Raw genomic sequence first — 68,353 nt, 5'->3', positions numbered from 1 at the left:
GTGGACTCTGCCTTCTTCCACCAGGTCAGGGGCTGTGTGCATGCAGGCAGGGGGCGGAGGGGGGGGGACGACGACGACAAACCAGGCACCTGCTCTGCTCCGACGCCTGCTTGGGTGAAATATAGTGCACCTGGTCAAATCCTGCTTGGCCTCTTGGGCTGCCCCCTCCCTTCCTCTTTGCCCACACAACTTGGCCTCTTGGCTCCCCAGGTGGGCCTGTGCCCCCCATGTCACCTGGAGGCTCCCCCTTGACACGGCCTGCCTCTTTCTCCCAGGAGAACATCCGGGCTCTGACCAGAGGCAGCCAGTGCCTGATGGGCAACCGAGCGGGAGGCCCCTCTTCCGCGACCGGCGCCGAGGACGCCCGAGGCAAACCCTGGAAGAAGCACGGCAACAGGAACAAGAAGGAGAAGATCCGCCGCATCACAAAACACCTGGAGGCTTGACTCTGTGCGCCTCTGCCCCTCTCTGGGCAGGATCTCACCTTCACCAGAGAAGAGAGGCAAGAAGAGGCTGAGCCCACGGGCTGGACTCCCCCCTCCCCATGCAGGGGACTGTCCCTTGGCGGGCCTGACCAAGGAGAGGCGCTCCGGCCCTGTGAGGCTCTCTGGTCAAAGCGCCTGGAAGAGGAGGAGGAGGAGGAGCTTGGCACCCACTTCACCTCGTGGCCCAAGCCTGGAGCAGGAGGCCGTTCTCCACTTGCTGGCAATAAATTTTTCTTACCTTTGCCATCATTGTCTTTCTGCAAGTGTGGCAGGTAGATCAAGATGCAACCCTGTCCTGTCCTGACCATTCAGGTGCACTTTCTGACACCCCCCCCCATGGCACCAGACCCCCTCGCAGCCACTGTTTCCGGAACCCTTGAGAAACAGCCGTTCCAAGGCTTCTCAGAGGGAAGCTCTGATTCTGCTTTGCCAGCCTGAAAGGGCTCCTTTCTGGGCACTGCCCATTCCCTCCTGGCTTCCGGGCAGGACTTCAAGTTCTTTCTTTTTGGCCTGTGAAAGGGGCTCCCTCTGCCACCCAGCCTTTCCCCCCAGGCTGTTTTGCAACCTGCCAGGGGTCCTGGGCCCTCCAGCTGGGAGAGGGGCACCTCCAGAGCCAGATGCTTTTCTCCCAACGGATTCCATTGGCAAAAAAGGAAATTCCCACTAAACACCCAGAATAAATTTCTGGCGGTGCGAACTGCTAAACAGGAGAACCGTCTCTCTCAGGAGGGGTGGGCTCTCCTTCCTCGGAGGTTTTAAAGCAGCAGTGGGATGGCCATCTGTCAGGGATTCTTTAGCTGGGATTCCTACAATGCAGGGGGCTGGACTAGATGGCCGTTGGGGGTCCCACTCTGCAATTCTGGGATGAAGGGTGCTTTGGGCAGCAGCAAAGGAAGAGGAGCGATGCATCTCTCTACGGCTGGAGGAGACTCAGCCCTTCTCCGGCAGGAGAGGGTGCTGAAGGTCGAGGCTTGTGCAGGGGGGGGGGGCTTTGGGTGCGCAAACAATCCTTGCAGCCCTGCTTGAATTTGTGGGCAGCAGGGCCCCACCATTGATGCCCAGGGGCCAGGAGGGCAGGAGCAGAGACCTGGCCCTCCTTTGCTTCCTCTCCTCCTTGCCAGTCCGGTCGTGACTTGCAAACCTTCCTTGGAAGCCCCCTTCCTTCCTTCCTTGCTGTGGGGGGAAATGCCTTCTGCAAGTTCTCTCCTTGGCTGCCTGGCATGGGATATGGAGGGGCACCAGGGCTTGTGGCAGATGCTGCTGCTGGCAGTTCCTTTCCCTTTTCAGCCTAGTGGGAATTTGTGGGGTGGTTGCAGTGATGACATGTTACTGAGGTCCATCAGAGGGGGAAGAGCGTTTTGTTTTTCAAATGAGCAGGGGTTGTTTTTCTTTTTGGAGCTGCTCCCCGTTGCCTTTGCAGGCCAGACTGGCAGGGGGCTTGTCCTGGGAAGCCGGAGGTTCAGTCTGGGTGGGAGCGGAGGAGGGAGCTGGTTCTGGGTTCCCCTCGCCAGGGGGTTACATATGCCAGGCTATTTGGGGGGCAGTTTTAAGAAGCACTTTTCTGCAAGCGAGGGAGTGGCAGTGCAGAGGGTGGGGGCCGCAAGGAGATGGGGGACTGGGCAGCATTGCCCCCTTTTTCAACATGTGCCGGGGGGGGGGGCGCATTCTGGGGGGAAACTGATGCTTCCATTTTTAAAAACAACAATCTAACAGCAACCTTGGGAATCTCTTCCCATTTCTCACTTGTGGGCAATTCTTTGCCTAAATCACATTCCTGCTGCAAAAACTGTGGCTGCCTATTTTAGCCACTAGGAAGCATCTGTGGTGGTTCCTTTTTCACCACACGGGGGCACCTTTATTTAGGTATTAATCAGGAGAGAACGACAAAGATCTGCAGTGCTAGGGTAATGCTTTGCGAATGAGCCTCAAAGCTAACTTCGGTTAATCAATCTGGAGTAAAAAGATGGGTTGTTGTTGTTTTTTGTTAGCTTCCAGACCCACCCCCACTTTGACTGTTAAAAGACACCCAGAGCAGGAGGAGTTGGAGGGGGTCCCAGGGCTCATCTAGTCCAACCCCCTGCAGTGCAAGAATCTCAGCTACCAGGATGACTCTGCTCCTTCCACGATGTGCCAATGGGGACCGGCTTCTGGGAGTCGCCATCACAGCCTGTTGTGCTCCAGTTCTGGGCTTTCCCCCTTTGGAGCGTCTGCCTGGACACTGTAACCGGAGGCTGGACTGGATGAGGTCCTGCTTGGCCCCATCCTGCTGCTGCTGCTGCAGGGCTCTTTTGGGAGGTCCGCTCCCTTCCTCCTCCTCCTCTGCACCCACAGCAGCTGGGCGGGCGAGAAGCCCATCGATCCCTGCCAGATGCCCTCCTGGGAGGCCGGGCTGATAAGAGGCCCCTCCAGTCCGAGCGGCAGAGATGGATGTCCCGGCCAGCGCCTCCCGGCAGCAGCAGCAGCAGCAGCAGCGAGGGCCAGTGGACAATGGAGCAGCCGGGAGCCTCTCTGGAGAGAGGAAGTTCTCCTCCTGAATTGGCTTTTCCTATTGCGATAAGGGAGCGCACAGTCCAGCCAGCGTCTCCAGGCAAGGCAGCCTCCGTGGCGGAGCTGTGGGGGGCTCTCTGGAAGGGGCGCAGGTTGCGGGGCGAGGGGGGGGAGGCCTTTGCTTGCGGCTCAGCAGGATCTTCATGTTGCGCTTTGCCTGGGGACTGTGAAACAGACAGAGCAGCTTGGTGGGTGGCATCCATTTTGCTAGTCATACAATCATGGAGTTGGAAGGGACCCCCGGAGTCATCTAGTCCAGCCCCCTGCAGTGCAGGAATCTCAGCTCAAGCGTCCAGGACAGAGGGCCACCCAAGCTCAGCTGAAGCACCTCCAAGGAAGGAGAGTCCACCACCTGCAGAGGGAGACTGTTTCACAGGTGGAGGAAGAGCTCTTGCTGTCAGAAAGTTGAAAGAAAGAAAAAAGTTTTCCAGTAGCACCTTAGAGACCAACTAAGTTTCTTCTGGGTATAAGCTTTCGTGTGCATGCACACTTCTTCAGATACGAAAGCTTATACCTAGAACAAACTAATTTGGTCTCTAAGGTGCTTCTGGACAATTTTTTTATTTATTTCGATTGCATCAGACCAACACGGCTTCCTACCTGTCAGAAAGTTCTTCCTGATGTTTAGTTGAGATCTTCTTTCTTGTAACTTGAAGCCATGGATTCGAGTCCTACCCTCTGGAGCGGGAGAAAACAAGCTTGCTCCCTCTTCCATGTGACAGCTCTTGAGAGATTTGAAGATGCCTCTCAGTTTCTACACCACCTTGGTTGCCCTCCTCTGCACACCTTCCAGCTTGTCAGCCTCCATCTTAAATTGTGGTGCCTAGACCTGGACACAATATTCCAGGTGTGGCCTCACCCCGCACAATGGGGGTGACTGTTAGTTTCCTTGATCTAACCTCCTGAAAAACAGGCCTCTGTGCCTTCCTTGCTGACCTGGACTTCCCACTGGAGATGGGAAGACGTTTCTGAAGCCCCCTCCTGCAGATCCAGGGGATCCACAATGAAGGCCTGCCCCTCTCACTCCCCTCTTCCAGACAGGGCTCCCCAGGCAGCCTCTGCCCCTGAAAGGGGGGTGTGCAAATGCAGAAACTGGTCTGTTCCAGGGGAGCCTGGCTGGGGCAGAGCTCCACACCTGTGCAATGGCAAAACGGAGCTTTGCTGGGGGGGGGGGGCAGAGCTGGACCAGGGTGTGCTGGTGCATGCGATGTGCAATTGGGGAGGTGGACAAGTCACCCAGCCGCTCTTGCAGGGGAGGCCAGAAGGGCCCCTTTTGATGCTGGATGGCTGGAAGGACTAAGAACTCTAGCTGGCCCAGCTGCATCTGGACAGGGGTCTTATCAGCTCTGCACGCCTGGTGATAACTCACCGCCCCCCAAGCCTGTGGCCTCAGGCCATTGTGTCTGTCCACTGGACAATGGGGCCGAGGGAGCCAAGGGAGGGGTCCCTGGTTTGCCCTCTCTGAGAGTCCACACGGCTCCTGCCCAGGGGAGGGGATGCACATGGCCCAGGACAATGAGCAGTTCTTGGGGGGGGGGGCAGCTGCTGAGAAGTCACATGCTGTTCTGCAGTCCGTTTTGTCTCCCCTTTGTGGGGTGGGTGGTTTCCCTCCTGATAAGATACAGGCCTTGGAGCCAGATATTGTTTTCCATGAGACAATGCTCACTCCCCTCTTGTCTTTGCCCTTTGCAGAGTCCAGTGGGGACTTGAGGCTGTTGGGATCCCGAGGCAGTGATCCTGGGCTGGGGGGGTCCCGGTGAGATCCCAGAAAAAAGAAACAGGCAAGGAAGCAGCCGGGTGTTCCCCAATGCCCTGAGCAAGAGGAGAGGAGGAATAGATGAGTCCCTGGAGTCCAGTGGGGTGAAAACAAATTGGGAGCAGGGGACAATCTAAGGAAAATACTTGATCAAATTCTCCTAACCCAAAGTTACCGGCAGAGTGTTGAATTTGGAGAAAGAGCTACACCTCTGTCTGTCTGTCAGCAGCCGGTTCCCCCATCACCTACTCTGCTATGGGGCAAGAGCCCCCCCCCCCAGCTCTGATATTTGCTCCACTGCAAGAGAAGCCGGCTCTGCATCAGGGCAAGGCAGGCAAAGGGGAGGGATCCACCAGATCCTGGCAGATCCCTTGCGGCACTTGCTAAATGCAGAAACCGGCACTGTCATGCTCTGAAGGATACATGGACCTGTGTGTTATCAATGAGTGAAGCATGAATGGCTACAGATTATTTTTAAAAAGGGGATTAAAAATACACTTCACATCCCCCACCCCCAGTTGAGAATGAGACCTGCCTTGGATACAAGAGCCTCACGGCCTTTGTCGGCTGGGGCCCTGGAGGCTGTGGCAAGAGGGAGCCACCTTGGAAGCCCAGGGCTTGAGGGCATTTGGCTTCTTCGCTTTGCCATGGCTTCCTCTTCTGCCTCCCCCTCCCTCCAGCTGCTTCTTCTTTGGGCAGGGGTCTGCTGAGACACAGCAGGCAGTTCCTCAACCAAGCCCGGATCCTGATCTGAGAGCTGCTTAGGAGGAGCAATGGCAGAGCGTGTGTCTCTTGCCTGCTCCTGGATCAGGCTGTTGGCAGGTGGCGCAGGAGGCCAGAAATGACAGTGGGCAAGGTGGTGGGAGAGCTCAGAGGTGCCATGGCCTGACTCTCACCTCTGAGAGGAGGGCGTCCTACCCCTGGCTGGCCCTGAACACCCACAGCAGCAACACTATCATCATCATTTTCAATTTATACCCCGCCCATCTGGCTGGGTTTCCCCAGCCACTCTCGGCAGCTTCCAACCAAATATTAAAAACAATACAGCGTCAGACATTAAAAACCTCCCTAAACAGGGCCGCCTTCAGTTGTCTTTTAAAAGTAAAATAGTTGTTTATTTCCTTGACATCTGATGGGAGGGCGTTCCACAGGGCGGGCGCCACCACCAAGGAGGCCCTCTGCCTGGTTCCCTGTAACTTCACTTCTCACAGGGAGGGAACCGCCAGAAGGCCCTTGGAGCTGGACCTCAGTGTCTGGGCAGAACGATGGGGGTGGAGACGCTCCTTCAGGTCTACTGGGCCTTTGGGGCCATTTAGAGCTTTCAAGGTCAGCACCAACACTTTGAATTGTGCTCGGAAATGTACTGGGAGCCATTGTAGGTCTTTCAGGACCGGTGTTATGTGGTCTTGGCAGCTGCTCCCAGCCCCCAGTCTAGCTGTCGCATTCTGGATTAATTGCAGTTAATTGCAGGGGGCCCAGAGGCAGCCAGTGGGCCTGATCCAGCTGCTGCTGCTGTAGGGCTCTCCTTGTCCTCCTCGAGCAGGCAGCACCCACGTTGCTGCTGGTGCCCCCACAGCTTCCATTCCTGTGCCATGGGGCAAGGGGGCAGTAGCTGTCCATCAGCACTGACAGAAAGCTGACCCACTGCTTGCTGTGGCTCCTTCTCCCTTTCCCTCTTGGGGCCAAACTGTGCAGGGAGCAGCCCAGTTGGTGGCTGGGCACAACGGGGGGGGGGGGGGGGGAGCCCGCAGGGGGCAGTTTGGAGGCCACAGCGCAAGGGAACGTGCGTGAGATGCGTCCCTGCTTGGAGTCGCCTTCATTGCAAAGACATTTTGATGGAGACTTGGCGTAGAATAAGAAAGCCGCTGTTTGTTATTGGAAGTGCATTCTCGGCTAGGCAAGAGGACCAGGCTGGCTAAGGGGTTGGAGAAACAAAGGCCGCTGTGTTTGCCCACTTCGTTCCCCGAGGGAAAGGGATCCAAGGTGACCTCCTTGCCACTGGTGCTCCAGAAGAGAGCAGGAGGCCGAAGGGAGAGAGGATGCACCTCAGCTTTGCAGGACAGGTCAGCGCGGAGACCGAGGAATCGGAGTTCCCTCCTCCAGCTGCTATTTCACCCAACCTTCCCCCGCAAGCTGAGTTTGCTTCTCACTTTCAGGAGAAAAGCCCCGCTTGGGACGCAGCACCACTTTAATTCTGAAAGGTCGGGTGCAGAAGCGCCACTTGTGGACCCAGCGGGAGATTTTCTCGTGTTCTGAGGTCCCTTTTTATTTCCCTGTGAGAAAAGGGCAGCATCAAGGAGCCCCTTCACAGAGAGTTTGGAACATCAATTAGCAGCCCAGCAACAAGGACGTCGTTTGTCCAACTCCTCTTTGCCGCTGAAAGACTTTGAGGGGAAGCAAAGAACAGTCCTGGAAAAGGGGGAAAACAACCACCCCGGATTTGCTGGTTGTAATACGTCAGTGGCCAGAACTATGTGAATGAATATTGAAGCTCACTTGGGTGCCCCTGGGGGAATCCTTCCCGGGGCTTTTTAAAGGGTCCCTGAAGGCAAGAGGCCAGAGAGAAAACATGACTCTCCTGAAGACCTCGGGGGGGGGGGGAGGAGGCAGTGGCTGGGGGGGGGGAGGTCTTGCTCCAGTGGACAGGAGTCCATCCCGGGAACTGGTGCAATGATGCAGGCCGAGCGGGAGGGATCCAGCCTTAAGCAGCTCAATAGGCAAATTAATTCTCCACCGCTGCTTAACCTCCACATCAATTCCCTACACAGTTTTAATTGCACATTACCTTCTTTGCTCTCAGACTGATTGATTTAGGGATTTGTGTATTCTTTATTGAAAAGATTAAGATATCACCCTCTCCTATGCATGAGATTGCTTAAAACAATTAAGTTCACAACCAACAGCAACACTCTCGGAAAATGCCCAGATCTTCCAGGATATCTCTGGGAAAGTGTGAAGTTTGAATGGAGGCCTCCAGAGGCGAACATGATCCCTGTCTCCTTGCCTGAATTCCCAGGACGAGAGAAGAAAGGAGGGCTGATGTCTCTTCTTGCTGGGCATCAGGTTCCCTGGAAGAGCAGATGCCTGATCTTCAGCTGGTGTTCTCCCTGGTCTCAGTTGTTGTTGTTTAGTCGTTTATTTGTGTCTGCCTCTTCGTGACCCCCTGGACCAGAGCACGCCACGCACTCCTGTCTTCCACTGCCTCCCGCATTTTGGTCAAACTCATGTTCGTAGCTTCGAGAACACTGTCCCACCATCTCGTCCTCCTTTGTCCCCTTCTCCTTGTGCCCTCCATTTTTCCCAACATCAGGGTCTTCTCCAGGGAGTCTTCTCTTCTCATGAGGTGGCCAAAGTATTGGAGCCTCAGCTTCAGGATCTGTCCTTCCAGTGAGCACTCAGGGCTGATTTCCTTCAGAATGGAGAGGTTGGATCTTCTTGCAGTCCATGGAAGCTAATCTGGAGCGAGTCCAGCATCCTGTTCTCACAGGGGCCTGTGGGAGACCAGCATGCAGGATTCAAACTCAAGAGCAACTGGTTTTTGGAAGCCTTGCTGCCTCCATCTGGGCAGGCAGAGCAGAGCCATCCTGGCTAGTAGCCCTCTGCAGCCCTCTCTCTTTTAGTCTAATCCTCTTTTAATGCCATCCCAGTTGGTGTCCACAGTTAAACTATGTGCTGTGTGAAAAAGTCCTGTCTTTTATCCTCCCTAAATCTCCTGACATCCAGCTTCATTGGACGTCCGCCAGGTCTCGTGTGTTGAGAGTGTGTGGTCCAAGATTTGAAGGTGGAGAGTGGGAATGGGACGGACCGCTTTGTCTTGGCTGCCCTTGGAACTGGCTTGCTGAACCCAACGACTATTTTCATGGAGCTGCTCTCGACCTGCCTGCCCCAGGAACCTTGGCAGAAAGAAAGGCGGCCCTTGGGAGACGGGCGATGCCCTCCTTCCGACACCAAGGACATCTGATTAACGGGAAGCGGCTCCCATTCATCAGGCCGGATTCTGTTTTGCCCCAAGAAGAGATCTGAGAGCTAACCTGGTCAAGAGGGGCTGAACCGGGTGAGGAGGGGCCAGCGGTGGGAGAAGACGGAAAGCCTTTGAGACTGGTGCCCCCCCGTAAGATTGGTCCCCCCCATAACAACCCAGGCTGTACGATGAGGATGCAGTCAGGCTTCTCTTACAGTGTTTCTATTGTTAACGGAGAAATCTGAGGGCTCCCTTGGACAAAAACAAAGACACCAACCAGGAAAATTGGAGCAAAACAGCAGCCTGTAGGCTTGGCCTTTATTGAAACTGTCGCAACAGGACTCCAACTCACTGAAAGTTGAAGCAAGATGGAAGCCCCGAACAAAAGAGCCCCCAAACTTTTATTAGCTGCTAATCCCCATGTTACACCCCCCCAAACTACATCACTCATACATTACGGTTACATCACGAAAGGGAGGTCTGGTGGCAGGAATCTGAGCATCATGGACCCTGCCCCATGGTTCCCCTTGCCCTCCACCAAATACCCATCAAGTGGAACAAAAGAAATATTTACATTTCCCTGTTTCCCAGCCAAGTTCATCACACCCTTTTGTCTTCATCTGGGTTTGTTCTCTCTGGCATGGCTACCTGTCTGGCACTCAGGTATCAGGAGGCCAGGAATTATCACTCAGGCAGAGGGGCTGCTGAGGAGCTGAGCTCACATGTCTATAGGAATTTCTGGAGTTTTCCCAGTGAGCCAGTACATAGATACATTTATCATTTGGTATTGTGCAGCAGGAGCCCTTTGAATAGATAGGAAGAAACTGTGATGAAGTGTTTTGTGGGGACAAATCACAAAAGTCACAAAAGTGATGGTGCTGATTCTGGTAGTGGGCTGCATGTGCATGATATCTGCTGGAGGGGCAACCCCCCCAACCTATACATAAATTCCTGCAACACTATCCTGTCAGCTGAGCATGGGGCTGGGTGGGCCCTTGGGTGGGTTGGTGCAGATCCACTGGGTGAGCCCTGGCAGAGCGAATGCCAGCCCACCCTCAGAGCCCAGAGACCCCCCCCCCACGGAGACAGGAGTTTGCAGCTGGCGGGAAGCTGGTTGGGCTCTGTGACTCCGGGGTTGGCATCCATTATTCTGCGATTCTGCGTACCATGGTTGCCATTGTGCCAGCAAGAAGGGAAGCATTCCGTGATCCCTTTTATCTACTCCATAAAACTGCTTATGCAAGGACCTGTTTATGTGACCTGCTTAGTACAAGGACAGTCCGTTCTTCTGGGTCAGACCACAGCAGGCCCTCCCAGCCCATTGTCCCGTTTCCAAGATTCCTGCCGGGTGTCCCAAATCTTCCCCAGATGCTGCACATGGAGTTCCATGTTTGGAGAGCACAGGGAACCCGCGTGGCATCAGACCAAGGCAGGTCCACCCAGCTGGGCAGCCCATCACTTGATGCTTCCAGGGAGCCTGCAAGGCGGACGAGGCCACAGCGCTTGCCCCACACATGGCTGGTGTGCAGAGGGACAGGCCTTTCCTGAACATGGAGGATGCACTGGCTCACGGCCGAGAGCTGCCACCCCTTCCTCCTCGGGGAGTTTGTCTCATGCCCCTTCCAAGGCCTCCAGGGCATCATTAGGCCAATATTGGGATGGCAGCAACTTGTTGAAGCCTGTGGGGCAGTGGCATAGCGTGGGTTGCCAGGGTCCTGGGGAGGACAAAGGACAGGGCGCATGCGCCCCCAACTGCCGGACAGTGTCCGATTCACGCAGGAGGCGGCAGCCTTCACGGGAGAGGCCATCTGTTGTCTGGAGAAGCCACTTTCTGGTTTGTGTGGAGAAGCCGCGGTTGTGTGGAGGTATCTTAAGGATGTAAAAGGTAACGGTAAAGGGACCCCTGACCATTAGGTCCAGTCATGACCGACTCTGGGGTTGCGGCGCTCATCTCGCTTTACTGGCCGAGGGAGCCGGTGTACAGCATCCGGGTCATGTGGCCAGCATGACTAAGCCGCTTCTGGCGAACCAGAGCAGCGCACGGAAACGCGGTTTACCTCCCTGCCGGAGCGGGACCTATTTATCTACTTGCATTTTTGATGTGCTTTCGAACTGCTAGGTTGGCAGGAGCAAGGACCGAGCAACGGGAGCTCACTCTGTCGCAGGAATTTGAACTGCCGACCTTCTGATCAGCAAGTCCTAGGCTCTGTGGTTTAACCCACAGCGCCAAACAGAAAAATTAATTGAGGAAGGTGGCTGTGTTGGTCTGACGCAGTTGAAATGAATAAAAAAATAAATAATTGTCCAGTAGCACCTTAGAGACCAACTAAGTTTGTTCCGGGTATAAGTTTTTGTGTGCATGAACACTTCCTCATCTGAAAGCTTATACAGTCATACCTCATGTTACATTTGCTTCAGGTTGTGTGTTTTCAGGTTGCGTCCTGTGGCGACCCAGGAGTACCGAAAAGGGTTACTTTTGGGTTTCACCGCTCGTGCATGCGCAGACGTGCAAAATGACCTCACACGCACGCACAGAAACGGCAAATTGTGACCCACGTGTGCGCAGACGCAGGTTGCATTCTTTTCAGGTTGTGGATGGACTCCAGAACGGATCCCGTTCGCAACCAGAGGTACCACTGTATCCAGAACAAACCTAGTTGGTCTCTATGGTGCTACTGGACAATTTTCTTATTATTTTTAGAATATTTAATAGAAATTACACACACACACACAGTAATACCTCCGCGAACATCTGCCTCGTCTAGCATCCATTCCGGCGAATGTCCGGGGCAAACCCGGAAGTACTGGAACGGGTTACTTCTGGGTTTGCTGCTCATGCATGCACAGACGCACAAACTGCTCCGTGTGCGTGCGCAGATGTGGCACTGTGAACTGCGTCCTTTTCAGCTAGCGGCCAGGGCTCCAGAACGGATCTTGGTCGCAAAACAGGTATGACTATGTGTGTGCATATATATATATATATATGTTGTTGTTTAGTCATTTAGTCGTGTTGGCCTCTTCATGACCCCTGGACCAGAGCACGCCAGGCACTCCTGTCTTCCACTGCCTCCCGCAGTTTGGTCAAACTCATGCTGGTAGCTTCCAGAACACTGTCCCACCATCTCGTCCTCCTTCTCCTTGTGCCCTCCATCTTTCCCAACATCAGGGTCTTTTCCAGGGAGTCTTCTCTTCTCATGAGGTGGCCAAAGTCTTGGAGCCTCAGCTTCAGGATCTGTCCTTCCAGGGCTGATTTCCTTCAGAATGGAGAGGTTTGACCTTCTTGCAGTCCATGGGACTCTCCAGAGTCTCCTCCAGCACCAGAATTCAAAAGCATCCATTCTTCGGCGATCAGCCTTCTTTATGGTCCAGCTCTCACTTCCATACATCACTACTGGGAAAACCAGAGCTTTTACTATACAGACCTTTGTTGGCAAGGTGATGTCTCTGCTTTTTTGCTTTTTCATATGATGTCTCGGTATGCATACATATCTTTACACACACACACATATAGGGGTAAAGGACCCCTGGGAGTTCAGTCCAGTCGCAGGCGACCCTGGGGCCTCTTCCGCCCCCCCCCCCCGCGCGGGTCCGACTGGATGCCCCTCCCCCCGGGGTTCCCTTCCGGCTCGTCCCTTCCGGGGCGGGGCGGGCGTTGCCGGGCAACCGCGAGAGGGGCCGCGCGGCGGGCGAGCGGAAGTGGGCGGGGCCGGGCGACGTCGCATCCGGCAGGGCGGCGGGGCTGAGGCGCTTCCGGCGGCCGGGGGCGCAGGCAGGCAGGCAGGCAGGCGGAGAGCTGAGGCGAGGCCCCCCCCCGCCCGCCCGCCCGGTCCCTCCGTCCGTCGCCGAAGGGGAGCCGGGAGAGGAGGCGGAGGAGGCCGGCAGGGAGGAGGCGCCTGCGCAGAGGGGAGCCGGCCGGCGGCGGCGGGCGTCGCGTGGGAAGCGGCTGACACGTGGAGGCGCCTCGGCCGCAGGTGGGTGTCCCGGGGCGGGGAAGGCCGGGCGGGGGTCTCGGGCGCCGGGTCCTGGCCGGGGTCCGGGGCTTCCCTCCCGGCCGGGGCGCCTGTCTCGCACGTGGCCCCCCTCGGGGAGGCGGCTTGGCTCTCCGGCGCCCCTCGGGCTTCCCGGCCCGGCTTCCCGCTGGGCTCTCGGCCGCGGTTCCCTTTGCCCCACGGGCCCGAGCAGGCGAGGAAATCTAGCCCGAGGCCGGATCGGAAGATGGCTGCGTGTTCCCGAGGATGCCTGGCCTCTCTCCTCAGAGCAGCGGCTGAACGTGGGGTTTGCTTAGGCGACTGCGCAGGGGGCAGGGAAATGAATCAATAGATAGACAGACTGACAGATAGATAGATAGATAGATAGAGAACCGGGAAGGGGCACCCTCGGAGAGTCTCTCCTGCACAGAGGACTTTTGAGTTCGCCCTGCCCTAGTATGTCTGCCCCCTGGGGCTTTCCCAGAGAGGGCATGGAAGGATATACAACATGGCACAACTGAGCTGGCACAGACCTGCTGCTTCCCCTAGATCTTGCCGTGTTGGGAACTTAGAGATCTTCCTATGCAGAGTGTGATGGTGAGATGTGGGAGCACCAGTGGCTCAAAGTGTCTGGGTAGAGAGCCCAGAGTTGTTGCTGCTGGTCCCCATGAAGGGCCTGCGTGGAAGGGGTAACTGTGGTGGCCCTTCAGACATGGCCAGAGGGCAGCTCCCCTCATCCCTAGCCATTGACCACCCTGGCTGCGAGTTGGGAATCCAGCCACACCTCCGAGTGACATCTTTTTCTCCCCCCTTGGCTTCAGGGGGAAGGGTGGTAGGTCAGTGGCAGAGCTCCTCCCTGCTCAAGGTGTGAAGGGTGCCAGGCTCCCTGGTATGGCCTGGGGAGACCCCTGGCTGAAAGTCCAGGCATCCCAGAGGTAGCCGGACCAATAGAGAAAGAAGGCTGTTTCCTTCTCTCCTTGTGTTTAGATGGGCAGCTGAGGAACCTAGCAGGTCTCCCCAGAGAGGGTCTTCCACAACCCGGGTGCCGCCAGAGGTTGGCACCGCTAATGAAGAGGGCACTTCCAGAACCAAGGTGGGCATCAAATACTCTGTTTCATCCAGGAACACTTGTGCCCGGGCTGCGACAACAGGCTTGATCACTGACCTAAAGAAGCCTGTTTGGCACCAGACAACCAGAATTCACTGAGGTCCATCCAGAGCAATTCTGTCCCCCCCCCCCACTGCAGGAGGGGGTCTTACTAGGATCCTTCCTGTGGTTTCAGGAAGTGCCCCTTCCCTTCGGGAGGTTCTGTCTGCTCCCATCACCCACAAGAGCCAAGGGCACTCATGGCCAGCTTCTCGCCCCAAAGGATTCTGTAGCCAGGCTGCGCAAGAACCTTCTGGTCTTGGTCAACGCGTGTTTGCGGATCGCAAAGGGGAAGGGCCCCCGCCTTGCACACGAAAGGTCCAGTGGTCAGGCCCCAGTGGCAGCACCCCCAGGCAGGGCTGGGAAAAGGCTCCCTGGCTGAAATCCTAGAGAGCTGCTACCAGTCAGTGTAGGCAGTACTGAGTCAGATTGTCAATGTAGCTGCTTGTGTTGATTTGCAAGAGATTTCAGAAGTATGGTGTGTTTGTTTTGCTCTTTATGACACCGTGAGCTGCCTCTGGCAGGCCCTGCCCATAAAGATGGCAGAATAAATGATTTTGTACATACATAAAACATTTCAGTCAATGGAGGTGCAGTTTGGATAGAATACCAAGATTCCTCGCAGCTTCGCATGTACGCCTTGGGTGGTTGTCTCAGCGCCAGAATAATCAGCCCCAGCCCTCCAAGCAGCCGCTGTGGAAAAAGCTGCTCAGAGAGGCTTTGGAATCTCTTCCTTAACCCTTTCAGAGGCTGGGGGAGAGAGGCTTCAGGATCTTGGGAATTGTGTTCCTGAGCACACTGCTGGTCTAGGTGGGCTCTTGAGTCCCCACAAGAGAAGCGTCCCTCCCCTGGCTCCCACCCTCCCGCCAGCCTTCTTTGCACCCACACGATGGCACAGGGCTTTCCTTTTCGTTTGCTTTCTGCCAAAATGCACTTGCAGCAATTAGAGGTGCTTGTTAGGGGCGGCCGCTGGGATCCTGTCCAACGGGCTCTACTGGGAGCTTGCAGGTCCTTGCCAAACACCCTGGAGATTTTCCTCATTATGGGAGTTAAATTTACAAGGAATGGCAAAATGCAGAGGGAGTGATGACATACTGGGAGCAGGGGCATTCCATTGGGCTCTGTGAGAACTTCCTCCCTGCTGCTAAAAGACCTGCTAGTTCTCAGGGTGGGGGTCAAGTTACTAAATAACTTCTGAAGCCGATCAAAGTTTACTGGATTTCTGTGACTCCCAAGTGCTAAGTGCTGCTTGGCCTTGAGCTGAACCTGCCCAGGAATAACCAGGGGTAAAGTGCGGGCTGAGGATCGCGGTGGCGCTATGGTCTAAACCACTGAGCCTCTTGGGCTTGCTGATCAGAAGGTTGGCGGTTTAAATCCCCGCAATTGAGTGAGCTCCCGTTACTCAGTCCCAGCTCCTGCCCACCTAGCAGTTCGAAAGCACGTCAAAGTGCAAGTAGATAAATAGGTACTGGTGCGGTGGGAAGGTAAATGGCATTTCCGTGCTCTGCTCTGGTTCACCAGAAGTGGCTTAGTCCTGCTGGCCTCGTGACCCGGAGGCTGCCTGCGGACAAACGCTGGCTCCCTCGGCCTATAGAGTGAGATGAATGCTGCAACCCCAAAGTCATCCGCGACTGGACCTAATGGTCAGGGGTACCTTTACCTTTAAAGTGCGAGCTGAGTGCAAAAGTTTGGGTTGCCTTCCTGCAGAGCATTCACAGTGCTGGACCACAAGCAGCTTTCTTTTTAAAAAGGACCAGACAGATTCATGGAAGAGGAGGGATGTCTGGCCTAGTGTACGCCGTGGATATGATGCCTGCCAGACATCGTTGTGGGTGAAGAGGGCGTGGCAGCACACCTGCATAAGAGCTTCCGGGCGCATCTGCTTGCTGGAGTTGGATCTGGGGCAGGATGGGCCCCCTGGGTCTGTTGCACAGGTCGGCAAGGCAAGCGCTGGTGCGCCTGTGGTTCACATGTGGCTAGCAGATGGTGCAGAGGACCCTTCCGTGGCTCCCTGGTGTGTAAGTAGAAGGGGGCATTGTGCTGCAGTTACAATTTGCGTGGGAAAACATAGTGTGGACACCCTGTTAGGCTTTGCTGGCCTGCAGTAAGCAAAGAGGGTCTCCTTCGCACATGAGCAATTCCATCCTTGGGTGAGTCATTGTGCGGAAAAAGGTCCAGTCAATCTCTGTGTGTGTTTTTCTCGGTGTGCCCGTCAGAAGTGAGTTAGAAGTGAGCCCTGCCAAGTCCAACGAGGACTTGCTCCCAAGTGTCTGCTGGACTGCAGCAGTAACACATGACCAAGGATCACAGATCTAGGCACCAACAGTTCCTGGGATTGTTACAATCTTTGCTTTCAAATCCAGCTGGGTCAACCACCAAGTGCGGCATGCTTTTCACAACAGAACATATATTTATGTAAAGAATCCACTTTTTACGAATGTAAATACCATTTTGGTTTGGTGCTTGCTAGATACAATGGTCTTCCTTAAGCCTAAACTCTGAAACAAAAGCCCACATTATACCAGAAAGCCCAAGATGGGAAGTGATAAAATGGGCATTGAGAGGAGGGCTTTGTTGAACCGATCTGGTATGCTTGCAAGATTTCCAGGTATTCACTGAGCAGTGATGTCATGCTTATTGTACCAGGTTTGTTAGTGGAGTAAAGTGTGAAGCTTTGTTTGCTGTTCAGCAACTGAGCCATTCTAGCAGCAGAAGTAGTTTCTTGGGTGGAGGGTGGGGGGCTTGTCTGTACCAAGGCAAGGCAGAGAATCAGGGAGTATAAAGTTGGACTGGGGTGGGGGCGGGATGGGGGCTGGAAGCCCAGGCTGGGAGCAGCAGTGGCAGCACCTCCAATTTGGCTAGCTAGACTCCAGCTGGAGGAGTCCAAGGCACTGGGAGGTCACTTGCCCCAGGCATGAGCTGCTTTCCACCTTCTGTCCACAGGAGCCTCTTCAAAGGGCACTGGAATTAATCTTTGTTTGCAGGTACAAATAATAACTTTTCAGAGACGTGCTTGGGTGGAAATTCAGTAGTCTCTTTGTATATACTGTATAGGATCAATATTTGACATTTCAGGCAAAGCAGAAATCCCGAATAGCAGCACCTGGAGGCATCAGTTGGGTGATCTGCTTAAACTGGAAAGGTCCACCACCCTTTCCCCTCGTTCCTGCACTCTCAGCATCACGAGGCCTCCTGATGACCTGGGCAGATGCCTGCTCAGGTGGCCACGCGTCTTCCCAGGGGGTTTGTCCCCGTGCCTTCCAGCACTCTGGGTGGAGGTGGAGCCGTTGGTTCCTCCTGGAGCGTTCTTTTCGGAGAAGAACCGCAGGAAGAATAATATCTGTTATTACACAGCGAGATGGACAAAGCCTTTTGGGCCAACAGCTAGCATAGCAGAACGAGGGAGGAGGAGGAGAGAGGCACCAGCCAGGTAAAGGGGGGGTGGCATCCTGCAGCAAGCCCCATGGGGTGTTTCTGAAAGGCCATCTCCCTTGGTGGCACCGCGTCACTTCTGTGAGCGGAGCAATTCTGCGTTGGAGCATGACTTGCACATGGATGAAACTTTTAGTGGTGTTCAGGGAGCTTGGAGCCAAACTGGCTGTTGAAAAGCAGAACCGAAGATCCAGGCCATATTTCAACTCATCCCCAAACAGTTCTAGTTGTTTGGCTGGCTGACTGCAGTAGCAGAAAAGGTGCTTATGGAGTTAATCCGGGCTGGACTCTTTATGCTCTTTCCTCCTCTTGACCAGGCGATGGAGTTGACCACCTGAAAGGGATCTGACCAAGGAGCCAGTGGCTGCTCAAGGAGGATAAGGAGATTGTAGAAAAGCTGCGTCTGTCTTCACAGCAGAAGATAAAGGGCAGCTCCCAGTTGTGAACTTGCTTTTGCAGGAGGGGAGTCTGAGGAACTGAAGCAGGTGGTGGTTCAGGCTAGTGGTGAGCTGGGGAGGACAGGTGTAAAAATTGGGTTTGTGTGTGTGTGTGGGGGGGGGAGAAGTCTGCTTCTTGTGTTATAATAACCCACTTGGTGTGTCATTCAGTGAAGCTGAATGTGGGGAGGATTCAAAAGAACGGACTCATTCATGCACAGGACCTGCAAGATCACTTAGATCACCTGGGGAGAGTCTGCTTGCAGTACTGCACCCCACGAAAGGTCACATGGTGGTGACCCCAAAAGGGGCATTTTGTGCTATTGCCCATTTTCCTTTCTCTTCCCCTTCAAGTGCCTTGTAGAGACAGCTGTTTCCCCCCAGGCCCTGTTTTAATCTGTAGGAATTCCCTGAATTCCTGTTTCTCTGTGCTTTTGCACAACTTTTTTACTGGTTTTGTGTTGTCTTTTTGTTTTATTGGCGATGCTTCCGACTTTTACGCTGTATACCCCTTAGAGACACAAAGCCATTAGAAATGTTTTAAGTAAATAAATATAGCACGTAGCTGAACTACCAAGAAGTGTGATGATGTACACTAACGTTAAAGCGGCTTTCGCAGAAGTTTAGACAAGTTCAGGAAGGAGGAGGAAGAGGCTATCCAGGACTGCCAGCTATGACGACTCCACCTGACCCCCTGCGCCAGAGCCGCTTTCTGGGGAGTGTGAGCAGGATGGAGCTGTTCTTCAGATGTGTGTCCTTGCTGTGGCCTTGGCTTCTGGCTGGTTGTGGTGGGAGATGGAGCGCTGGACCAGTTGGGCCTCCTTGCGCCTGACTCTTCTTTCTTAATGTGCTTGTATCACGTCCCTCTTTATGTGACTCCCCGTAACAGTGAGGTCTAGAAAGATTGCGAATTCTAGACATATTGCAGATGGAGACCCTGGAATCCTCGCGGCTCTCTTCTTTCTCTTGAAAGTCACGAGTCCAGGCCCTTGGTTCAAGTTCCTTGCCGCCGTTGACTCTTGTCCTCTTCCAGGAGGGTTGGTTCTCCAGCACGGACCGTGAGGGGCCTTCATATTTATTCCACAGAGCAAATGATAACGGACAGTCGGGCTGACTTCATCTGCAAAGTGCTGGCGCCCGTTTCACCATTTTTGCGTCTTGCATTGTGTGTTTACTCCGGTTCCGAGCACAAAGCTGCCCATTGTGTGAGCGAGGAAGGGTTTGGTCGGCTGCATAATATCCTCAATGCTTTTGGCGATGGAGATAACATCGGGGCGAATGTGCCTTGTGCCGGGGCCGGGGGCTTGGCCCCTCGCGGGCCGTTAGGGCACTTTGAATAGAGGGGGCTGCGCCGTCCGTCTGGGGGCCGCAGACACGTCCTCCACCCCAGCCCCAGACCGCCTTGCAATTGTTGTGGGGGATGTTTTCCTTTTTCCTTTTTCCAAATAACCCTCCAGGGCGAGGGGTGCCAAAAGCGCTCTTGATAAGGCAGCCGAAGCTGCCCTCTGGATGCTTTCCTATTTAAGGGTTGAGACAAAATAGTTCATTGGCGGGGCTTCCCTTGTAGATAGGGGGCTGGCTGTTAAGAAGGGCTTCACACAAGCCCCACTGATAAAAGCAGCTGCTGCTCCAGTGAGGCCAGTCCTGTCTCCTCTGGCTGCTGGTCCAGCGAGGCGCAGCCTGCCTGCCTGCCTCTGGCCCATCTTCTCCCTGGCAGGTGCTGTCTGGATGCTGCCGCCCAAGAGAGGAAGGGCCCTGCGGGTGGCAAGAGAGGCAGCCAGGTGTGTCTTGTGTCTTCTAGACCTGGAAGCAGTGGGGGTGGCCATGTGCTCTTGCTTCACCCTGAAGGTCTCGTGAGGTTTCTCCCGCCTTGTTGTGCAAAGGGCCTGGCTGTTGGCCAACAGCAGCTCCTAGGTTGCTGAGGTCCAAGAGATGGTGGGATTGTCTTCGTTTTTGGGGGTGGACTGTTTTCTTCCAGAGCTCAAGCCTTTCAAGTTCACAATTTCAAAGGTTGGTGCACTATTTAAGAATACTCAGCGGTGAAGCCCTGTTGTTTATGAGGCAAGTGTAACGTTATGTCAGGAGGGGATTGAAGTATTATTAATTTCCAAGTATTTTCTCTCCTTTCTCTACCAGATGGTGATGATGATTTTTAGCTTTCTCGTTGCTTTCTCACTTGTCCTCTGCTGGGAGCTTGCCGGTTCTCTTACTTTTGAGTGGATCTGGGGAAATGGCATTCCGTGTTATGGGACAAAGCAGGGCTGGCAACAAGTCACTGTCTTATGGAATTCCCCTCTTCCCTGTGCCAGCCAGTGAACTGCGCCCTCCTTCATTCCATTCCTTCTTTTCTGTTTCCCATCCGACAGTCAGCCAGAAATCTGTGGCTCAGCCTTCTTGGGCCGCTTTGGGGGGCATTCTTTTGTCCTTCTGCAAACCTTGGGGTTCTCCACCACCCACTGGCGCCTCTTGCCATTCTAGATTCATAAGGCTCAATTGGCACTTATGCCGGAGGAGGACATTGTTCTGTCGGCCTCGTGTGGCCTGAGGTGGGAGCCTCTGTCTGTTCTTAAGTGCGTTGTCTTTCCTGTTCCGGTTCTCCCCTTTTAAGGGTCAGCTGAACTCATATTCTTCGTTCTCTGTTCCGTTAATGCTCTTGTCAGCCTTTGCAAACAGCTGTGCTGGCTGCGACTGATGGAACTGCGGCCCAGAGCATCTCTGGCTGGGGGCACCAGGCGGGTGAAGGCTGCTTGGGGAATTCTCCGTCCTCCATGCAGTGGAGCTGCTGCTGCTTTCTGGCTGGCTTTAGGGGTGACCTCCGCAGGGTGCAGAATGAGGCCAGGAGTGCTGCTGCTACCTGTCATTTGTGTGGTTGCTGCACCGGTGGCTGTTGCTCTCCTGGAGCGGCTGGCATCCGTGAGAGATGCGGGCTCCTCTTGGGCTCACGATGCCCCTTTGCTCCAAAAGCCTTTCCTCCTCTTTCTCCTAGCCAGTGCTAGAAATGAGCCAGGTGCCAGGCACGTCTACTGACTGGCGCGGGACCACTTGCTGTGCCCAAGCGGAGGTCTCTGGATGCCTGGTTGGCAACTGGGGAAGGCCAAAAGTCACTGAGAAATTTCCCTCGAAGCTTTGGAATGGTTGTCTTCTGGACTCTTTGGCTTGATGTTTTCATGTGCTGTAAACCGCTTTGAGACTTCTTCTTTAAAATAGAAAGTGCTATTGAAATGAAATGAATAATAATAACAACTCCATCATTCCACTGTGGTGACTGCAACCTGGGTTTAAGGTCATTGGGGATTAGGTTATATATCTGAGTTTCTAGCCCCGCTGCTCGGTCCCGTGGCCTCCCCTCGACCGTGCTGGAAAAGGAGCAGCTGAGCTGTGGCTGGGTGCAGAATAGCTGGTGGGTGAACCCTTGGCAGCCGGGAGGGAGGGCGTCGGGTTGGGAGTTTGTGCCCCTCTGGAGGCCTTGCTCTCATTCTCTTGAAGAACTTCTGAGGGTGGCGATGTTCAAAGAGCTGTGGGCAACTTGGGAACGGAAGCGGAGATGTTCTCCTGCCAGCCCCATGAGCAGTTTTGCCTCTGTGAGTCCTGCAGATGTACTCAGTGAGGTTTGCCCAGGAAGGCATCGCTGGGCACGCAAAGATACCCAGGGATGGAATGGGTTGATTCTGGTGCCCTTCTCTGAGCTGGCTGCAAACTTTGATGTCGCTCTTGATTCTTGAGGCATCTGAAGCCTTTGATTTGCAGAGTGAAGAGAAGGACATTTGCCTTGGCTGGGGAGCGTTTGAGCCCAAAGGGCGGCAACTCACGCATCCTGTGCAAAAAAACCCTTTCATAAATTTAGGGCAGTCAGCAAGATTCATAGAGCTATTTCATCTGGTGGGGAGAGAGGACCGTGTGACCCTTTGATTCCAGTGCAAATGCCTGGTTACGAGATGACTTCACTCTCAAAAGGCAAAACCCATGTTGACTATAGAACATAGTACATTTTATAACATCACCTGCAAAGAAACTCTTCACTGTTTTGAAGCTAACAGTTAAACTCTGGAGGCTTCCTTCAAGGGGACGGCACCTTGGGCCACTTGAAAACACTCAGCCATAGGTAAGGAAGCACAGGAAGTCAGCTGTTTCCCATGGAGGCATTTTTTGCCGTTTGGATCAGCTTGTGGACGCTGCGCCAGGTTTCATTCTGAAAACTCTTGTCTTTCGCAGGAGAGGAAGTTGTAGCCTAAAATGAAGGTATGGGTGGCCTTAGGCCTGTCCAGCATTTTGTACATATTCTGAGCTTGGTTTTGTGGTGTTGCAGAAAGTGGTCACCCCAGGGATTTCTGCGCACCGATGGTGGCTGGTCTCATATATTCGTAAGATAGAAATTCAGCATGCATTGCGGAAAAACTGTATGAAAGCAACTCTCTCTCTCTCTCTCTCTCCCCCCCCCCCCCGCAGCTCCAAGTATATGTGGAGCCCAGCTGAGCTCTTGAGATGTTTCCAGAGGGGGGAGTGAGAACAGGGATTTGGCTGAGTGTCTCTTAGGACAGTCTCAAGTTCTTAATAACTTTATTATTTATAAAGCACCTGAGATTAGGAGGCCTATACAAGAAATTAGAATACAGCAGCCCCTGCCTGCAGGTTCCTCATTCCCCTCTGTCTGGGAACAGCGTTCTGTTCTTCTGGAAGTGTTGTGCTGCTTAGCGTTAGCTGGTTAGTGATGGGGGTGCATAGTTAAACTCCTGAATTCACCCCCCCAGGACCACCATCTCAGGGGGCTGGAAAAATGTTTTGGCAAATGCACGGAGCATAAGGCTGAGTGAGTCTTCCAGGCCTGGTGGCTGTGCTGTGGCTCCCTAGTCAGGGGCAGAGGACTCTTGTGCTCAGTCCTGCTTGCAGGTTTCGCGCACGGCTAGAGCAGGATGCTGGCCCAGGTGGGCCACGGGCCTGATCCAGCCCCAGGGCTCTTGGGATGCTCTTGCGAAGATGGCTCATGCAGTGGGGATGCAGAGCTATGCAACGTTTATGGACAGACGTGAAAATAATTCAAGAGGTTATAGGAAATGTTTGCCACAGGTGGAAAGATTAACTGAGGTGTCGATGGGGAATTTGCTATGCGAGCTGGAATCCACGGTGACAAGAAACAGGGAAAGTCCTGTGAAAGCCTCAGCTGAAGAACTCATGCATTAAAATGTGGAGAGTCAGGGTTCTGCTGCATTAGCAGGGTGGTCAAGGCATGTGTGGGTCAAGAAGGAACATGCTGGCCACTCTTGTGTAACAGCTCTGGGTGGATGGAGAGGAGGAGAGTTTGAGCTGCTTTGCCTCGTTGGAAACAGTGGTGGCTAATACTTCACCTCTTGGTATATCTATCTATCTATAGATAAAGATATATAGATATAGATATATTTGAAGAAATGCTTGTAAGTATCATGAGCAAAGCATTACAAGAACACACAGAATTCAAAGTATGCTTAGGAGTTTCACGCTAAAATTCTGCTGCATCTGTTCTGTTGGGATCTAGCTATAACCCTCCAGTTCTCCTGCCATGGCTTTTCTTCTGGGTCGGGGCTGCAGTTGGCAGCTGACACTTAAGCAGACTTGTGCACAGAGCTTTCCGCAGTGTGTCACACAAGCGCTCCTCCAGGGTTTGGAAAGGGGTTAGTTTAACCTCTGGTTTGCTTGTAAAACTGAATTACCGTGTCGTGAAATGATTCATGTCTGAAAAGTTTGGGAAGCTGTGCTTGTGCTCGGTGTGCGCTCTTTGGTCTGGGGGAAGTCCTTGGAGAAAGTGTCGGCAGTGGCTGCAGGCTCTGCAAATCTTGGTGATATGTTTCATAAAGGCTTCTTTTCCCCTTTCTTTCTCAGCGCAGGTCCGCTGGTGCCTGATCCCGTCACGCTGAACATGGAGAATGAGGAAAAGCTGGTCAACAAAGGCGAGGAAGATGAGATGGTAATTGGCTTTATGGTTTAGTTGCTTCCTTTTTAAACAGGGAGCGAAGCCTTTCCTTGCTCTCTGGAGTCCTCCTTGTGAGGCTTCTCTGTCTGCAAGCCCAGGACCTCTGAGGATAGAAGGGCTTTTCTTCCTTGACTGAGAAGATGCCAGGAGCCCCTGCACAGAAGACTGGCTGCCAAGCTGTGGTGTAGTGCTTAAGAGCGGTGGACTCGTAATCTGGGGAACCAGGTTTGCGTCTCCGCTCCTCCACATGCAGCTGCTGGGTGACCTTGGGCCAGTCACACTTCTCTGAAGTCTCTCAGCCCCACTCACCTCACAGAGTGTTTGTTGTGGGAGAGGAAGGGAAAGGAGAATGTTAGCCGCTTTGAGACTCCTGAAGGGGAGTGAAAGGCTGGATATCAAGTCCAAACTCTTCTTCTCCTTCTTCTCCTGGTTCCCGTCCCCACGGGCTGCCCTTGAGGGTCTGGGGCATAGCGCCCGCAGGGTCCCACCCTCTGCCCCTCCCTCCACGGAAAGAAGCCTCTTTCACCATAGACAACTTTAGCCTGCTTTTGGCGTGTGTGGTTTTGGGGGCGGGTGGGGTTATTGGCTGATGGGGGGGGAGGTTGTAGCATGTGTGTGTTTGTGCCCATAACAGATTCCCTGGTTTGCAAATGTGCCCACAGACCCCACAGGGTTGTTGACCCCTGGTGTGGGGTCTTTGCAGCAGCTTTGCCCACACAGAAGTGCTTCTCCTGCCTCTTTCCTCACCTGAAGGAGAGTCGCTTTGGTGTTGGGATCTGAAGGATCTGGCCAAGCAGGGAGGGAGGCGATGACAAGGCCAGGGAGGGAACCCAGTCAAGTGGCAGCGTATAAGTAACATGGTGGTGTTGTTGTGAGCAGGTGAGAAAAGATGCCTTGAGTGTGGCTGACCAGGAAAGGGATGGCAATGTCAATCCCGGCTGCGACAGCTGCGGGAAAGGCAGATTCCATCTCCTGGATCTTTAGGGAAAGGGGCCGGAAATCAGCTTGCCAATGTCATAATGCCGTTTTCCGCATATCTGGTGTGCCCCCCCCTTGGAGTGCCATTCAGTGCGCCTCAAAAAGGAAACCGTAGAGCAGGAAGAGCTTTTGAGCAGGGCAGCTGAGAGGGGCTGGAGCAGCTGCTCTAGGAGGAAGCTTACGGCACATTGGGCTTTGGGGTGTTGAAAGAAGGAAGGGGGGCCTGGCACAAGTTTATAAAATGAAGTCTGGTATGGAGAAAGTGGGCAGGGGGATTCCCAGGCCGCCTTCTGGTCGGTATTGAGGGTTTGCTTTGTCAGGACTGCCCCACCTTTCCCACCCCCTCTGTTGCTGTCGGAGCTCACAGAGCCTCCCTGCAGCTGCTCCGGACAGAGTTCTGGCCCCGATTTCTTTCCATCTTCCTGTGGGCTCCCGCTGCTTCTGTTTCCTCTGCCGTGTGACAGTGGAAAGAAGCCTCTGGCCGTCCTCCAAGTACCTGCCTGCTTGCCTCCCTTCCCTGCCACTCCCCCCCCCCGCCCTCCGCTCTTCCATGTTGGCTTATTGCAGTATGGTAGCGCTGCAGAGAGCTTGCTGGGGAGACCATGCATTAAAGAGAAGGGACTCAAAAATAACTTAAAGAAGGTTTTAATAAGAAAAACAAAAACTCCATTACACTAAATATATTAACAAACAAAACATGACCCAACCACCAACCCATCCCCCAGGGTAATGGGAGAGCTAGGTGCTGCTCCTTATATACTCTACCCAAATGCTGACACGCCTTAATCAAATACAACTCAGCAGCACCTGCTATGTTTCACAGCTGTAAAGCTGGGTCTCGTTATCTTGCTCTGGCCCTTGCTCCGGCCCCTTAAAGACATACACATGGAGTGGAACAATGATGAACCTTTACATTTAAAGAAAACATTCAACATTTCCCCTGCGGTTCATCATTGTGGAACAAAAACATAAAGCATACTTTGTACATGTCTTTCATGTGTGATGTAAACTGCAACCTATAATGTTTGGTATGTTTAAGGTACATTACCACTCTCTTAAGAGCAGAGAAACATTGCATAGCGGGCTTTTCCACACTGTGAAGCATCTTTTAACAAAAGCTTAACTGTTTCATATTTTACACTTGGTGAATAGCACAAATCATAATCTTCGCCTGGAATTTGTTGAAAACCCCTAGCAACTAATCTCGCCTTGTACCTTACAACTTCATTTTTGTCATTCATTTTAACTCTATAAACCCATTTTGAATCAATAAGTCTCATATCTGGGGTTTGTGGTACAAGAGACCAAGTGTTATGCTCTTTTAAAGAAGCTATCTCAGAGTTCATAGCTTTATACCAATTTACAGCTTGGTGCATAGGTAAATTCTGAACATCACTGTAGCTTTTTGGCTCAAAAACCGCCTTATTGGCATACACAGTATTAAAATGTTCATCTGCAAAACGTTGTGGCTTCTGCCTCTTTCTGTCTGAACGTCTCAGTCCGGAAGGAGAGTCAGACTCCTCAGACTTAATGGGACTCAGTGAACTACTTGTTTCAGGTTGTAAATTATCATTGTCAGACTGAAGAGGTGCCTGTAGGCTAAGCTCACGGTCAGAAAAATCAAGAGAATCTAACCTCCCCTCAGATGCCTGTGACTTTAAATCATCAAACAAATTATCAGATTCAACAGGCTTTTTGTCTTTTTCTATTAATTCAGAATCACCATTTCCTCCTCCTGCTGCTGCTGCTGCTTCCTCTTCTTCCTCAGTATCATTTATACCATCAGTATCTTGGAAAACAGCAACCCCATTCCAATTTACAGTTTGTATCATGCTTCTGGTAATATGAAATTTGCCAGTTGCTGGTATGTAAATTCTGTACGCCCCCTGCTGGTAGCCCATTAATTTTCCCTGAACACTACGTTCACCCAATTTCTGCTTAGCGGGATAATGCATAATTACATCTGAACCCCAAATACGTAGGTATTTCAGATTAGGGCGTTTTTTAAACAGCTTCTCATAGGGGGTGACATCTAAACCAGAATGATAACTGCGATTTCTAACATAACAAAAGGCATGGAGCGCTTCAGCCCAAAAGTCTTTGGGCAGATTAGCATCGTGCAGATAAGTTTTAACCCCTGCCTGCAGGTCACGCTGCACAACTTCAACAAGCCCATTTTGCCAGGGACTTCGGGGGCAAGATAACTCATGAGTAGTCCCCTGCGCTTCCAGGAATTTCTCAAAATCCTCAGAAACAAATTCCCCGCCCTGGTCAGAAAACAGGTTCTTAATAGGTTTGTTAAAGTGCGTTTTTACCCAGTTGCAAAAAACCTTGTACTTCTCAAATGCTTGGGACTTCTCAGCTATTGCATAAGTCCAACAATATCTACTATACTGGTCTATCAGAGTAAGCCAGTACTTTGAACCTCCTAATGAGGGTGGGAGTGGCCCAACTAAATCACAATGTACACGCTCAAATGGCTCAGTTACTTTCCTATCTGAGCACCTACCCTTGCGTGCAACCTTAATCTTATTCTTGCAACAGGATAGACATTGCATAAAGAATTTGCATGGTTTTAAGTTGAGGCCATTAACAATATTCCTTGTCTTAATTACATCAGCAAAATTCAGGTGTCCCAGAATTCTGTGTGCCACGTGGATACACCCAGAATGTGGTCTTACATTCCTCAACCCCTGGCTTGACTGTGCTGCTCTGCAATTTATATGCGATTGTGAGTAGGTGTGAAAATACAGTCTATATAAACCATCAGATTCCCGGGCATACAATAGACGTTTGTTCCCCTCGAAAAACTCACACATAGACTTTAAGAAACGCACAGTTATGCCTTGACGGGCAAAGCACCTTACTGATAATAAATTGTCCACTGACGGGCAGTAAATGCAGTTCGCTATTGTAATGTTTAAAGAGTCAAGTATAACGGTACCCCTGCCAAGCGACTGCAAGACTTGTGAATTGGCTAAATGTACATTACCAATTTCCTCTTCGAAAGAAATAAACAAGCTTCGATCATTGCAGATATGCTGAGATGCTCCTGAGTCGACAACAAAAGACTTCCACTTGGCTCCTTTAATTCTTTTACGATCTTTAGTCCGAGCGTGAAAAGCTCGCGGCTCGTTTCTGTCTCTACTATACGATGCCGGCTGTTGGGCTGACGACCGTGATTGACGAACAGAAACAGGCTTGGGAGTACTTTGCTTTCTTTTGGATCTGCAGTCCCTTGCAAAATGTCCTTGCTTATTGCAGAACCAACAACGCTTTGCAGCTTTAAATGCAGTTGTATCACCACAGGTTTGCATATGGCGTTCCTCATTCTTTCTGGAAACAGGAGTGCTTATGGCACAAGCCTCCCTTCTATCCAACTCGCCCATTAATCTTGCCGTTACCCCTTCCACAGTTAATTGTGCTGGTGGAACAGCAGATATCTGGCTAGCTATACCATCAAAGTCCTCATTAAGGGAACAAAGGATGATAAAAACATACTGAATATCAGGTATCTCCATGTCCCTTTGAATTAACTCGCCGCGTATTGCCTCCAGACGTCTCAAGTGTGCTGCCAAATCACCACCAGGCTGCAACTTCGTCTGGTACAACTGCTTGAAAAAGGTCAATGCAGACGCTGACTCTTTTCTAACATGCACTGCTGCAAGACTGTCCCACATTTCTTTGGCAGTTTTCTTATTTCTTATATAGACTACTTGCTGGTCACTGACTGCCAAATTAATTATCGCCCTGGCTTTTGCATCTCCTTTCGACCAAGCATTAGTTACAGGGTCAGGAGGGTCATCAGTTACATAGGTCCATACTTCTCTAGAGGTCAAAAGCGCCTCCACCCGAAAAGACCATAAACTATAGTTCTCATCTGTTAGCTGTGGGAAGACCAGAGCCTTCTCAGCTTCAGGAACCCAGTCAACCATTCTGGAACTCTTCCAGACCCACAAAAACTACGCTAACAGGAGAAGGAGTTTTCAAACCTTTCTCAGAGTCCAAAAATATGCAGTCATCCACTCAGCAGCTGGGCCCATAACCAAAGATGTTGGCTTATTGCAGTATGGTAGCGCTGCAGAGAGCTTGCTGGGGAGACCATGCATTAAAGAGAAGGGACTCAAAAATAACTTAAAGAAGGTTTTAATAAGAAAAACAAAAACTCCATTACACTAAATATATTAACAAACAAAACATGACCCAACCACCAACCCATCCCCCAGGGTAATGGGAGAGCTAGGTGCTGCTCCTTATATACTCTACCCAAATGCTGACACGCCTTAATCAAATACAACTCAGCAGCACCTGCTATGTTTCACAGCTGTAAAGCTGGGTCTCGTTATCTTGCTCTGGCCCTTGCTCCGGCCCCTTAAAGACATACACATGGAGTGGAACAATGATGAACCTTTACATTTAAAGAAAACATTCAACATTCCAGACAGTAAAATTCTGCCCAAGTTGAAGAGAGGAGGGTCAGATTCATTTGCGTCATCATCTAGTGTGTTTCATTTCAGCTGGGCCTGATCCAGAAGTTTCAAGTGGGCTCCTCTTCTGAGGCTCAAGGTGGCCAGGCCAAGACAGCCCCCTCTGTTCTGCCATCCATCTCGGCCTCTTGCGGTGTGTGTGGGGGGGGGGGTCTGGAAGCTGCTCAGAGCCTCCTCACTGGCTTCCAGTATCCTTAGATTTTCTGGCGGTGGAGAGCAAACCAGAGATGTGGAATTTAATCACTGAATTGCGGAGTTGGAAGGGAACCCCAAGGGTTATCTAATCCAGCCCCTGGCAGTTACGCCCTGTGCCTTTACTGCATGTATCTCATGCGCAGAAGTGTTTCACTGGCCTGGTGTCACAGCCCAACCGTCTTCTGACAGTCTGCCCATCTGTGGGTTTCTGGGGTTGAGCACACAAGCTGGAGCTTGCGAGTGAGTAGGTGGGTGCTTAGAAACACAGCTGGTGGAGAAATCTTGAGGGCCTTTTGCCCCAGGGAGTCAGCAGCACTTGAGCACAAAAGCAAACTCCCTTCTCTTGCCAGAAGCGGTTTTCCCAAAATGTTCTCAGTTGCCCCCAGTAACTCTGCTTTGGAACTCAGGCGTAGGCTGGAGAAAACTCACTAGGGACAAGTTCCTGGTCACATTTTGCTGTTGATTTTATCCCCGGCTGTTTTTCTGCCCTCCTCTCGCCCTGGGTGTTTTTTCCCCTGTCACTTGGTCAGCAGCCGGACAGGGTGACATGTGTGGCTTCTTGCCCTGCTCTCCAGTGGCCAGCAAGAGTCTGATAGGACCTGCAGCTCTTGCAGCAGATGGTGTCCGTGTGTCTCGCAGTTGCCCTTTCTCCTTGACATAGGTGGCTGCCCCCGGGCTCCTGCCGTGAAGCAAGCGACCTCCAGGAACGCCCCTGGTCCTGCCACAGGGAGGGAGAGCAGAGCAGAGGCGTCCTGAGGCTGTTCTGCCAGCTGTGCCATTGCCTTGGTCTCATTTGTTCCCCATCTTCCTTGCAGAAGATCTACGGCTACACGTTTTGCCGGTGGAAGATGGTCCTGGTGGCTGTGGGGGTGCTGTGCACGGGCGGCTTCCTCCTCCTCCTCCTCTACTGGATGCCTCAGTGGCGGGTGAAGGCGACGTGCAGGAGAACTTCCCTCCGAGGCAGCAAAGTGGTTCTGCTGCGGACAACAGTGAGTGCCGCCCTCTTTGGCAGGGGAGATCCCCAGGGAGGCGTGGAGGACCAGGCTGGCCGTGGCCTCTGGGCAGGACAGGCTTCTCCCACAAAGCTTTCTTTGCATGGCAGGAGGAGCGTCTGATCCAGAGGGCCATCGCCCTGGTTTCTGCCTCCCCGCCCTGGCTGAAAAACTGGCAGGAACTATTTAATTCTTGTGGTAGCTTCCGAGGGGCCAAGCGGGCTTGCTCTTCAAAGGAGTGTTTTGAGCAGCCGCTCTCAAAGTCTGGACCTTCAGTAGCCCCAAGGACCCTGGGCTTTGGACTTCACATGTGATCTGTGCAGAGATCTCCTCAGCTTAGGGACTGGCCACCACCCAAAATTGACCAGTTGCATGTCTGTCCAACTTTGTGCAGTTCTGCAGTCTGGCCAAGCGGTGCCTTCGCGGGCCGTATTCACAGCCTGGAGCTGTTACCTGTTTGTAGAGAAGCGCTGGGTGTTGTAGAAACACAAAGTGGCCTGGCCCCTCCTTGCAGGCTCAAGAGGAGGGGGGAAAGGGGCAGACTTTGCTGGGGGAGATGGGAAGAAAGCAGAAAGTAAATTCTATGCAGAAGCCTGCTAGAGGTGCTAAAAGGCATCTCATTATTAAATCTCATAAAAACACAGAAATGTAGAGGGGACAGCAAAGGTTGCGCATGCGCAGAATGTCCCTCTGCCTTCTGCATGTGTTTGGGTCCCTACAAGGTGTGGAGGAAGCTGGAAGCAAGAGTCCCTGTGTCTGTATCATAGGGTCTGGGTGAACTCTCAGCGCCTGAGGACAGTCATCTCCTGAAAGTTCCTCCCCCTTTGCTTAGCCCAGTGGTGTCATCCTGCGCCCCCCTTGAGAGGTGTAGTCTGCCCCCCACTTCTGGGCTGGGGCTCCCTTTACACACCTGCTTAGAGTCATGTATAGTTAAGCACCTGCTTCACAGTTATCAAATTGCCAGCGATGTTTGTCAGATCATCCAAAGGCGCAGAAGCTCACTGTCAGACTTTTGTTCTGAAAGCTCTCTCTCTCTCTCTCTCTCTCTCTCTTTTTAAAGGATGAATTCCAGACATGGTTTTGTGCAAAGGTTCGCATTGTGCTTTCTTTGGGGCCCAATCTGTTGCAGACTCCAAAATATGCATCGGAGAAGATGACAAATGGCTGCAGTGGTCATTTGGACATCAACCTGGCTGAAGAGGGCGAAAATGATTTGAACAGACGTTCCCAGGCTCACCTCCAGGAGGTAGGAAGGCTGTGGGATCGTCCTCTGCGTGGCAGCCTCCAATGGGCAGCGTTTATCCATCTGCCTTTGCCTCTGCCTGGGGGTTACTTGGGAATGGCTGCTGTGCACAAAGGCAGCTTGGGGGGAGGTGTTGAGGCTCTGGGGCGGGAGCAGACCCTGAAGAGGCTTCACCCTTCCCCTCCTCTCAGCTGCTCCACCCTTCGGGGCTCTGATTGGAATGCCAGCATGCTGCAAGGGGTAGCAATGAGCCGGTGCCCCAGGCAGGTTTGTGGCCACAGGAGTGTGAGGACCTCTGATTTGAGAGCCAATGCAGTGGGCATAATTAGATTATTAAGCAATAAAAGGGGCAGTGTGGGGCAGCTGGGACTGCACACATTTGTTTCATTTGACTTTCAAAACGATCAGCAGCTCAGTTTTGCTGTCAAGTCACACATTCTGATGGCCTCCTTGTATTTATGCGTCTTCCAGATCCGTTATTTCACCCACCACAGCGTGAAGTATTTCTGGAATGACGCCGTGCAGAACTTCAGCTCCATAAAGTAAGGGCCACCGGCTGTTTTTCATGCCTCTTTGCCGAAAGGACTTTGGCTGGTGACTCCTGTTTGTGTGTGTGTGTGTGTGTGTGTGTGCACGCGCTCACGCTCTGTTTGATATTCTTCCTTTCCTTTAGGGGTCTGGATGACTCCACTTCCTGTTCGGCAATCCATAATGAACACAGCGCAGGGCTGACCAAGGGGATGCGAGATTACAGGTACACTCAAACAGAAAAGTGGTGTGTGTGTGGGGGGTGTACAGGAGCCTCTCAGGCAGCTGTTCCTTGAAAATTGAGCAGTTACTCTCAGTAGTGGTTTTGTGTATGGCAATGCACTGTGTAGTGGTGAAGAGCGGTAGTCTCGTAATCTGGGGAACCGGGTTCGCGTCTCCGCTCCTCCACCTGCAGCTGCTGGGTGACCTTGGGCCAGTCACATTTCTCTGAAGTCTCTCAGCCCCACTCACCTCACAGAGGGTTTGTTGTGGGGGAGGAAGGGAAAGGAGAATGTTAGCCACTTTGAGACTCCTTAGGGTAGTGATAAAGCAGGATATCAAATCTAAACTCCTCCTCTTCTTCTTTGAAGTGCAAAAGGGGTGTGTATGTGGAATCTTTGCAATTAAATCTCTTCCCCCACCCCCGATGCAAGGCCTGCCTTGCCTTGAGCCCCTGGGCCTGGGGGCCTCTCTGCCTGCCCTTCAGGTGGGGCTGGGGGAGCCATTCTGGGTCGCTGGGTTTTGCAAAACACCAAGCTGCCTTCTCACCATTCTCCCTCCCAGCCTCTGCCGCCGCTGCTCCCTTCTTAGTAATTTATAGATTGCTGTTCATGTTAGCAAGCAAAACACTTCCGTTTTTAAAAAATATTATTTTTATTTATTTGGCTTCTGTTTTTCATACAGAAAATTATTCTACGGAGTAAATGAAATTGCCGTGAAAGTGCCTTCCGTTTTTAAACTTTTGATTAAGGAGGTAAGAATTGCATGTGCCTTTGCGAGAGAGAAGGAGAAGGGGGCTCCCACCTGCTGGGGATCTGGACTGGGGATTAACTGTGCATGAAAGGGTTAAAGGCTATGGAGGGGAAACCCTCTGCAGCTCTAGGTTTCACTAAATAGGTTGGAGCAATTGTGGCAGTTTGTCTGCTTTGGGGGGGTGTGGTGGTCTGTCTGTTTCTGTGCTTTACGTGGGCCCTTTCCTTCTCAAGTGTCATGTCCGCTCTCTGTGAGCCGCAAGCCTCTTAAGGAAAGCCAAGCAGACAGCAAGGCTGTTCTCTTGCCCAGGCCTGACATCATGCCAGGGCATTCAAGTGGCAGGTGGTTGTGTGCTGCAGTCGCCAGGCCTTGATGCCATGGAAGACCCAGGGCAGGTGGTGGGGATGGGCAGTGTTGGAGTGGCACCACTTGACTGAGGTGGAAACTCTCTTGGGGGCCTTAGAGAGATAGGAACCAGCAGGTGGTGCCAGGGTGCTTGGCCCCTTGCTTAGACCATTCCTGTGCGCCCTCTGTGGCTTGTGGGGCCCACTTCCCCACCCTCCACTCCTCAGTCAAGGATCGGCTCCCCGTTGGGGACACATTTGAAGGGTAGTCAGAGCTCCGCTTGCACAGCGACGCTTCTCCTCCTCCTCCTGTCCGTGCGTGGCCCCCAAATCTGCTCCAGAGGAACCCTCAACCCCCTGGAGCAGATTTTGACGGGGCTGCAGGGGAGTCGAAGGGGAAGTTCCATTGCACAAGCGGAACAGCCGTGTTGAACGCAGCCTTTCGATCTTTGCATGTGTGCAGAGGTGTGTGTGAAAGTCAGAGCCAGTCAAATTAGCCTGAACCTCAAAAGAGGGTGTTCTTTTTCCAACTTCCTTCTTCGGTTCTACGTGCTTTTCAAAGGAGAAGCACCACCTGATGGCCAAGGGGAGAGCAAGGGGGCGCAGAGGCTTCTCGGGTGAAGTCTTCAAGGGCACCATTTGTGCCCACTGAGCTGGCCAGCCCTGCCAGGAGAGGAGGGGAGCTCTGAATCCTTGCCATGTGCTCTTCTGGCACACTCTTCACTCCCCTCCCACGCAGACCAGGATGGGTCTGAATTCTAAAAATGTATGTAATAGGAGGCCATGAAATTCTTGACCTTCAGCACCAGAGAGAGGAGGGCGGCTCCTTCATGCAAAAGGCATAATCCGTTGCTTTGTTTTGTTCTCTCTCTCTCTCTCTCCCCAGGTCCTCAATCCTTTTTACATTTTCCAGCTGTTCAGTGTGATCTTGTGGAGCACAGATGAATATTACTACTATGCAGCAGCCATTGTGATAATGTCTCTGATCTCTGTTGTTAGCTCACTGTATACCATCCGGAAGGTGAGTTCCAGGGCTGTTTTTGAGCGCCTGCCTGCCTGCCTGCTTACCTGTGGCAGGTGAGCTGCTGCCTCGGTACTCCCCTGGGGCTGGCATCCCAGCGGCAAACTTCCGCTTCCGTGGCCTCTTAAGGTTTGCTGCTCTTGAGTGCAACTTGACCCCCAACGGGTGGGGTTGTAGTCGGATGTTGACTCTTCTCCTTCCCAGCTGAGGGTGCGGCTCTGCAAACGCTTTGCAGCCTGCAGAGCTGAACCGGCGTAGCTTGAAATCTCCTCACGTGTTGTGACAGCTGCACATGGTGACTAGCGGAGGGTGGGAGGGAGGCAGTCAGAAGGGCAGCCAGGTCTTCTGAAAGATGCGTGACTCTGGTGGTGCAAAGTGTGGTCTGGGGGTGAACTAAGGGGCAGAGGAGGCCTTGCCCAATTCTACCCAGCCCTCTCAGAGGGTGGCATCCAGGAAACTAGATCCGTCAGTGCAAGGATATAGGTGGGTGCTGTGGAACGTTCCCCAACTCCTTTCCTGGTGTACCCCCCCATTATGCCTGCCCCAGTCCTGCTCTGGGAGGTTTGGGGAGGAAGAGGAGAGGGAGGAGACGTTCCATGGGGCAGGCAGAAGCCTTTGCACTGATGGAGCTGTTTTGTTGGGGGGCGCCCAGAGTCCTTTGGGCGGCAGCAGTTGGGAGGAGAGAAGATTCGGAACTAGATTCCAGCACACACAAAAACGGTGAAGATACCCATGTTGGCCCTAAGAAAAATGTCAAAATCCACAGCCGGGCAATACATCTGTTAGGGCAACAGAAATAGGGTGGGAGCTTTTGAGGTCCCAGAATGGAGCAGGGGGGAGGGGGAGGAGGAGGCAAGTGCCACTCGATGGCACCCCGGGCCCTGCAAGCCACTCTGTGACGTTTGGATTGGCCTAATGCTGGCAATGCTCTGGCGAGTGTGTGGCAGAGGCGAGGGGGCTGGAGACTGAGCCAGCGACTCCTGGGGTTCAGGGCAGGGGGCAGTGCTGACCGGCGGGGGTTCAGGAGGCAGGACCACTCAGAGATGGAGGAAGAGGCTGATCAGGTGTGTGTGGGGGGGGCACTGCTTCAGGGGAAGGGGCATTGGCCCCTTCCAGAACAGGCTGACCTCCTGCGACTTGCTCGGCATTTCTGCCAGCCACAAATCTCTCTCTTTCCCAGGTAGGCCTCCTGTTTCTTGCTGCTGCTGCGGCTAGCAGGCTGCTTTCTTGCTCCGGGGCTCCACTTCCTTCACGGTGCTTGTGGGGTGGGGGGCAGTGATGCAGCTGGGAGTCACTGGCCCATCCCCTTAGTGCCCCTTGTGCTACTGACTAACGCCCCCCCTTCTCTCCCCAGCAATACATGATGCTTCATGACTTGGTAGCTGCTCACAGCGTCATCCGGGTGTCGGTCAGCAGAGCAAACCAAGGTAGGTCGGGGGGGGGGACCGTGGGAAAGTGGATCTGCCGCCTTCCTTGTGGGGAGGGGGGCTTCCTTGGAGGGAGGGGCAAGTTCTCTCCGGACATCTCTCCCAGGGGACTGTCCTGGCTGGGCCCAGGGGTGGGGTCTGGCCATAGTGGGCCCTCCAGGAAGCACCAGTGGAGTCCAACAGACTGCAGACCCATTTCTCCCTGTATAGGGAAGTTTTTAATGTGTGATGTTTTACTGTGGTTTTACCATTTTTTGGAAGCGGCTCAGAGCGGCTGGGACAACCCAGTAAGGTGGGTGGCAAGTAAATAAATAAGACTGCAATCAGCTAGGTTTTACTTGCCGGTAATGCATTGAAATGAATAAGCAGGACTAAGTTAGGTCTGCTAATAGCAGGAGCTCTATTCTGAGTAATACTTCCTTGCTCACCAGCTGAGGTCTCCAGGGAGAGGCTCTGCAGTGTCCCCTCCTGCAAAGGTGTTTTCAGTCTGCAGCCAACCTCCAACCATCCTTTCAGGCTACAGTCTCTCTCTCTTGCATGGGCCCATGGGCCCCTCTCTCTGTCTCTGTCTCTCCTGCCCCTTCTCCTAGCTGGGGTGTGTCTTGTACTCCACCCTTGGATAGCGCTCCCTGTCCCAATCCCTGAGGGATCTCCCGTGGGCCAGGGGTCACTCTCCTAGCAAGTAGCTCCCTTGGAGAGACAGCAGCCAGCCAGCCAGCCACCCTGGGCCCTTGGCCGAGCAGAAGAGCAGCCCGAGCAGCTGCCGGGCCAGGATCTCACCCTTTGCTTCTCCCCGGCCTCCAGGCGTGGAGGAGATTCTTTCCACGGAGCTGGTGCCTGGGGACGTCATTGTGGTCCCTCTGAACGGGATGATCATGCCTTGCGACGCGGTGCTCCTCAGCGGGACCTGCATCGTGAACGAGAGCATGCTGACAGGTAACGGGGAGGGCCTGGCGGGGCCCCGATCCGCAGCTGGGACCTGGGTGGTGCTGCTGGGGCTTGGGATCTCCACCCTGTCAGCTGTGCCCTCGTCTCGTTGAAGGCGAAAGCGTTCCCGTCACAAAGACCAACCTGCCGAACCCGACGGAGGAGCCCAAGGGGGGCCTGGCGGACGAGGTGTACAGTCCCGAGGGGCACCGGAGGCACACCTTGTTCTGCGGCACGACCGTCATCCAGACCCGCTTCTACACCGGGGAGCTGGTCAAAGCCATCGTGGTCAGGACAGGTGAGACAGAGCCTTCTGCACAGGCAGCAAGCGTGGCGGGGTGGGATTTCTCTCTCTCTCTCTTGCTAAGCTGTGATGGCTCATGACAAGTTGCAGCATCCAAGCTAGTCTGGTGCTGGCAGCGTTGTGCAGTGCTGAGGCGTCCCTCTGGCCTCCTCCCTCCTGCCCCTCCAATGCTGCCCTCAGGGAGCCTTTTATTGGCCCGCGCGCTCAGGGTTGCCTGCCCTGAACGTACGAAGGTGCTGCTGGATCAGGCCCACAGTGGCCCATCTAGTCCTGCGGCCTGTTCCCACAGTGGCAGCTGGATGCCCTTGGTCGCTGCCTCCGACCATTGTGGCTGGCAGCCGCCCCTAGCCCTCCTCTCCTCCATGGAAGCTTCAGACTTGGAGGGCTCTTCCAGCCCTACCTGCAGGTGCTATTCCGGATCAAATCTGGGACCTTTTGCAGGCAGAGCAGGGGCGCTGAGCTGTGGCCTTGGGCCTGATCTCTCTGGAGGGCGCTTGTTTTCTCCCTCCCTCACCTCCTCACTCGAAGGAAGATCCGCATGTCTCCGTTGATGAAGCCCTTTCTCCTCCGTTGTAGCTCTGAGTGACTTGCTTGTCCTCGAAGGTGGGCTTTTGCTGCTGCTGCCTTAGCAGGGGCTTCTGCTGCCTGGCCAGCCTGCCCAGAGACAGCCATAAACGAAATGCTGCCTTGGTTTTCTTGGGACTTGTAGGTTTGTGCTTCCGATCCCGTCTCTGAAAGCCTCCTTGCTTCCTCCTAGGCTTCAGCACTTCTAAAGGGCAGCTGGTCCGCTCCATCCTGTATCCAAAGCCAACGGATTTCAAGCTCTACCGAGATGCCTACATGTTCCTGCTCTGCCTGGTGGGGGTGGCAGGGGTCGGCTTCCTCTACACCATCGTCATCAGCATTCTCCACAAGGTAGGAGGAGTCCCACCCCTTTTGTCTCCTTGCAGATCCATCACTGGCTGGGGGGGGCGGTTGCTGCAGCCCCCTCCTCCTTCACGGTCTCTAGGCAGAGCCGCATCTGGGCAAACGCCAAGCGAAGCTGTCTGGGGACGTGGCTTGTTCTCTCCCCTTGCCCAGCCATAGATGCAACACACCTGCCTGCCGCGTGGTTTTCTTGACTGAATCCGGAAAGCTCTCTGAAGAAATGGCCGACTCACATAGTTCCCCGTTGGTTGTGTTCAGCATAGATTGTCAGTTGTTAGTTTTGCTAGGGCTTCTTTTTGAAATACGGTGGTACCTTGGTTCCCGAACAGAAACAAACCAGCTCCCAAAGGCTGCAAACCCAGAGGTGTTCTAGTTTGTGAACGTTTTTTGGAAGCTGAACGTCCAATGCAGCTTCCGCTTGAGTGCACGAAGCTCCTGCAGCCAATTGGAAGCCACACCTTGGTTTTTGAATGGTTTCAGGAGTCGAACGGACTCCCGGAATGGATTAAGTTCTAGAACCAATGTTCCACTGTACCAGAAAGCAGTGCTACAGCCCCTGGCCCTCGGATGCCTCCGGTGTGCGCAATGCTTGTTGCAAAACCCGCATCTCAGGAGCATGGAAAATGGCCTTCTCCCAGGTTTGCATAGCTGCCTGTCTTCTGCTCCGGCAGGCGGTGCTTCCACGGGACCTCTGGCAGAGACGGGGGGGGGGGGCTTCGTGCCAGCAGCTGCCTGGTTCTGGTACATTCCACGCTTAAAGGAACGCTCCCCATCCCAGCTCCCAGTTCCCCTTGTTCCCCTGGCACAAGGTCTTGCCTGGGTGAAGCGGTGCTGCTAGATCAGCAGGCTGCAGGTGTCCTAAGGCAACGCAAAAGCCTTTCTCAGAAATGCCTCTGGCGAAAGACGTGGGTGCTTCCCATAGCACCTGCTGCAGGAATCTCTCAGCGCAAGCGCTTGAAGGGCTGGCCGAAGTGGACCCAGCCTGGCCTCTGGACAGCCAGCGGTGAGTGACCCTCTCTCTCATGGGTAGGCATACTAAGGCCCGGGGGCCGGATCTGGCCCAATTGCCTTCTAAATCTGGCCCACGGATGGTCCAGGAATCAGTGTGTTTTTACATGCGTAGAATGTGTCCTTTTATTTAAAATGCGTCTCTGGGTTATTTGTGGGGTGTAGGAATTTGTCCCCCCCCCCAAATATAGTCTGCCCCCCCCCACAAGGTCTGAGGGACAGTGGACCGGCCCCCTTTGCTGGCCCCTGCTCTCCCTCATCTTCCTCCTCTCCTCCCGCAGGTCTCGGCCGACATCATCATCATCGAGTCTCTGGACATCATCACCATCACAGTGCCGCCCGCTCTTCCTGCCGCCATGACGGCGGGGATCGTTTACGCACAACGGCGGCTGAGGAAGATTGGCATCTTCTGCATCAGCCCTCAGAGGATCAACATTTGCGGCCAGCTGAACCTCGTGTGCTTTGACAAGGTGCAGATCATTTGCCATTTTTCCTTGAGACATTCTGAGCTGAGTTCAGGATGAGGCTTCTGAGATCCTCCTGCCACAGACTTCAAGGGGGGGGGCTTGTGATGCTCAGTTGTGCGGAAGGACGCAGACGGGTGCGTTGTCCTGAGCCGAGGCCAGACCCAAATGTTGGACCCTGGCGTTTTTCTCCTTGCTTAGTTCCCCTCAGGAAGGTTCTGTGCAGGAGATTCATTCAGTAAGATCCCTGCAAAGAAGCAAGTCACAGAGAGAGCGCACTTGTGTTGGGCAGGGATTAGAAGATGTGAAAATCTTTTAATAAGCATCAGGAGAGGGTTGATAACTTTTTGGGAAGCTTGTGCAGAAAGTAGCCAGGGAATTCTGATGTCACCCAGTGAAGAATTCCTTAGTGCCTGTCTTTGGCCAGTGCCCAGATTCCCTCACAGCCTGCAGATGCCTGGTTTTGCGGAGGTGGGTGTTCTGTGAAGCTGCTGGGGGGTGGAAAAGGCTCTTGCCGTGCCCAGCTGGAATGGGAGGAAGGAAGGAGAAGTTGCTGGTCTCTGGTGGAGAGGCCCTGCAGGCCTGGGACTTCCTCTGGGGTGGCTGCTGGAGGCGACTGGAGGGGAGGAGCGTAAGCAAAAGAAACAGCCAATAAGAGCCTGAATAGCTATTGCATGTAGAATGGCAGCGTGGGAAGAAGAAGAGAGAAGAAGAAGAGTTTGGATTTGATATCCCGCCTTTCACTCCCCTTCAGGAGTCTCAAAGCGGCTCACAACCTCCTTTCCCTTCCTCCCCCACAACAAACACTCTGTGAGGTGAGTGGGGCTGAGAGACTTCACAGAAGTGTGACTGGCCCAAGGTCACCCAGCAGCTGCATGTGGAGGAGCGGAGACGCGAACCCGGTTTCCCAGATTACGTGACTACCGCTCTTAACCACTACACCACACTGGCTTCCCCGAGGGCCATCTAGGGACCCCGAGGGCCATCTAGACTGACCCTCTGCAGCGCAAGCGCTCCTTCCCCACTGCATCTGCGTGAGCTTGCCTCTGGGGGGGTTGCCACGTATGCAGTCACTCAGAAACAGCCCTCCCCTTTCCGTGGGGCCTGCAGGTGTTTGGCCTTCTCCTCTTCCCTTTTAAGCCCCGTCCTTCATTCTGCTTGAGCGCGCAGGCGGAGTGGGAGGAGGATGGAGAGACCACAGAGCCATCTTCCTTTTTGCTGGGGGGAAAGAAGAGCAGTGGAGTTTGAAGTGGCACAGCTTAGAGGGAAAAGTTTTCGGTACTTTTGTAAAACTCTTTGATGACTCCTCCTCTGAGGCTGTTATAGCCACAAAAGCATGGCTTTATTTTTACTTTTTGGTTTTTTTCCAGGGCCCGGTGATCCTGCCCTGCACCTCTTCCCTGCAGGGCCAAAACAAAGCAGGAGGAGCCAGGCCCTCTAATCTCTGGATGCCTTGCTCTTTGTTTCTAAAATTGTTTTTCCTCCAGAGCTGATCACAGACCTCCTTTGATTTAGGAAAAAACAACAAAGCGAGCCGAGGGGCAGGAGATGAGGGAGGGTTCACTGGGGGGAATGGGCCTTGGAAAGCAAATCCTGCAGGGAGCTTGAATTCCTCTGGCTCTTCTTACGCAAGGCTAATTAATTTTAATGAATTGCACTTGCGTGTTCTGAGGGGCTTAGAGCTGGGCAGGTTGCCTGGGGCGAGTGCGGCGATGTCAAGGAAAGCCTTCCCTTCTGCTCTGCAGAACCTCTCCCTTCCTCCCGCTGCTGCTTTAGGGATGAGAGGGAAGGGCAGGCCTTGCCAGGCTGACACATTCACTGCCCACCGCTGCCAGGCGGCAAGACCTTTGCCGCAGTCCTGCTCTTGGCCTTCTGTAGTTGCACAGGGCCAGCATTTGGAAGTGCAGCCGCTGCTGTTGGCACAGGGTGATTCCTGGGCATAGAATGTGATCCCTCTAAACTTGACTGGGGCAGAGGGGCGTCTGTCTGGCTCCCTCTCCTCCGAGGGTCCTGGCTAGTAGTTTCACAGCCTTGCAGCGGGTGCGAAAATAATGGAAACTCGGGTGTGAGGAAGGTGAAGTATTTGCAGAAGCTCCCCTTTTCCTTCTCTTTTGGCCTCCCGCTAGGTCAGCCCACAGGACCAGCAGCTCCCTTCTGGTTTCCAGGTCGGCCTGCTCCCTGTGGGGTTAGTCCTGTGCCTCTAGACGCATTTTGAGACGGCGCTCCCTGTGCTTAGGCCCCAAAGACTTTGCTCAGTATCTCTGGCTCTGCTTTTCACGTGTTCCTTCTCCCCTCCACAGACAGGCACCCTTACCGAAGACGGCCTGGATCTCTGGGGAATCCAGAGGGTTGAAAACACTCGGTAAGCTGCTTCCGTGGAACGTTGCCCGCCTTGGGGCCCTCGGGCCAAACCAAAAGGGACCCCATGCGCTCTCCTCTTGGCAAGCACCCAGTTCCTCTCCCAGGCTCCTCATCCGGTCCTGCTCTGCTGTGCCAGGTGCCAGGGCTGCCCATCAGAGGATGCCAGGGGAGCCCCTTGAAATTGCAGGATACAAGGCAGTTTGCAACATAAAAAACCAAAATGAATACACAGAATATGTAATGTAGTAACAAAAAAGCAACATGCCCTGCCCCCCGGCCAAAAAGCCCCACAATTAAAAAGCCATAGGTTCATTTAACCAGCCCCCAGGCCTGGGAGAAGACCAACATGTTCCCCTTGCTCCCAGGTATGTAGTGAAGGCTGCAGGGAAGCCTCCCTGGGGAGAGCATCTCACAAGTGGGAGCCACTGCAGAAAAGGCCTCCTCTTGCCACCCCATGGCCCCTTGTCTCTAAGCCAGTGGTGCCCATAGGGGGTGGCAGTACTTCCTGGGGTGGGATTCCCTAGGGGGCGCTAAGTGGCAAGGGGGCAGCTGGAGGTGTAAAAGCTGGCAACCCTAGATCAAGTTCATCACTTTTGTTGACTTGATTGAACTGTGTAGCTTTAGATGGATTTTGAATAAATGGGCAATTAATTGTTACTGTTACAAATCTTACAGTGTTCATCTCTTCCTTAGTGGGAATAATGCTTTTTATAGGGTAGGGGGCACAGGAGATGAGTCTGTGGAACTGGGGGTGTGGCGGCCCCAGAAATCTCAGCAACCGAACTCCTCTGTAATGCTTGCTGGAGGAGGGGAGGGCGCTGCTCCTGGGCTAAATCCTTCCTGTGGTTTTCCCTTGGGGGCTTCTGTCTGGCCCCTGTGAGAGCAGGATGACAGAGAATGTGGGCCTCCTTTGCCTGATCCTGCAGGCTCTTCTAGTGGTCTCAAGTTCAGCTGGTGCCCTCGCAAAGCTCTGTGTTGGTTCCAGATAGAATTTATCCAGCTTTTTTGCTGAGTGGAATTTGGCTTTTCTGTCAGTCTAGTCTGGAGGCCTAGGGAGGGAATCGAACCTTCCCAGAACCAGCTCACCTGGCTTGTGAATGACGCTGTCTTCCCAATCTTCTTCTTTTTTGGCATCTAGTTTCCTCTTGCCAGAGCAAAGCGCTTGCAGCGAGAGCCTCGTCAAGTCGCCTTTCATTGCCTGCATGGCAACCTGTCACTCCCTGACCAAAATCGATGGAGTCCTTTCAGGAGATCCGCTTGACTTGAAGATGTTTGAAGCCACTGGATGGGTGAGAAGCTGGCAGTTCTCCTTTTGCCTGCAGTTTGGTTTGGGGTTTCAGACTCCACAGGTGCAAATGAGGCATGGGTTTTAAGTGTAGGTGTGTGGCTAAGGGGCAAGATGTCAGTAAAATGAATAAATATGCAGCCAGTTCTCTTTGCGGTCCACATCTTGGGATGCCCGAAGCTTTGCAAGGCAGCAGGGCCACCCGAGCCATTGATTCCACCCCTGAAAGGCCATAGGGTGGGATTCACCTTAAGGAAGTGGACTCCCACACCAACCTTGGCGGGGGGTGGCGGTCAGGAGAACCTGCAGAGCAGCACACAGTGGGAGGAAGTGGAGGGTTGTTCCATCTGGCAAGAGGAAAGGGACGTTCTGTTGGAAAATTCCACCTTCAGTTGCAGACATGGAACTGTTGCATGTCACATGTCTGTTTACATACCAGCCACCTTGCTGGGAACCTCGGATGTGTGTATGGCTTTTGCTTTTCCCTGTCTCACTGAGAGAGACGACATGTTTCTTTGTCCTGATTTATGATGAATAAATCCGTAATTGTAGTATGCTTCCACAAGCCTCATGCCTGTTCTGTGTGCGCATTTCACTCGGCTGATATAGTGTGCCCTGGCTTTGAAGCCTGGGTTGCTGATTTACCTCGGAGCAGAGGCAGATGGGTCTTTGCAGCGGGACGGCTGGAAGGAGACGATCCAGCTGGGGCTAGCCAGCTGGCCTTGCAACCCTCTGCATGCCGACACGTTCTTCACACAGCGCAGAGTTAGACTGTGGAACTCCCTCCCACAGGAGGGAGTGCTGCCACCAACTTGGGATGGCTTTAAAAGAGGATTGGACCATGACACGCAGGAAGGGGATTCCTGGATGGCTCTGCTCTGCTCTGCCTCCAGGGTGCTTCTGAATCCTGGTTGCTGGAAACCCCTGCAGGGGAGAGAGATCCTCTTGGGCGCAGGTTTCCCACAAGAGGCACCTGCTGGGCCAGAACAGGATGCTGGCAGGGAGGCGGTTGGGGGTCCCCCCCCCTTTGGCCTGATCCTGCTGGGCTCCTCTCTTACGCTCCTCACAGTTGGAAGAGGGCGTCTCTCACACATGCGCTTCCTTCCTTCAGATTCTCGAAGAAGCGACGGAGGAGGAAACCGCCCTCCACAACCGCATCATGCCCACCGTGGTCCAGCCACCCAAGCAGCTTCTTCCCGACCCAAAGCCGGCAGCCGACAAGGACATGGTAGTTCTGCGCAGAGCTTCCCCCCGCCTTGCCCCCCCCTCAAAGCGGGGCTGGAGCCGGGGGCCTTCCTTGGCCAGGGAGCTGCAGTCGCCCAGCAGACCTGTGGCCTCTTGCCACACGGCTGACCAGTCCAGTTGTGGTGGGCGTTATCGGGGGGGGGGGGTGTCCTGGGCCTTTCCCTATAGATGTCTCTCAGAGGAACCCAATGGTTGGAAGATGGGGTGGGGGCTGGGAAAATGCTGGTGGGCAGTTGGGCAGCTGACAGGAAGCTGCTTTGAGCGTCCAACGCTGGAGAAGCTCAGCTGCCTTCTCGTTCTTCTGGAAAGCAGTTGGCGCCTTGTTTAGGGAAGCTTTTAAGGTTTAATAGGTTATTGTATTTTAGTGTTTTGTTGGAAGCCGCCCAGAGTGGCTGGGGAAACCCAGCCAGATGGGCAGGGTATAAATAATAAATTATTATTATTATTATTATTATTATTATTATTATTGATAGTAATGATTTTATTTTTTCTGTCCCCTCTCCTCCCACCCCCTTTGCAGGAGCTCTTTGAACTTTCGGTGAGTGTTCTCTCTCCCTCTCTCTCTCCGCTTCTCTTCTTGCCCCCTTCCCTTCCTCTCCCCCCTTGTGCTGCTGAGCAGGCCCTGACTGCCCCCTTCCTCTCGCTTGGTTAGGCCAGTTACGAGATTGGCATCGTGCGGCAGTTTCCCTTTTCCTCCGCTCTGCAACGGATGTGCGTGGTGGCCAGAGCCCTCGGGCAGAAGAGGATGGATGCCTACGCCAAAGGGGCTCCGGAGGTGGTTGCCGGACTGTGCAAGCAAGAGACAGGTAAAGGGAGAGAGGGCTCCTTCCTCCTCCCCCCCCCCCAACCTTCACTTGAAAGGTGCTTCTTCTGATCCCTTTCCTTCCAATCCCCTTCCAGTGCCGGTGGATTTCGAGAGGGTCTTGGAAGAGTACACCAGGAAGGGCTTCCGTGTCATTGCCCTGGCTCACAGGAGGCTGGAATCCAAACTCTCCTGGCACAAGGTCCAGAATGTCGCCCGGTAAGTTGGCATCTCAGAGCAACGCAGCCCCGCCTGGCAGGAGCGCTGGGATGGTGGGACTCTGGAGTGAGCGGGGGGCAGGTGCCCATTTGAAGCCGTGAGACTCCCTAGCCCTGCGGTGGGTCACAGGCGGCCTCTTCACTCTTCCTTTGGGCTCTTGGCCCTCCTTCCACTTTGCACCTTCCCAAGCACCTCGTGGGCAGCCTCTGATCCCTGAGATTTCGCTTTTAAGCAAAAAGCCACCAACAGAGCTGCTTCCCACCAATTTGTCCAGTTAATTCAGTTTTTGAAAGACGCCTAAGCTAGTGTTGAGTGATTTGTGCCTTTTGCAAGGAAGTCTTTTTTGAACCTCCTTGCGGCTCCCACGGCCCATGGTGTTGCTTTTGTCAAGAGCCATCACAAGGCTCGGCCTCAGGCATTGGCGGGCAACACTGCTTTGCATAACGCCCTGCTTGTGGGATTCGCACCCGCGGCCCATCCGCTTCTAGGCCAAGTTCAAGGTGTTTAGGACGCACGTCCCTGCGCAGGTTCCTTAAGGGACCTCCTTTTCCCTCGGCCATCGGGGGGAAGGTCTGACCTCGAAAGGCCTAACGGGGCAGAGTCCCACTTTGCAGTAGCTGGGAGGGGGGCTTTCCGATGCACCTGCCCCTGGTCTGTGGAACCCTCTCCAGAAACAACGGGAGACACGTTTGTTCTGTCCACCTTGTCTAGCTCATGAAAAGGTCTCTGCCATTTTTGTATCGTTGCTGAGTCTTTAGGGTGGTGGTACTACTTTTTAAACCGCCTTTTTAATTTTAAATCTTATGATATACTTGTAGATCACAATGAGATGCATGTAAAAGGGAATTCAATAATAATAATAATAATAATAATAATAATAGTAGTAGTAGTAACAGTAACAGGTCTTTACTGCCTTTTCACCCAGTTTGGACAGAGCCTTTGGAGCTGTTTTTGCTGCCATGAATAATGTGTTGGCATTTGCAAATTGTCCCCGAGTGACTTTTTCCTTGCAGTGCATCAGGCCCTGGAGGGAACTGTAGTTTTCCTAATGGTCTTTGTCTGCATTTTCTTTCTTTCTTTCTTTCTTTCTTTCTTTCTTTCTTTCTTTCTTTCTTTCTTTCTTTCTTTCTCTCTCTCTCTCTCTCTCTCTCTCTCTCTCTCTCCCCCCCCCCCCGTTTTGCTGCAGAGATGCCATTGAGGGCAACATGGATTTCCTGGGTTTAATTGTCATGCAGAATAAGCTCAAGCAAGAAACCCCAGCGGTGCTTGAAGTTCTGCACAAAGCCAATATCCGCACAGTCATGGTTACAGGTGGGTGAGCTGCTGTTATGAAGCCATTTTGGGCTGCCAGGGCCTCAGCCAGGCCAGGGGCTCTGCGTTGTTCTTGTTCTTGTTGTTGGTGATGTTGTTGCTGCTGGAGTTTCCATTCCAGCGCAGCCCCCTGCAGCTGAGCTCTCTGGGTGGCCCCCTCCCCGAGCCAGACTCAGAGCCCCTCCGCCCCCCTCCCCAAGCCTCTCCATCTTCTTCTGTCTACAAAGGCAGAAGCAGGTGGGGTGGAGGGCGGTCCTTGTGCAGCCGCGGAGCAGGGCTGTGCAGTCCAGAGAGAGGTGCTGCACTGAGATGAATGGAGCAACCTTCTGTCAGCGGTTCCTTTCCTGTGATCCCTGCATTGCGGCGGGTTGGGCTAGATGACCCCCAGGTCCCTTTCAGCTTTGCGATTTTGTGATCCTTCGAGATTGCAAACGGAAACGAGGAAACAGCTGATCCTGAAGGGGGGGAGGGATGGCAGAGCGTAAAGAATTAGAAGGGCGAGGAGGGGCTGGCCAGGAGGGGAAACCGAGGCCCAGCGAAGCATGCCGTGCTTTTTCTCCGCAGGTGACAACATGCTGACGGCCATCTCTGTGGCCAGGGACTGTGGGATGATTCTACCTCAAGAAAAGGTGATCATTGCTGAAGCCCTGCCCCCCAAGGACGGCCAGACCGCCAGGATCAACTGGCATTATGCAGATGCCCTCGCCAAAGGCACCGATTCCCCACCAGCCATTAACTCAGAGGTAACGGCAGAGCTCTGTCGGTCACGGGGGGGGGGGGGAAGTTGCTGTTCTTCCTCCCACCCAGCCCATGTTGTGGTTGCTTGGAGCCCAGAGTTATTTATTCATTCATTGATTCCACAACATTTAAACACAGCATGCTTGTAAAAAGAACTCAAAGCAGTTTACAAAAAACAGACAGACAAAAAGATCAAGGAAAAATGCAGCAGTACTTTAAAATGTACAAAAAATTAAAATATTGAAACAAGATGAAAATGTGATCAGCTTTCTAAGTATATCTGGGTAGGCTTGCCTAAGCAAGGATGTTTTAGTCCAGTGAAGGCGTCTGCCTGAGGTCCAAAGTGTAGGAGCTGCAAGACTAAATGATCGGTTTCTTGCAAGTGCAAACTACCGTAAGTCTGAAGTGCCCCGGTAGAGCTGCCAGGTCTGTGGGTCAGGCGGCTCGAGGGGCGCATGTGGGGTCAGGCCATCTCATAGGTGAACTGGTCCCAAGTTGTGAAGGGCCTTCTATGCTAATGGTAATGCCGTGAACTTGGCCCGGTGGCAAATGGGCAGCCAGTGCCGATCTCTGAGCCCCGGGGTTCTCTGCAGACAAGGCCTCCCTCCTGACAGCCGTGGTTCTGCAGCATTCAGCACGGACGGCAGCATGGAAGGTGAAGGTGAAGGCCTATTTTAAGACGGCCCCCGGCCCTTGCAGCTTCTCCTTTCCCAAAGGTGTTCCTCGTAGCATTGCTTGCTTAACTGTTTGCCAGAGGAAATTGGCAGCCGTTTCTCAGGTGAGCCTGCGAGCTGATGACCCCTGCTGTTTTGTCGCAGGATATCCCCGTCAAATTGCCCCCCGAGAGACTCGAGGACCCCCACGTGACCAAGTACCACTTTGCAATGAACGGGAAGTCCTTTGCTGTCATCCAGGAGCATTTCCAGGACCTCGTCCCAAAGGTCTGTATCTGGAGCAGCTCTCAGGGTGGCCAGAGTCGGGGGCAAAACTCCCATCGCCGGGAGATGAGCGGGAGGGGGATCATGAAACGTCTCTTCTAACTTCCTAGTTCACTCTGTCACGGTGCACAGACAACCAGAGGGGGCATTTCCCCTTCTCCCCCCACTTTTCTGATGTCTCAAATAGAAAGAAATGAGATGATGACTTTTGCAGAAGAACACTTAATATTCTGTTTCCTCCCAGGATGGAGCAGGAGCTTTTGAGAGCTCTGTGCTGCTGTTTCTGCCCATTGCAGCGTCGCGTGAACCTCAGTATTGCTCTGACAGCCGTCTTGGCTGTGTAACCAGAGCTGAATGCTAACCAAGTTCATGTTTCCTAACTAAAAGGCAAAGTTTAAGTTTGGGAGCTGCTAAGAATAAGCTAACCCTGCTGCATAAAAAGCTGAAGTTCCCATGTCTCCACCATGCGCCCCCTTTTCTAGAAAGCTTCAGGAAGCTTCCAGGCAAAGTGGTTGCATCACGACAACACACTTGCCAGGCCTCCTGTGGGGCTTGCCACTGAATAGCCGTGTTGACCAGTAGCCACTGATGGCCACCTCCCACCCCCAGTTTGTCTCACTCTTTAAAAAGCCATGCAACTCAGCCGCCAGCTGCAAGTCCATGATGCATTTTGCATGTAGGAAAGTCCTCTTCTCCCTCCTGAGTCTCCTGCCAGCCCTGTTGCATTGGCCAGCCCAGAGTTCCTCATTCAGTCATTTCTGTCTGTCCCACCTTTTCCCCCAAGGAGGAAATAACAACAACAACAACAACAACAACAACAACAACAACAACAACAACAACAATAATAATAAATAAGCCGCCTTGAACTCCTTGGAAAATGGGTGGGGTAGAAATGAAAGAAATAATAATAATAATTTTACTATTTATATGCTCCCACTCTGGGAGGCTCCCAACAAAATATTAGAAACGCAAGAAAACATCAAACATTAAAAACTTCCCTGTACAGGACTGCCTTCAGAAATAGTAATAATTATTTTATTATTTCTATGGCACATGTTCTTCCTCGCCCCAAACAAAAATTAATACAACAACCCTGTGAGGTGGGCCAGGTTGGGAGGCAGTGGCTGGTCCCCAAGGTGGCCCAGTGAGCTTCACGGCCGAGGGGGGATTTGAACCCTGGCCTGACCCTCCAGCCTCTACACCCCACAGAGACCCTCTTTCCCTAAACCAGTGTTTCCCAACCACTGTTCCGCGGCACACTAGTGTGCCGCGAGATGTTGCCTGGTGTGCCGCGAGATGTTGCCTGGAGGGAGGCGGGCGAGTCGGGTGGCGAGAGGTGGGGCGGCGGCGGCGAGGAGAGGCCGCCCAGCGCGGGGCTCTCGCCGTCTGCCTGCCTGGCTGCCTGCGAGCTCGGCGGGCAGCACCTCCGCCCGCAGCGCCCACCTCGCGGCTCTCATTCCCTGCCCGTGCCAAAGCTCACCCAGCCAAGCCGCGCTCTCCTTCCTGCCTTGCTTTGCTGCCTCCTCCCCCCCCACCCCCAAAGCTTGGAGGTTCCCCGGGGGAGGGAAAAAAATTGAAACTTGCACTTTCGTGAGTCCCTCCCGGCGTGACGCTGCGCACTGATGTCACGGGGCTGTAATGGTGGTGTGCCTCGAGATTTTTTTCATCAAACAAGTGTGCCTTTGCCCAAAAAAGGTTGGGAAACACTGCCCTAAACGAAAAGGCCTTGGTCTTCCCTCCCTGGGATGGTCTTGGTTCTCCTTCTCTGCACTTTCCCCAGCGATCTCCTTTGAGGCACCAGGGCTGTGCCCCGTATTCCGAGAAGCATTGCGGGAGTTTCCCAGAGTGTGAAATGTGTCCCTGCCGTTGAAATGCTTGATCTGTGCCCCCCCCCCCATTTTAATTACGTTGCTGAGAGCCCCCCTCCCCTGTTTTTCAGCTTGTGTTGCATGGCACAGTGTTTGCCCGCATGGCACCGGACCAGAAAACCCAGCTGGTGGAGGCTTTGCAAAACGTAGAGTAAGTATCCCTCTAATTTTGACGCTGCTGCTGCTGCTCTTCCTGCTGCTTTGACCCGACTCTTCAGGCAGCCCCAAAGCTTCATAAAATGCTGTAGCCGCAGTTCTCTGGTTTAAAGGTGAGGGTTGCCCTTCAGGGAGAAACCATGCACTGAGTTAGGGGTGTTGCCCCTTACCTCTGGGCCAGGGAGGCAGGAGCCGGTCTCCAGAGGTCAGCCCAGGCCACACCCCTGACCTCTTCCCAATCGGGGATCAAGCTTCAGCCTGCTTGGGGGCCGGTTGGACAGTCCACTTGGCACCAAAGGGCCACTTTTTAAGAATCTGCCCCTGCCCTTCCCCACAGTGCCTGCCCCCTGAGTTGTTGTGTCCTGTCTCTGGGGGGCGGGGGGAGACAAGCTGGAGCTGCTCTCCCCTGGACAAGCGCAATGCGAAGAAGAGGGCCGTGGGTCTTTCTCGAGTCAGAAGGGTCAGGCAGAACACCTTGCCCACCACTCGCACGTGGTGCTTGATGCCATGCAGAGCTCTCTGGCGCCCTCTGACGGGCACAGCAGCACAGCCCTCCCTTGGGGAAAACACATCCAAGTTTCAGTTTCTTACTGAATGAGTCATTACCCAAAGCGTTAGATGACATTTTTGTGAACTGGAACCTGCTGTGGAACTGATGTCAGAAGCCCATTTCAGCTCAGCTCCTTGAGAGCGTAGTGAGAGCATCCTGGATGAGGCTGGTGGCCCAGTCAGTCCAGCGTCCTCTTCTCTCAGTGGCCACCCAGATGCTTCCAGACGCCATCAAAGTGAGTTCCGTAGTTGAAGTCTGTGCCGTGTTCTGAATCCTCCAGCATTCGGCTTCATTGGAGAGAGGGAGAAAACTCGTCTCTATCCACTTTCTCGATGCCATGCATAATGTTATACTTTTTGGCCCCCTCAAACGCTGTAACGGCTCCTTGCTGTGAAGAGGGGGGTCTGGGGGCCTTGCGTCCCGGCCTGTGTTGCAGAGAAGGCTTGTCGCTCTGGCAGTGGCTTTGCCAAGCAGCCGTGCCCCCTTGCCTGGCTCTGGGGGAGCCTGGAGCAGGACTGCCAGCGTGGAGGCCTCTCTCTCTCACTCCAGGGGGCACCAGCGCTCTTCCTCTTCACCATCTCTGGCTGCCCGGCTGCCCCTCACCCAACGATGCCAGGCAGCCCTGCTTCTTCATCACAGCCAACAGCGGTGATTTGGGCAGCAGCTTCTCGTCTGCTTTCTTGCATGTAAATGTGGTTTTAAAAGGCGCTTCTCTGAATGTGCCTGTTCTGAGGCCCAGGTTTCTCTTCCCGCTGGGAGTAACACCCTGGAACCATCTTTGCTGCAGCTCAGGATTCCCAGGCCCTGGTCCTGGGTCCCAGCCCAGAAGCGGGCTCGGGGGGGGGGGGGGCTTGCCTTTGGGCCAAAATGCTGTGGGGTCCTGGCTCTCCCTTGCTTCTTCACACAACGCATGGTGAAACTATGGAACTCCTTCCCACTGGAGGCAGGGATGGCCGCCAACATGGGTGAATTATAAGAGGAGGAGACAGATTCGTGGAGAGGACTAGCAGTGGCCCCTAGCCAGGAAGCCAGCGAGGGGAGAGTTGCTCTTGGGCTGGGGTCCTGCTTGTGGGTTTCCCATTGAGGCCCTTGTGAGGCCGGGGGGGGGGGGCTGCCTTGGGCTGGTGCGGCAGATTCCTCTTGCCTTCTCATGTTCTCCCCCTCTCTGCTCTTGCAGTTACTACGTGGGCATGTGTGGCGACGGGGCAAACGACTGCGGGGTGAGTAGCCTCTTCCGTTTCCACGCGATTCTCATCCGCGGCTCATTCGCTGCACCGGGAGAATTAACCCTTTCCTTTCTGCTCCGTTTGCGACTGGGCAGGCACTGAAGAGGGCGCACGGTGGCATTTCCCTCTCGGAGCTGGAGGCCTCTGTGGCGTCTCCCTTCACCTCCCGGACGCCCAGCATCTCCTGCGTGCCAAGCCTGATCAGGTAAGGGCCGCTTGGAGGGTCTTTCAGGTCCCACCTGGGCACAGCCGCCCCCTCCCTGAGAGGTGGGGGTGCCAGCCAAGAAGAGGGCCTGGTGGAGGAAGTCCTTTCCCTTTGGGGAGGGATGCCAGGTCAGGGTGCTGCGTAGCCTCTCGCCAGCCTGAAGGGCGGCAGCAGCAACCGAAGCCCAGCACAGAATAGCCATGGGTGGTCAAGCCCCACTGGGGTCCTGTGTCCAGTTCTGGGCACCTCCGTTTGAGAAGAATATCAGTGCAGCTGAAGGATCCTTGGCAGGTGGCCATCCAGCTTCTCTTTAGAAACCTCCAGCGAAGGAGAGTCCGGCCTTTCCAGGGAGTCCATTCCCCTGCCCACCAGGAAGCTCTTACCTGGCCTCAGGTATGCAGTTCTTGACTCACCTGGATTTACCATGTGGATTTCTTTGTCTTCACAGGGAAGGCCGGGCTGCTTTAATAACCTCCTTCTGTGTGTTCAAATTCATGGCTTTGTACAGTATTATCCAGTACGTCAGTGTCACCCTGCTGTATTCTGTGAGTATTTGAGCCCTCCCCCCCCATGGTGGGGCTTCACAACATTGAGTGTGTATGTGAAGCTCTTCTTCTCTCCCTTTGATTGGCTCCGAGGCACGAGTTCCCACCCCCTTCCCTCCTCCACTCTCACCCGACAGGTGAGGAACAGGAGGGAGTTTCACGGCCATCTTTGCCCCCCCCCCCCATGGCTCATCCCTTGTGCAAAGTCTGTGGCATTCTTTGCTTCTCTCTCATCTCCGTTTCAACCAGAAATGCTTCATGGCAGGTGGTGAAATGGGTTGGGGGGAAATCGCCTTGCAGAAGGCCTCTGAGCAGGTTCCCGGCAGAGGTGGGACGTGAGCCCTCGAGGTTCCAAGAAGCCCTTTCGCTTGCCTTCAGGGCATGAAAGAAACCTTCTTTCATCCCCTCTGAAATCCCCCTTGTGGTTCCTTTGCAGATCCAGAGCAACCTGGGAGATTTCCAGTTCCTCTTCATTGATCTCGCAATAATTTTGGTGGTGGTCTTCACCAGTGAGTATCCGTCTCCCCGCCTCCCTCACCAGCCTTAGCAGCTTGCAGAGTTGTGAGTTCTGCAGAATTCATTGTGAAGCTGATGCACAGGAAACAAGTGATACCCTTAGAAAGGGGGAGGCAACAAGCGATTTTGCAGCTGGAGATCCCAAACCCAGAATCCCGACTCCTTGCCCAATTTTGGTGTGTGGTTTCACGGGAAAAGGGGGGCTTCAAAATTCAAGTTTCTACGCGTCACCATAGCTCCTTTCCAGCCCCCCCCCTTGCAGGTAGCCTTGTGCAGAACGAGCAGCTCTGGGCTCCTGAGTCTGCCTGGCTTACGTGGTGCAGAGCTTTGCTTGGGGGCTGTGTGTTGGTTCTCCCTTTGGGTCTCAGCTCCTTCTCTCTCCACAGTGAGCCTGAATCCTGCCTGGAAGGAGCTTGTGGCTCAGAGGCCGCCCTCCGGCCTCATCTCGGCTCCCCTCCTCTGCTCCGTCCTCTCCCAGATCCTCATCTGCCTGGGCTTCCAGACCCTGGGCTTCCTGTGGGCCAGGCAGCAGCCCTGGTATGAGACCTGGACCCCTCACTCAGAGTAAGTTGCCCCAGGGGGCCACGGCAGGGGCAGGAGAGTTTCACTTTGGAATCTGGGGGACCCCACCTGCCCTTTGCGGACCACATCCCTTTTGGTGATGGAGGATGTGGGGGTGGTGCTCCAGGAGGAACCACCTCAAAAGCGTCTGCCTCTTAATTTTGTTTATTTCTTATTTCATAAAATGTATGTACCACTTGATTGTATATATAAGAAAAAGCCTCAAAGTGGTTTACAGAAAGAGAAAACATTTATTTATTTATTTGTTTATTTCGACTCCATGGTGGTCTGTCTCAGAAGATAACGGAGGAGTGGGCCTCTGATTTAAAATACTCGAACAGATTTAAATGACCACAACTTTCCAGGCATCTGGACAGGCTTGTCTAAACAAGATGGTTCAGAGTCCAACAGAGGCGCCTGTTTGATCTCCATAGGCAGGGAGTTCCGGAGGGCAGCTGCTGCCACACTAAATGATCTGAGTTCTTACAGATGAAGAGGGGGGCCCCTGTAGCAGTGCCACCTTCCACCGAGCGAAGCGATGGAGGGGGTGCAGGTGGGGTCAGGCGATCTCGCAGGTAGACTGGTCCCAAGTTGTTCAGGGCTTATGTACTAATAGCAACACACTGGGTCCAGTAAACAGTAAAAGTAGCAATCATAGTAATAATAATACTTTATTTTATTTTGTCTTAACTAGTGGGGGCATCTTTTTACTTGCTCAAAGTTGTGTTTTTTTTAATTGATTGATCTAATATAGCTAATTGCAGCCCTTGAAACGATAGACTTCCTTTCTTTAAGGACATTTAGGAGTGAGTTTGAGCTGGCAGCTCTCTGGGCCCTGCTGGCCTTGTCTCCTCTTGCTGGAGAAGCACCGAGAGAGAGAGAGACGTGTTAGAGATGCTCTAATTCCAGCCCCCCCCCCCCCAGACCAGCCCATCCCTATAGAAGGAAGAAGATGAAGAAGATTGGTAAAGCAAATTAGTGAACTATGCAGGACATACTAGATAATTTGAAACCCAAGAAAGAAAAAGGACATTGATTTTTAAAAGAGGAAATTCTTAAGGCATACCTTGCAGGCTTGGTGTATAGGCTTGTACACCGGTTGAACTTTTAAAAGTCACTTGTAACAAGATGAATAAGGTTTTAAAATTGGACTGTTAAGAATGTAAGATTTTATGGATGTGCATGAATAAGCATAAAATAATGGAACCAGGAGGGGAGGGAAGTCAATTAAGATGTATGATTTAAATTTTTGATTGTGATGGGTTTTTTGGGGTTTTTTGTTATTATAAAATTATATATATATATATATATATATATATATATAAATAAAACTAATTCCTCCCCCCCCACTTGGGTTTTGCAGCGCCTGCAGCATTTCTAGGGGTCCCTTTGCCAACGCCTCTCAGCACAAGAACAAGACCCTCCACGACGAGCACAACATCAGGAACTACGAGAACACGACGGTCTTCTTCATCTCCAGCTTCCAGTACCTCATTGTCGCTGTGGCCTTTTCCAAAGGGAGGCCCTTCAGGCAGCCTTGCTACAAAAACTGTACGTGTGCCAGAGTTTGGCCCTGGACGGAGAAGGGGCCCTGAGCCAGAGCAGCGCTGAAGGGGGGCATTTCCTGCCGGCGCCCTCAGGGCCCTCCGTGGGGTTCAGCTTCCTTGCAGGGGAGGTGCTGCCATTCTTTGATGCCCCCTGCCCTGGAGAGAGAGAAGCAGTGGGGCTCTTGCCTCTCTGCTGGCGGAATTGCTGTAGGAGAAGGGCAGGAAATGCCTGGGATTAGAGGGGCAGAAAGGAGCTATTAAAGGGCCTGTCAAAAGACCCGTCTCTCTTATATATTGTGTATGTTAAAATGGATAGCCGCTTTATCTTGTCAAAGGCAAAAAACAGCAACCTCCAGCCAGCCAAGACTCCACATAGATACATTAGAGGCAAGGGGGGCAGGAAATCTCATACATTAAGAACACCCCCCCACATCTAAGAGGCCACAGATACAGACTAAAGGCCTGGTTATAGAGTCTTTTTTTCTCCTGGCGTCTAAAGAGAAATAGAGAGGAGCAGCCCACAAGGGGAGGGGAGCCACTGCAGAAAAGGCCCGTTCTCGTGTTGCCACCCTCCAGACCTCTCATGGAGGGGGGGGGCTCTTCTACACAGTGGTGGGTGTTCTGGGAAGATTCTGGTTGGGCAGCGAGGGAGAGGGGGGCTCCAGGGCTGGCAATGGCGGGGGGGGGCCTCCTTGATTCGGAGGGGGTCAGGATTGGGAATGGGCTCTGGGAGATGCAACCTCACGGCCTCCAAATTGCGGCACAAGGAGATAGTTTTGCCAAGCGAGACTGCAGGGCTTTGCCTGCTCAGAGGTGTCTCCCTTCTCCCTCCCCCGCAGATCTCTTCGTTATCTCTGTGATCGTTCTGTATGCCTTCGTCCTTTTTGTCCTGCTGCATCCCCTGCAGCCCATCGACTGGTTCCTTGAGGTAAGCCCAGAAGAGGCCACCCTTCCATTCCCCGGTGCCAGTCCCAGGGCCTCCCCCCCCCCAGGGCAGCGCAAAGAGCCCCCAGTCACTCCCCAGAGTGGGGCAGTGAAACCCCATTGCTATAGGATCTTTGACGGGTTTTAATAGTAACAATGTCTGAGAGTTTGCATGCATCAGGAATATCTTCTCCCTGCAAAATCAGATCAGCCCCTTGGTGTGAGTGGGGGACCAGCTTAGAGGCCTTGCAAAATCCCCCCCCCCCAAGACATCTGTCCCTGCTGGCTTTCCAGTTCCTCCATGAGCCAGTGACTGTGTCACAAACTGCCGTGTAAAGGCTCACTTCTGTGAGAGATCTTTATAAAGATCCGAAGCAATTATGGGGTGTTCTGAGGCAGCGTTTGAATGTATATTAGTCTCTCCCCCACTTGAGTCCACACATCATTAGAAATTTTAAAAATCATCCTCATGGGAGTGCTTTCTAAGCTAATGCGAGAAAACGGTGTAATCTTACTCTTGGGGATGTTTTCTCCTGCCAAACATCTATTAAGACTTAAGTCCTACTTTGAAATAATGCCTGAGGGATCCTGCTGTCGTCATGTGGCCTCAGAATCATCCCCAATTCTCTCCACGCTAAGGATCCCACCAGGAGCCTTTCCATGAAGTCATACAATTTTTTAAGAGTAGATGGTAAAAATTTGGTCGGGCCCAAGTTAGGGACCTAGGGAAGCGCAGAAGCTGGATTCTTGGGCCTTCCATTGTGTGCATCGTCTCTGCTCGCCCTTTTCACGCTTGCACACGCTCGTCTCTTCTGCTTTGCAGCTGGTCTGCGTGCCGTATCCGTGGCGAATCCGGATTCTCCTCATCGTTGTCGTCAACGCCTTTGTCTCCCTTCTGGTGGAGGTGAGTCCTGGCAGCGTTTGGAGCGCTTTCTCTGGCCAGGTTGGAGGCAGTGGCTGCGTGTTTTCTTCTTAAAATCTCAGTCCAGCAGGCAGGGTTCTGATTTGCACAAAGCCCCACGAAGGGAGGGGGCATTTCTTTCAGACCCTCCTTTTGTCAGTGCCAGTATTCTGGGATGGCGGGTGGTGGTGGTGGTGGACCCTGTGAGGTGTCTTAAGTATGTAACGTATGCGTATTTGCTCCATTATTCTGCCCTCCACTATTTGCTCAAGAAGGGGGGGGGGAGCAGGGCACTTGAAATCCTTCAGCCACACCTCTCTCTGGCTTCTGGATCCCAAAACATCTAGCGTATCTGTGCAGCCACCGTGGCAGGAAATTGCCCCAGGGCCCTGCCCCACACGCCACATTTCTTCTGCCCTCCCAGAACATGCTGCTTTTCCCTGTGCCCACCCCCGGCTTCGCCAGAGCCCCAGTTCTGCCCACGCTCTGGGATTGGGAACAGCCAGCCAGCCCCTCCCCATGAGTTGAAAGCCCCTGGCAGGTGGAAGCGTTGAACGGATCTCTGCCTGATCTCTGTCAGCACAGTTGTCGGAAAACATCAGGCCAGTCAGTCAGGAGAAGTGCAAACAAGGACATGGTTCCCAGTCCAGATCTGACCAACAGAACTGAAAGGATAGTTTGGGCTTTGCCCCATAGCGAGGGGGAGAGTGTAGCTCTGTGGCTCAAATCCCACTTGCAGGTTTCCCATTTAGTTGGCCACTGTGAGAAGAGGACACTGGGGCAGGTGGGCCGTGGGCCCGATCCAGTAGGCCCTTCCTCTTTTCACGAGGCCTGGACCGGAGACCCCACCCAGGCACCCCCCCTTTCCCAAGAGCCGAGCGTTTGCTAGTCCTGCCCTGAGAGAGAGAGAGAGGCCTTTCTGCTGCTTTCTTCTGTGCTGTTGTTGTGACCTTCTTCTCGCTAACCTGCAATGATGGCCTGCTCTTCTTGATTCTTCCCCTTCCCCGGAACACACCACAGAATTTCCTCCTTGACACCATCCTTTGGAAAGTTGTCTTCCACCGAGACAAGCAAGGGGAAAACCGCCTAGGCTCCTCCTCCTCCTCTTCTTCTTCCTTCTCCTCTTCCTCCCACCCATCACAGGTTGGAACACTGTGCTTTACTCTCCCTTGTCCACGCATGACACCCTCGCGGCTGGGGACGGGGTGGGCTTGTATGCTGGGGGCGGGAGGGCCCACGGAGTTTGCCAGCCCTGGGCCCACAGCTCCCACCAGTCCCAGACGCGCTGCGCTGGCTGGGGGGGGGGGAGTTGCGGCCCAGCGCCTGCTCCAACCCCTCTCTGGAGCCCTGCAGAGCCAGGACTGCCAGTCGGGAGACCAGCCTTCCTCGCCCTCGGGACCCCAGAGGTGGTCGGACTACAACTCCCATCATTCCCGGCCAGCGTGGTCAGGGAAAACAGGGGCTGAAATTCAGAAACATCTGGGGATCCCAGGCCCAGAAAGGCTGGCATAGGGAAGGCGGAGCCCAGGGTCTGACTCTGTGCCCACCCACTTCCTCTTCAGAGGGTATCAGGTTGGGCAGGTCTGGGGGTCTCCCTTTCCCTAAGCCCGTCCATGTCTTGCCAGTGTCCTTAAAGGGGGGGGGGCTTTAAACAGCCTCCTTGTGATGCTCACTGAAGACCAGGGGGGTGCAGGGGAAGGGGGGCTGTTAATTTGCATCAGGGCCAAGTTTTGGGGGGTTGGGGTTCTCCTTGGGGTCTCTGCCGCTGCCTGTCCCTTCCCCCAGAAAGGTCAGGATGGCACATGTGTTCATCACAACAACCCTGTGAGGTAGGTTAGGCTGAGGAGAGCAGACCCTGACGGGGGGAACGTTTCGTATAGATATATAGAGACAGGGAGAGGACCTGGCGGCTGGGCAAAGTGTGCTTGGTGGCACCAGGCGGGCACAGAGAGTGATGCTTGATGCCATGGCCTGCCACCTCCAGCCCTGTCACGTGGCTCCCTCAGGCGCATGTTTCTGGGGCACCTGGCACTGCACTGCTGCCATGGGGCCCTGCCTGCCCTGGGCAGGTGGGGGTGCATCTGGCCTCTGCCCTTGGCTGTGAGGTCTCACCCTCTCTCTCTCCCTCCAGGAGGCCTTGGGGTGCTGCCGCAGCTGCGCCCTCCCCTCGGTGCTGGGCTTCCGGAAGAGGAAGAAGCCCCCGAAAGCCAAATACGTTCACTTGGCCCAGGAGCTGCTGGTGGACCCCGAGTGGCCGCCCAGGCCCTGCACCACGACGGAGGCCAAGGCCCCCCCGGTCCACCAGAATGGCGCCTGCCAGGTCATCACCGTCACGTAGCAGCGGCCTGGCCAGGCGCGTCCTCTTGCCCTCTCTGGAGACGCTTCCGCCTGCGGATCACATGTTTGGGTCCCTCAGGCCGCCCCCCTCGCCTCCCTCCATCCCTGGAGCTCAGCGTCCCGTCGAGAGAGAACTTTTCACAAGCAATGCAAAACGTTGGGTGTTTATTTCCAGACGGTTTCTCCGAGCCTCATTCCGCTGGCCAGTTCTGGGCTCAGGCTCTGCTCCTCTCGCCCCTGGGGGCAGATCTGGGCTCAGGGCAGCCCTGGCATAGCACTGGCTCCTTCCGCCTCGGAGGCTGGCCTGGGGGACTTTTGGAGCCCAGCCAGGAGGGGGTGAGTTGCCCTTGCCAGAAAGTGTGGGTGTCGTGTGTGTTTGCCAAACTTGGCGCTGGGTGCCACTGGTCTGCAGTGCGCTGCAGAGCCTGATCCCGGCCACCTTGCGCGGAGCAGAGGGTGCCGGACGTCGCGGTTAGTTTCCAAGCTCCCTCCTGGCACCCCCCGCTCTGTGCCAAGGCTGGCAGTCCCTGCGCCCGACTCGGCTTCGCTTCAGGCTCCGTGCAGGAAGCAGGCAAAGAATCCGCCACGCTGGCTCAGCCATATTCTTTACTGAGAAATAGGCAAAAGAACTGCTCCCGGCCTCCACCACCAGCACCAAGTGCTTTAAATCTGCTGGGGCCACGCTAGGTCTCTGGCCTGTTTACACACGCCTGTGCGCGCACACCGAGTTGCTCCAGGGGCCAAGGATCACCCGGCTACTCCTGGCTCCTGGGTGCCAAGGGCTGACCGCCCCTCCCTTCCCCAGGCTCTGCCTCCGTCCTCAGAGGCCCCTTGGCTTCTGTGGCTGGGCCTCCCTCCGGCCGTGGGGCACCCACCCCATCTGTGTGTGTGGGGGGGGGGTTCTTTGCTTTTGAAGTTCAAGCCCAGGGGTCCTGGTATGCCCTGGGGCTTCTGATGCCCATGAGCCGTGCAGAGGAGGCAGCCCATGCACTGGGAGGGCACCTGCAAAGCCTTCAAGGAGGAAATGACCCTCTGTGGACAGCGTCTCTTGAGCGGCAGCAAAACAGCCGGGTCCATTTCCTGCCGTTTTATACCTCAACAAAAAGGTGGTGTTGGAGCAGAGTCTGGGAGGCTCCTGGGCCCAGAGTTGTCCTCCTGCTGCTGCCATGTCTTGCAGGGGCCTGGCCCCCAAGGGGGCAAACGCCTTGGGCCTCTGCCGCCTGCTTCCCTCCCCGGCTGCGGGCGTCCTTCCCACCGTGGTGCTGCGTCGTGGAGGGGGGTTGGGATCCGGCACTGTGACACCTCGGGGTGCAAGTGCGAGCCGCCTCCTCTCCCTGGAGCAGGCTGACGGCGCCTGCAGCAGCAGCAGCGACCTTCTCTCTCTCCCCTGTTCAAAATGCACGGTTATTTTGCTTAAAAAGAAGGAAGAGATCCATGAAGCTATGCATCTTTTGACCTTGGGACTGTGACTTGCCAGCACTTCATCTGACTGTACAGGAGCTCCGTTGGTGTGTGAGAGAGAGGCAGAGAGAGCGTGTTGCGTTTCAGGAGCAATGCAGGAGAGGTCCTGGCCAGGGGAAGGGAATGTGCGTCTGTTTCAAGGAGTCTCGCTTGCTGCCCCCGTGCTTCCCAGTGGAAAACCGCTGGGAAGCAAAAATCGGGGACTGTCCTGTCAATGTGGTGGCGAGAAGTGATCTGGTCTGGAGTTTGGGGCGCATTTGCTTTTGGCCTCCCTGAAATCTGGGCTGGGGTTTAGCCGCTGTTCCTCTTGGGGCCAGCTTGAAAAAGAGGTTCGGCTTCTGGCCTCTGGAATCCAGCTTGCACGCCAAAATTCTGAGCTGGTATTTTTTAAAAAAATTAATAAATTGAGGACTCCTTTTCTTGCTGAATCTTCCTCAAAAGCTTGTGAATTCAGGTGAACAAGGTGGTTTAATGGGGGACCCTCCAACACTCCGGAAAGTTGTTTTGCCTTTCTGCAGTCAAATCCAGGGTCACGTCGAGAACTTGGAATCTGAGTTCCTTATTAAATTATTTGCGTTTTGTGGACCTAAAGTCTAAATTTGTCCTTCTTTGTGTCAGGATTGTAAATATGGCCAATTAAATATTTTTAATTTAATTTTAATTATTATTATTTATGCACATATCTAAAGGACTAGCTCAAGAGAAGAATAACCAGATTTTTAAATGATATATATAGATATATATCGGTATCCCTCAGGGTTATTTTTAAAGCTTTTATCTTCTTCCCTCACCAGGTAGCTAATGATACGGTCATAGGATCTCTGGGTGCCCCTTCCATATGTCTGTATGTCTTTGGGGGTAGCGGTGGGGCACATCTCTCCCCAGTCCAGGCTTGCACATGCGACTGGGGACGGCTCCCTGGGGCTCCAGCCTTCACGGTGGAGCCTGAAAACTGTGTGTGTGTGTGTGTGTGTGTGTCTTATTTGTGTGCGTGCCCTTCCGGTTATTAGTGCTGAAATTCTACTGTAGAACACAATGCAAAAAAAGCCACTTGATTGGAAAGTGGAGAATCAATTTCTTATTGCAATCTTCACATTGGATACTTTTGAACAAAATTGCACTCATTTTAAAATTTATTTATTTTTAGTAGAGAGCATTTATGAGGATTGCCCTCCTAACTGGATGAGTTAGTCTACTGTAGTTATCAGGACTGTGTCTGCACAGGGTCTGAGTGAAAGAGATGAAGAATCCTTTTTCTTAAATGCTGCAAGTTCCTTCTGAAACGATTTCCTCCGTTGTCTCAGGCCTCGAGACTTGAGAAGAGCTCCATGACTTTATCCCTCAAAAATCCCCGTTCCGAAATGAAATGTTTGTATATTAGAATACAGGTTTTATTTAATGGTTCCGTCTGACATGCTAGCTTTATGCCACATAATGTCAGGCTTTTAAAAACCCCATTTCCAATGAACTTCTAAACTCTGGGGTCGATGACGCAGCCCCACCACCAGCTCCTCAGGTTCAGTTGATGGACGAGACCCGGCGGTCTCAGAAGGTTCCAGAAACCGGCCCCTTCGTTCCAGGGGCGCCGGCCATCTTCCTCCAGGAAATGTCTGTTTGTGCTGCTTTTATAATGGTACCGGTTGTAATAAAGGCATTTTGTGTCATTGTACATAGTCATAGCCCTGTAAAATCTTTTGTGTGCGTGTGATTTAAGCTATTTGAAATAAAGTTGTGATTCGCTTGCCCTTTCCATCCCCTGCCCCTTCATTTCCCATCCACCATGGAAAAGGAGTTTCCTCCACTCTCAGGTCCTCCTGTAACCCGGGACTCTCTCAAGCCGTTCTCCTCGAGAGGAAACCTGCTGGCTGGCCTTTCCGGCAAGCTGAAGACCACGGTGTCGCATGGCTCCATTCCGGGGAAAAGAGATGAAGTCATGTGAAATGGTCAACATGGAGCTTGCAGAGATCTTGCAGAGGAGGGGGGCAAAGGCGAAATGAGCGCGGCCGATGAAGTCACTGCAAAAAGGACCAAGTGATGTGATTGCGGACAAATAAAAACCCCAACTATGCCTGCCTTGAGCTGGGTGGTGGCGGCGGGGGTGGGGGTGGGGGAGACTGGTTTGGCTGTTGCTCAACCTGGGAAGGAATCTTGTGCTTGTGAAAATTACACCCAAAGAACACAAAGTTTGAGGTTTGCTAAAAAGCCCCAGCGAGCCGTTCATGGGGCTTGTGCAGGAGAGAGTGGTGGGCACCCACAAACTCATGGAGGGGGGGGGGCTGTTGGTGGCTGCTGGCCACAGTGGCTCTGCTGTGCCATCATAGATACGCAGAGGTGGAAGGGGCACCCAGGGTCATCTAGTCCAACCCCCTACAAGACAGGATCTCCTACCAGACGCTGCTCTGCAAATGTGCTAGCAGCTCTCTTGCTCCACAGCTAGATGGGCTGGAGGCGGCAAGGCTTCTGGATCGCAGTTGCTGGAAGCTGCGGGAGAGAAGAGGCTCTCGCACTCGGATCCGACTTGCCGGTTTCCCACAGGCCGCTGTGAGAAGAGGATGTTGCACTAGATGGGCCCTGGGCCTGATCCAGCCGGCTCTTACACTCATCCCTGGATCACGAAGGCTGCACTGTATGTGTGCATCCCTCCCGTTCTGGAGGGCTGAGCCTTTGGCACAAGAGTCGGGCCGTTTTCTGGATGGTTGGCTGATGCTTCAGTTTTCAAAAGACCTTGGTGGCTTCTCTGTTGGTGGCTGAGTGGAGCCAGCTTCAGATTTGGCCTGGCGGGTTGCTGACGGGGGGGGGGGGGAGATTTGTGGACTTCGGGCTGGCTGAATATATTCTACCTCGCCCCACCCAGCAAAATTTGGGTTTAATGACTTGTTGGTTCCTTTCCACCTTGTGCCAAAGACCAGCTTCTTGACGATGCTTGGGCTGAAGGGGAAATGCAGAAAGAGCCTTGCTGAGAAAGCGCTTTTTGTCAACTCACATCCCCTTTCCCACAAATGGCCAACCTGGTGTCCTTGGGAAGCCCCCCAAGCAGGAGGCGAGCCATGGGGGCCTTTCCCCCCAGACTCGGGAGTCAGAATTGTAGGGTTGGAAGGCACCCAAAGGGTCATCCAGAGGGGGGTGACCCCAGAGAGCTGGAAGCCATGGCCAGGTTTCTTTTCTCCCTCTCGCTTGCCTAGGTTCATCCAACCCCTTCTAAACCCCACCAAGGGAGTGGCTGCTGCCCCATCTTGGGCTGAGGGGTCCCATTGCCCGCGTGAGACTTTCAGGTTTTCATTTTGGGGTTTATTCCCAGAGCTGCTTCATAGCTAACCTTCGTGGAAAGGGAAAACATGCCTGGAGCTGGCCGGTTTTGGCCCAGAGTGAGAGGCCATGTGGGATCCTGTGGTTCACGGCTGATTCTTCCCCCATGATGCGATTCCTCCTCTGTATTCATTGCTGGGTCTTCAGCCAGAACCATTTATAAGAAGGTTCACTTAAATGAAACCTGAACCCTCTGAGCTGAAACTCTGAGGATCTTTCCCTGCTGGGGTAACTTGGTCCTGGCATCACCCGGAAGGAGGAAGGGTGCTCAGCAAACTTCTGAGCATCAGATTAGCCCAGTGCTTCCCCAAGTGGGTGGTGGCACCCCCTGAGGGATAGGGGTGCTTAAAGGCAAGGGGGGGCAGGGGGGTGCTGGAGGTGTAGGTGTCTAGCAGACCTTGAACAGCTGGTATCACTGAATCAAGCTTAACAGTTTTGTTGAATCAATTAAATAGTTTTATTCCTGCATTGCTGGGGGTTGGACTGGATGACCCTTGGGTCCCTTTCTGCGATTCTATGTATTGGACTTTGAATAAATGTGCACTTAATTGTTTCTGCTTTGAATTTTAGTGTCATGCAAAGTGCTGTTCTGAATAAAGCTTTATATAGGTTAGGGCTGCGGGTGCCGGGGAAGAGTTTAAGGAGGAGCCAAGGGGGCAGGGGCCAAAAGAAGTTTGGGAACCACTGGCTTATCCTGAAGGAAAGTCAGCGCAGGTTGAAGGGCAGTCCAGGAAGCCTGGGGTTCCCCACTCCTTTTCTCCATGCAGACATGTCGGCCTCCAGCGCCAGCAGAGTTACAAACATCCTCAGTTCTTTCCAAGAGGGATGAGTCCACTTCCGAGCGTGCATTGCATCAGGCAAGTGGGAAATTCCAGCGCCCTGCTAATTTTTACCTATTGACCTCTCAGGGCAGGATTTGGCCCCCAGGGCTGCTCCTCTGCCCCCCCTTTCAGCCAAGAGGAGTATCGCAGGGCTACTGTGTCCTTAGAGACGCTGCTCCAGAATTAGCACCCATGACCCTCGCTGGGCACCCTCACCAACCGGACCCAGCAGGAACCAGAATCACAGACCTGGCAGCTGGGCTTTTTGTTTCTTGCTGATAACTTGCATCTCGCAGCTTTTGTGGTAAGGGAACTGATGGCAAACAACTTAGGAAAGGGAGGGCATGAGCCTTAGTGTGACACGACTTCTTTAACCTCCCTGGACACAAATCAGAAGGAATTCTCAGGGATGGGTGTCATCTGACCTCCTGCACTGCAGCGGGTTGGACTGGATGACCCTTGGGGTCCCTTCCAGTGCTACAATCTACAATTCCAAGAGAGCTGTGGGTGGGATCCGGCACTCTCCTAACAAGCCCCTGTTGCCTGCACTGAAGTAGGATTCACCTGGCTGCCCAGCTGGCATATGATGGGATGGCACAGGAGAGGAGAGACCCCCATCCTCAGGCATGGATGTTTGCCTCCTGGCCTGGCCTGATCCTGCTCTATGGGCTCCCGTTGTGCACCCAGAGGAGCCCTGCTGGCCATGCCTGTGTGGTCAAGGCAGTGTGCAGCCAGCTCTCTCCCCCGGCAGCTGATTTTAGCAGCTGTTCTCATGCAGAAGGCAGCTGGCTCTCCAAAGGGTGCCGTAAAGCCGTGCTGGGGTGGGGGCTGCTGGGAGGGAGCCAGTGCTCCGTGGCCTGGGAGGGACCTGATGGGAAGCAGGCAGGTCAGCTGGCCGATGGTCAGGCTGCCCCAGACCTCTCTTTTCAGACAGAGAGAGGAAGCACGAGAGGATTGCTCATCACTGGGCTGGCTGGGCACGCGGGATTCTCCTGAGCAGAAAGAGAGAACACATACAGGAAAGTCCTTCCTCATGCAGTTCAACTGTGGAACTCCCTGCCACTGGAGGCACCAACCTGGATGGCTTTAAAAGAGGATTAGGCAAATTCAGGGGGGAGACGAGGGCCAGGATGGCTGTGCTCTGCCTCCCCAGCAATGAAGGCAGCGATGCTTCTGGGTACCAGTTGCCTGAAGCCACAGGAGGGGAGAGCTGCTTGTGCTCTGGGATCCGGCTTGTGGGCTTCCCTTTGAGGCATCTGATTGGAAGGAGAGAGAAGACATCTTGCCTGTGTGACCCCTCCACTTCAAATGAACCCCAAAGAGGTGGACGCCATAGCGCTTTGCTTGGCAGCCCTGGGCAACACCTGGCAGGGGTCTTGTGGCTGAGGGGGCACCTGGTGGGGTAATTTTAGCCACTTAGAGAAAGAATCCCTGGCAGATGGCCGTCCAACCTCTGCTTCAAAACCTCCAAGGAAAGAGAGTCCACCACCTCCTGAGGGAGTCCGTTCCCCAGCCGGCCGGCTCCTGCCCTCAGAAAGTTCTTCCTGGTGTTCCTGCAGAATCCCCTTCCTTCCCATTTGATCGGGTTGGTTCAGTCCTCTAGTAGAACAGCAGAAAGCAAGCAGCCGTTCAGGTCTCCTGTCGCCTCTTGGTTTCATAGAATCATAGAATCATAGAATCATGGAGTTGGAAGAGACCACAAGGGCCATCGAGTCCAACCCCCTGCCAAGCAGGAAACACCACCAGAGCACTCCTGACATATGGTTGTCAAGCCTCTGCTTAAAGACCTCCAAAGTAGGAGACTCCACCACACTCCTGGGCAGCAAATTCCACTGTCAAACAGCTCTTACTGTCAAGAAGTTCTTCCTAATGTTTAGGTGGAATCTTCTTTCTTGTAGTTTGGATCCATTGCTCCGTGTCCGCTTCTCTGGAGCAGCAGAAAACAACCTTTCTCCCTCCTCTATGTGACATCCTTTTATATATTGGAACATGGCTATCATATCACCCCTTAACCTCCTCTTCTCCAGGCTAAACATGCCCAGCTCCCTTAGCCGTTCCTCATAAGGCATCGTTTCCAGGCCTTTGACCATTTTGGTTGCCCTCCTCTGGACACGTTCCAGTTTGTCAGTGTCCTTCTTGAATTGTGGTGCCCAGAACTGGACACAGTACTCCAGGTGAGGTCTGACCAGAGCAGAATACAGTGGTTTCCCCCAGGCCAAACCTCCCCCACTCCCTCAACTGGGGGGGTCTCACTCTGTGGTTCTTTATGGGTCCTGGCTACTCATCTCACGAGTAATCTGGCAGCTGAAGACATCTCCAGAGCACTGTGATCTCCAGCGCTGCCGGAGGGGATCCCCTGTAGGCAGACCGTGAGTCGCATGGAATATTCCTTCTCTCTCCTCCTCCTCCTCCTGGCAGTCTGCGCTTTGCACAACTCCAGGACACTCCTGGGTAAGAAGTTCTTCCAAAGCTGGTCCCTCTTGCTGGAAGAGCACGTAGTTTCATCCTTGGTCAAACAACGGCTTGGCAACATGACACAGAACAGAGCTGCTCTGGAGAATGTTTATTTCCTCCCCCCCCCCCAAGTATCTCCAGATGTTCCTGTTCCTGACGTGCCCGGACCACCTCCGTCTCTGCTGAAGGGGAACAGGGTCCTTCGGCGTGTGGGGAAGGGTGTTTGGGGGCTGCCCTCCTGCCTCCCCCAGTCACTGGCCCCACTGCAGCTCCCAAGGGGAGGCAGGTGAGCAGATGCTCTTACAGAGACGGGCAGGGAATGTTTCACCCTGAGCTGGCCTGGCCCTTCTCAAAGCTGTGTTTCGGAGCCCAAGGCGCAACAGTTGGGGTGCAGCCTGGGAAGGAGTGCAGCTCACTCTCGGAGCATATGTTTGGGATGCAGAAGGCCACAGGCTCCGTCCTTAGCAGCATTCCCAGGCAAGGCCGGGAGAGAGGCTCCGTCCTGAAATACGGGAGACCTACTGCCAGCCAGTGTATATGCCGCTGAGCCAGAATCACAGAACTGTTGAGTTTGAAGGCTCC

General features: G+C 53.7%; 2 protein-coding genes across 4 annotated transcripts in view; both read left to right on the top strand.

Moving 5' to 3' along the window:
* Positions 1–727, top strand: part of LSG1 (large 60S subunit nuclear export GTPase 1) — a 10,080-nt gene extending 9,353 nt beyond the window's left edge. The window contains exons 13-14 of the mRNA XM_083504171.1: positions 1–24; positions 276–727. The exon at positions 1–24 is cut by the window's left edge and continues 153 nt beyond it. Coding sequence (XP_083360297.1) covers positions 1–24; positions 276–446 — 195 coding nt within the window. The 3' untranslated portion in view covers positions 447–727. The remainder of the gene's footprint in view (positions 25–275) is intronic.
* Positions 728–12,646: 11,919 nt separating this feature from the next.
* Positions 12,647–62,942, top strand: ATP13A3 (ATPase 13A3). 3 transcript variants are annotated; one of them, XM_083503902.1, is made up of 33 exons: positions 12,647–12,726; positions 23,592–23,671; positions 30,153–30,326; positions 31,390–31,575; positions 32,044–32,114; positions 32,246–32,326; positions 33,004–33,073; positions 34,303–34,437; positions 35,792–35,864; positions 36,669–36,800; positions 36,907–37,089; positions 37,853–38,010; positions 39,312–39,500; positions 41,795–41,856; positions 42,994–43,144; positions 44,252–44,368; positions 44,906–44,923; positions 45,038–45,191; positions 45,286–45,406; positions 46,593–46,717; positions 47,282–47,460; positions 48,274–48,396; positions 50,333–50,412; positions 52,145–52,187; positions 52,289–52,398; positions 52,847–52,943; positions 53,380–53,452; positions 53,846–54,023; positions 55,384–55,571; positions 56,407–56,495; positions 57,315–57,395; positions 58,413–58,535; positions 59,524–62,942. In XM_083503902.1, exons 2-33 carry the CDS (start codon positions 23,624–23,626, stop codon positions 59,728–59,730), a joined length of 3,819 nt encoding a protein of 1,272 aa, XP_083360028.1. In that variant the 5' UTR covers positions 12,647–12,726; positions 23,592–23,623; the 3' UTR covers positions 59,731–62,942. The 3 variants fall into 3 exon arrangements, with proteins under 3 accessions (XP_083360028.1, XP_083360030.1, XP_083360029.1); XM_083503903.1 differs by lacking the exon at positions 12,647–12,726 and adding an exon at positions 19,335–19,514; XM_083503904.1 differs by lacking the exon at positions 58,413–58,535.
* Positions 62,943–68,353: the final 5,411 nt, after the last annotated feature.

Source organism: Podarcis liolepis (genome assembly GCF_965112155.1).
Source record: "Podarcis liolepis genome assembly, chromosome: 5".
NCBI lineage: Eukaryota > Metazoa > Chordata > Lepidosauria > Squamata > Lacertidae > Podarcis > Podarcis liolepis.
The sequence above is the reverse complement of the archived record's forward strand: the minus strand, read 5'-3'. Positions and strand labels throughout refer to the sequence as shown.

What these genes read in the sequence shown, in the direction of transcription:
- ATP13A3 (XM_083503902.1), top strand. Translation starts at nt 23,624, where the DNA reads ATGGAGAATGAGGAAAAGCTGGTCAACAAAGGCGAGGAAGATGAGATG. An exon ending in CAGAACTTCAGCTCCATAAA is followed by an intron (nt 32,115 to 32,245) that starts GTAAGGGCCACC and finishes CCTTTCCTTTAG; the next exon opens with GGGTCTGGATGACTCCACTT. An exon ending in AAGGGGATGCGAGATTACAG is followed by an intron (nt 32,327 to 33,003) that starts GTACACTCAAAC and finishes TTTTTCATACAG; the next exon opens with AAAATTATTCTACGGAGTAA.